This window comes from Gallinula chloropus, assembly GCF_964237585.1.
Source record: "Gallinula chloropus genome assembly, chromosome: 9".
Taxonomy (NCBI): Eukaryota; Metazoa; Chordata; class Aves; order Gruiformes; family Rallidae; genus Gallinula; species Gallinula chloropus.
In genome coordinates this window covers 8888967-8961055 of record NC_140094.1, presented here as the reverse complement: position 1 = coordinate 8961055, position 72089 = coordinate 8888967, and the positions used below count along the sequence as shown (strand labels likewise).

The 72089-nt window shown below is 36.1% G+C and overlaps 2 protein-coding genes across 2 annotated transcripts; both read right to left on the bottom strand.

Moving 5' to 3' along the window:
- Positions 1-14526: 14526 nt before the first annotated feature.
- Positions 14527-22659, bottom strand: DTWD1 (DTW domain containing 1; the record flags this gene model as incomplete). Its single annotated transcript, XM_084268031.1, has 4 exons — positions 14527-14756; positions 19308-19581; positions 21213-21356; positions 22387-22659. 4 exons carry the CDS (start codon positions 22657-22659, stop codon positions 14527-14529), a joined length of 921 nt encoding a protein of 306 aa, XP_084124157.1.
- A 22479-nt stretch (positions 22660-45138) lies between these two features.
- FGF7 (fibroblast growth factor 7) lies at positions 45139-71849 on the bottom strand (the record flags this gene model as incomplete). Its single annotated transcript, XM_084268337.1, has 3 exons — positions 45139-45333; positions 45719-45822; positions 71564-71849. The coding sequence occupies 3 exons, from the start codon at positions 71847-71849 to the stop codon at positions 45139-45141; spliced, it is 585 nt and encodes a 194-aa protein (XP_084124463.1).
- Between the last annotated feature and the right edge of the window lie 240 nt (positions 71850-72089).

Here is a 72089-nt window from a genome sequence, read left to right as displayed (position 1 = left end):
TTTCTTAAATTGTCATCCCAAAATGTTCTAGCAATCTCTTTTTGGAAAAGACTTACATTAGGTTAAAATTTCCTATATTTCTGTTTCATTGTATGAAAAGGAAAACAACATTAAAAAGTAAACAGTCTTCTCTTGCTCAATAGTCTGTTTATGCTTTGACTATGAAACACAATGTAATATTTTATTTTGGATCTAAATAATTTAATTTTGCATGTCTTACCATTCATTGCAAAAGGAATTTAAATCTCTGACCTTCCTCAGCTTGTAGCTGCGTTTCACAATCTGGTTGGTTTGACAACAGCAGCTCTTAAAATGTCTTGCCAAGGACATGATTGAATATATCCACACCTTGATGTCTGCCCTGCTGCCCAGGTTCTCAAAATCAGGGTGTAATTGGGTGCTATACTGGGATGTGCTTCATAAGTGGCTTATGGAAAACTGCTATGTGGTACTTTTTAGTCTGTTGTATGACATTTAGGATGAAGTTAACTAGAAGACCTTTTTTGTTTTCCTCAAAATATGGTTGAATTCTAGGAAGAGGTGGGGGCTAATTCCCTTAGCTCCTTTGCAAGGGGAGGGAGGTAGCCTTATACAAATTAGCTTGACAAATTCAGTAGGACTGGAACACAAGGAAGAGAGGAAGATTTGCTACAGACTGTTTAACTAAGAGTCTGACTTGGGAGTGGTGCTCTGTGGAGCCTAAGATTGTGATGTGAACAACTAGTGGTGAGAGGAATTGTAGTAAGAGATCTTTTGGGTCCCTATGTGTCAATTCTTGCTGTGATGATATAAAGGTATTGAAGCTTTGTGTTCTGAATGATTACTGATTCCTATTTGCTACAACAAAGGCATCATATCTCAAACTGCTTTTGTTTTCTCAGCATCAACAAGGTTAAAATAAAAGGACTCATGGAATATCACAGGAGCTGGAGCACCTTCATTTCTGAGAATTCCTTCCAAAAAAGTTCTTAAGCTTTTGTTTGTTGCCTGCAATAGGTGAATCTTTCTTCCTGTTAAACTAACTTCCAAGGAGACCAGTGTCTTTGGTATTTTATTCTGTATTTGTAGCCTGCCTTAATTTCTAGTGCTCTAGCATTACAAAGCTTTTAGAGTCAATACAGTGTTAGAGTAGTCTCCTTGCTTGTGCAGATGCTCAACAGCACAATTTCTATGTGGGCACAACTAAGTTGCAAGCTTGCTTGCTGTCAGCATCTATGGCTCGTATGATAATTTTTGGATCTGATGATCCAAGCTACCCCCTGGATTAGTGTGCAGTCCTGGTTGTTACAGGATACTTAGATTATTTGAATAGCCTCAAGACAGCAATTCTTAAAATACTTCATTGCAAATAAATGTAAGGCTTTTACACACACATCCAGCACTTGCTGAATGCTAGCCACAGTGCAGTCTTGCATGTTAGCTAAAAAGTTTGGTATAAATTATGAGGAATCAACAAAACACTCCGCAGAATGTTTATCTTCCCTTATAGAAATTCTATAATAAGTCTGCAAGACCCTGCAGAATCCCCCAAACCACACAGCAGAGATCCAAAACTTTTTAGCCAGCAGCAGTGCTGTGGAATAAGCTGTGGATGTTTATCTAGTCAGATGTATATGTAATCCTAGCCATTGTAACTGTAGACAAGTTTTGGAAAGAAGTAAGAGAGTAAGGGTCTGATCCTGCAAAATAACAAATCATTTCAGATCCTGACATATCCATGTGATATTTCAGCAAAAAAATGTAAAGGCTTATCTGCTTACATGGCCAAACCCAATAGTCATCATAGTTAACAGTCTTCTGCTCGCTGGGTACTTGACTGAACTTGCTTTTATTTCACTTATGTAATATTTTAGGAATTACATAATTTTTTCAAATATGAACTTAATTTTTCTTTCCCTTATGTGGTGGTTACTAAATTGCAGGGACTGATGCTGGTAGCTGTAGGTGGAGCAGTTGTGCCTGTTACTAAAAATACCAGTTACTCTGGCTAAGCCTTGTGTGCAGAAGGATTTCTTCTCAACAACAGTCTTGACAGTCGTGGGTTTCTTGATTGGTTCCTCTGGATAGCACTATCCTGTCAAGCACTGTGTGTGTGGTAAGGAAAATACCACTAGCTTGTCCCCTTTTTTGTGTGAAATAAGACTAGGGCATCTACTTTGGAAACTTTTAGAAATAATACGTTGCAGGAGATGGGATGACTGGACTGGATCCCTGACAGGATTTTGTTCATAATGGTAGTAAATAATGAAAAGTTATGACAACTGGATGGATGTCTGGTGCTTTTTCTAGAATTGGGATTTGGCAATTGAATGTCTTAAATACCAAGGACAGCAAAGTAATCTGGCTGTCTGGGCTGCCTGATGTGCAGCTGTATAGAGATGTCCAGCCAACTCAAGGATTGCAAGCTGTACATTTATGCTGTGAGAGCCCTTTCTCACTTCTACCTTGCTTTTTACTAGCTCCTTTACCTGTAGCTCAAGCACTTCTACGTGGCACTTCACCAAACACTGTAAACATGTTAATAATTTGGTTCCAGCTGGTCCCTGGCATGGTGGACTGGACACTGGCACTCACATTTTGGCATGGAGATTAAACCACTGGCCATGAGAGACTGGATTCAGTCAGATCAGGCTGAATGACCTTCACTGAAGAATCTCACCCAGCAACAGACTTTGAGGAAATGGGGAAATGTGCTGTTTCATAACAAGCAAGATGGGAGATGTTATTTAAACAAACATCTTTGTTTTCCCAGGAAAAAAAGTTAAGGTAGTTTAGGGAGGAGAAGAAAAATTGTTTAAAAATGGCTGAAAAACAAGATTTTCTCAAAGGCATAGCTGAAAATCTGTTTGAAATGTGGGTTTTTTTATGCCAAGTGGGATGCTGAAGCTTAAAAAAAACCCCAAGCAATGCAATACTGAACTGTTGAACCATTGCTGTATCAGCTTCACAGCTTGTTAAAGTAAACTTTAATGAGCTGAAGAATAATGCAGTCTGCCTTCCCAAACAAACTGCATGGGAATTTACAGCAAATGAACTATTTATTTTGGGATTCTTTTAATGGACTTGGAACTGTTGTTTTGACCAATGTGCTCATTTAATATGTTCACATTTAGGCCTCGATCAGACCTTTGCCAAACGTCTATTTTGGGTGGATATGGCACAGCATCTACAGTAGGAAGGAAAAACCTATGGAAATTGTTGGAACTTGTACTGAAGCTGGATTAGGTCAAATTATTGAAATGACAAAGGAGTCTAATTCTATCATTACCCCAGGTGAGAATTCAGATATTTGTTGTTCAGTTGTTCAATAATAGACTTTTCAAGCTGCCTCAGGTCTTGAATATCATCCTGCAAATTTCGCTGTTACTTTAATCATGTCAAACTCGTTTCCCCTTCCTTTGAACCTATCCCATTTATGCTTATTAAAATTATTAACTCTTCTCTCCTTATGCCACCTATGTCTCATCTGATGTTAGCAGTCATTCCTCCCTGAGCTTTGCCCAAGAATACAGACCTTCAGAATACAGTCCCCTTCATGCCTAATGATTTCTGTTCCTACCTGTGTTCTATGCTTTCTGGGAACCTGGAGTGTCCCAAGATTCCCAGCAGAGTGCTGCTTTTCATTATCTTGAAATCTGTTCTGAAACCCTAAGCCTGCTGAGTCATTTACTTGCAGACTATCTGAGTGCACATACTAAAGAATTGCTCAGCTTCACCTTGACAAGTCTGTTCTTCTGTCTTTAATGCCAACTTTTATCCTTGACTTTTAAGTGTTTCAGGGCACAGATTTTGCTTTCTTTTCAGTTGCAGACTAGTGCTGGATATTAACTGTGACTTTAATGATGCACAAATGTGCAAGAGACCTGAAAATTTGTTTTATAGACATTAGAAATACAGTGTGAGCTAAGATGGGGGTTATAACAAAAGTTTGGTCCCAAAATAGAGGGCTGTACTTCTTCCCTAAGTTTGCAACGAAACCTTTCTTCAGATGTATTAAAAGAAATGGTTTTGGGGAATCAGTGCCTACTTTTCACCACTAAACCCATTTAATACAGTGACCTGAATGTGAAAGCTGGATCCTTTCTGATGTAGTGAATTGCAACCATAATTAATTAATCTTCTAATGGAAAATGTTGGTTAACTAGAAGTATATCACTTGATAATAAAAATACAGCATATGCCTTCACTACAGTGCTCATCCTTTTGTAATGATAAAGCACAGGGCAAAAGGGTTCACGAAGGCCCTACACCTAAGACCACATTGATCCTAATGTCATTAAATTTATGCTATTTGTCATGTTCTGAAATGTGAAGGTTTACTATTGATGCATATTCCAGTTATGATAGACCAGTCAGACCTGCTCTTTATTAGACCTTAATGAACAATTAAAGGTCTTGCTTTATATATGTGTGAACTCTGCTCAGATTTTTTTTTCTCATCTTAAAAAATAACAATGAGGGCCTCTTCGTGTAGTGCCTGGGCGTAGTGGAAATACAAAGAATTTGGCCACAAACCTTGAATGGATTTTTTTTTTACCATTGCAATGGTACTAGCTTATAACAAAGAAATATGAGATGACTTTACTGAACTAACTTCAGTAGGCTTCCCTCTTCGTGCTAATTCTCATTTAATAACAAATTTCTTGTTTTTCCTAAAAATGGCTAACCCAGCACTGCCAAGACTTATGCAGGGTGATCAGCTCTTCAGTCAGAGATTTCTGTAAGAATGGGAAGCTTTGGCCAACATTCATTGTCAATTTGCAACAATAAGAAAAAAGTTTGTGTCATGAGAAATTAGGGGAGTTTAACTTCTGTAGGATAACTATACATGGAAAACATGAACAGTGACCAGGAAACATTTAGTTTTCACACATCTATCTCATCTACAGCACAGCATAGCCACTGAGTTGAAACGTGCCAGCTAATAATTCTTCTTTCATTATGACAGAAAGTTACAGTATTTTATGAATGCATGTGAAAAGACTATGGCTCCAGGTATGCAGAAAATCCTAAAATGGTGTTTGCGTGCTCTCTTGCCTGAAACTCTTGAGCACTTGCTGTGTAGCTGGTTGATTTGTTTTGCACCTCTCCCGAAACCTGAGGTGAGGCCTGGGTCACCTCTCCCCTAGGTTACGGGTGTCAGAAGCACTGTATATGCCTACAGTCGTAATCAAGCAGACTTCTCCAGCTGACCCAAGAATACAGTTGGCTTCTTTCAGATGCAGCTGCATGCAGCCCTTAGCCAAATGGATGGGTCATCATGATGAGGGGCCTCTGAAAGGAGAGGGATGTGGAAAAAAAGAATGAGAACTGCCAAAGTGCCTCCCCCAGCAAAGCAGGCTGCTGCACAGAGTAACGTTAAGTGCAGTTGTTTTTGTATAGTCACATTAAAATATCCAACAGAAAACACTAAAAGTCCCAGAAATTCGTTGTTAGTCAAGATGTTTATACACTCTTCCCCTGAAGATTAAAGAAATTGTTTTTAAAAGGGTCAAAGGCTTTATTTGCAATAAAATAGTGAATTCCAAATAGAACACTGCAGTGTTAAAAACACAAATCCAAACCCCAAAAATGAAGGTGTTAATGGTTTGTGGGTTTAATTTTTCACTCAATTGTCTCAATTAGATTTTTCTTTTGCTGTGTAAGTCCTAAGTTTGTGAGGATGGCAAATCTTTCCTAATACATTTCACACTGTGTGAGTAAGGAAGATTACAACTGCAGCCATCATTGCTCTGGAGATGCATATCATCTGTAGCATCAGGAGGAAAGGCAAAAGTGACTCCATACTGTCTTCAGGCTTTCCCCTCCTCCTGGGTTTGTCAACCATTAAGTCAGAGACTCTGTAGGCCACTGACAGGTGGGTAATTTCAACAGCATCTTTTCAGATCTTTGCATCACCTTGTGCCAGCTCCATTTCCTTCATGTAAGAATTCTGCACTTTGCATCACTGGGTACCACTTAATAGATGGGAGTCAAGCTATATGAATTTCTTCCAAGCAAATATGTAGGTGACAGCTCATAAACCTTCCCTTAAGAGCCTAACTTTGTACGCTGTGATGTTGAACTTACTGCCTCTGATAAGACTCTGTGTCCGGTCTTTCTCAGCAGACAATTTTAAAACATCTGACTCACTGTCCATCCTATAAACTTAATCTGGAAAGGCAAGATCATGTTCCTACTTTTCCGAAACATCTGAAATAGGTGTAGCTTTGTTGCTGTCAGTGAAGCTGCTCTGCTTGCACTGTTCTATCTGATGTTTTCAGTTTGTTGACATTCGTATGCGTTTTAGGAATTCTGAGCAGTGAAAAGAGTAATTTCTGTTCTGGACTGCTTTTATTCCCCTTTCTGCTCCAAGTAGACCTATGGTTGTCTTATACCTGGAGGCTGTTCTCCACATAACGGTACACTAAATTCCTTTGGCTCATGCATCTCAGTCACTTGGAAGGCTGTTGCAGAAGATATAAAAGTGGTACAGCCAGAACATCCTTGCCTTCTCTGGTTGCCAGGCTCCTGGGAGGCATAGCTAGCCCTGTGATTAAAAAGGTTAAGAGAGATTGAATGTGATGCTGATTTTTAATATGGACTTCAGGGGACTGAACTGATATACAGACCATTAAGTTTGACTTTACTGGGCAAACTGTGAACCAATTGTGGTATTGTTTTTCTAAAAAGAAGCATTGGTGGGCACATGCATAAGTATGTTTGGCAGAGGAGTCACTGCTGCTTTTGCAGACGTTGCATTTCACAAGCACACTGACATTTCCTTGAACGGTTAAACTGGCATGAGGGTAAGGGTTATTTAGTTATAGCTCTAAACTAAACCCTGTTTCTGTATCAGTAGAGTTACACTAGAAATAGACTGTGGCTAGAAGCTTTAGGAATCATGAGCAATTTTTAGAGTTGTGTTCTACCATCTTAACCCAGACTGCTGGAATTTCTTGGACCACTAAAATGTAAATTCCTGGATGTATGACTTATGTGTACATGAGTACTTGAGTACTGCTTCCATGCAGAGTCATGGAACTGATGAACTGAACAGAGCAGAGGTCACAGATTTGGACTGTCAGTGAGTAGTGTTGAAATCAACTACGTAGGATAACATAATGGACGTCATCCTCAGATTCCCCATATGTGGTCTATTTAGCAACCTCACAAGGTAAGAATTGCATAACGCTGCCTCTTAAATCTTAGGCGTATTTGTTTTAATAGATTTCATTAGTATATGTAATTGCCAAGACTTGATTCTAGGTTTGAACACCAACAGATGGACCTAATTTTTTCATTGGGATGAAACAACAAACTGTCATCGTTTATTGTTTGCTTGATTAATGTGCTTTGGTGTTGTCTTGATAAGTTGAAGCAGTGGCTTTTCCTTTCATAATAACCCATTTTGTAATATATTTCTTTTCTCTGGTCACTGGTGCAAATGACACAGTAAACTGAGCAGCACTGTTATCACCGGCATGCCAATTCTGGAACTCTGGAAAGCAAAGGAAGGTACTAAAAACCAGTGACGAGGCACAAGAAAAGTGACAACATAGAGAAACAAGAAATGTCTTTTCAAAATTGATGCCTCACAAGATGAATATACACAGGTATGTGTTTAGCTGAAAATGGCCATTGTCTGAGCAGAGAGCAGAACTTTGCAGGGAAATAAAGAAATCCTGGACATTTCCATAGGAGCATCCATATGTTTGAACTCTAGTACTGAACATTCCCTTGCTTGCTTGAATCTGTGTTATAGTCTTTTCCAACCAAAATGATTCTGTGATTCTATGGACCTCAAAAGATTCGAGAGATCTTTTTTGGTTTTTTTTCTTCACCAAATATATTATTCAATGGATTCTCCTTTTAAGATGAGCAAAATGAGTTAGGCTACGCCTATGTTAGAAATTCTGCGTTTAAGGGTTTGGCAGTGGAGTTTTGTTGGCAAATTCCCTGGCAGCTGTTTCAGGCATTGATGTTTTTAAACCAATTCCCCAGATAAAACAAGCCATACTCGAGGACAAGAGGAAGATTTTGGCAATGTAAAGGTTTCTATGTTATATTCTTTGCCAACACAGTCATGATAGGAAAAAACGCAAGCATTTTTGTACTCTTAACTGACATAGGTGTGCGGATCAAAGTCAATATTCTAAACACACTTAGACATGTGTGAGGTTTAAAGAGGAAGTAGTGTGATTCAACTACTTCAGGTAGACTGAGATGCTTTACATGTATTGCACTGGCCCAGAAGAAGCCTCTGAACATAGAAAGCTAGAGACTTGCATAGACTGAGCGCTGGAAAATGCAGGTTTTAAGTCAGCTTGAATTCATGTTGCATTTGGCAAACAATTTAGTTGTGAAACTGAAGCCTCAAAATAACACTTGAGAGAAATAAAACATGTTATTGAAATACACAATTCTTAGCTAGCATTAGCAGCAACGTTTGAAATTAAGTCTGTAGTTTCAGCTTGAGCATACTTTTTTGCTGGAACCCAAAGTACTGTTCTTTTATAGAAAAGACACTGCAGATACTTTTTTCAGACTTGGAAGGAGCCCGTTTCTGTTGAATTCATTAGCACCGGTCTGCAAAGCGAATAGTTTCAGAAATTGTCAGGGTGTGAGGATGCAATTCAAGTATGGTGTTTTAAAGGAACAAGCCACACTGATTATTTGAGACATTTCAAAATGGACTGCATTCGAGCAATATTTTTCATAATTCTTAACTGAGTAGAAGTAAGGTTTTCCACTGTCCTCACTCATCATGATGAAAGCCGCAAGAGTCCTGAAGTATGTATAAAGCCAGGACTTACAGACATTAACAGTGATAGGCACTAATGTGACTAGAGATTGTAACCAATAACTGCACATAGCATGTCTGCTGAGGATCAGACTGACACATAAAATATAGCAACAAAATGAAGAGTCAGTGTTAATTTACCTCATAGACAACTTTAATAAAACAAGTTACATGTTATTATAGATCATATGCACAAAAATGTATTCTGAGTAGAGGTCTTCCCTCAGTTTGGTAGGGCAGAAGTTACATTCTAAAATTTAGTTACATTAATAGGTTTGCACCCTTTTCTAAAATAAAATTACACTGAAATAAACACTAGCATCAACAAACTATAAACTGATTGCATTGTATTAATAAAACCCAACCCCCTAAGATAATCACTACGTCTGGCTTGGTTAGTTTATTCTCCAGTAAGTAATCAAAAGAGAAAAAAACCCCTATTAATATATATGTGTTTTTCATCAAGGGTCATGTATGTGCATGTTCACTATAGGTCTTTATGTATGCAGTTACTTGAGGCAGATGCGTTTTCTTTAGTTACCAGGGCGGGTGCACTCTTGCTCCTTTCTTCTCTTCTCTGCTAAACAAATGGCAGAGGATGATCCATGGTATTTCCTCTGTGCAGGTGGGTCAGGATTTCTGTGTAGCTCAACACTCCCTAAATTTTTCTTGGCAGTTTTAATCTTTCAATTGTTTTGGAGTAGCCTGGTTATGGCCTCTTCCAGCATGCCCTGTTAAGCCTGGATGGATATACTTAACTGAATTTTTTTAACAAATCCAATACTTCAGGGCTGCTGGGAGATGCAAAGAAAATGTGATACTTTGAGACAAGAGTAGGGAACTACATTAGACTCATTAGCATCGACATTCAGTATGCGGAAAAAGGCATGAAATACTAGTTTTTCCAGTGTATTGTTTGGAGGGATAATACAGTAATTATGCTGGATAGTGCATCAAGACTTCACAAATTACATCCTAGTCAAGCCACTCATATGCATGGCTCAGCTATGTGTCTGTATCTATTTAAAACATACATTTGCTCTGTACCTGTAACAGGTTTTTTTCTTTAAATTTGTACACTCTGCTACTGACTGACTTGTTTTTTATGATCCCTAAGACAGAAAGAGTACAGAGGAAAATCTTTGGTTTGTCCCAATACATTTATCGGTAGGAGGGAGACATATAAATTTTACGGACATACATGTGCTTCCATACTTCTGCCCTGTTGTTGGAAAACTTTACCATCAGAGCCTTTGAAGTAGTAACACTCAGCCTTTAGACTTCATACTGAGTCCAGCATCATGTGTAAAGCCTTGTTACTCAGAGGCAGAAAGAGACGTTACAAGTAAGGGAAGCACACAGGATCTCCACTTGCATATGACTCAGTCTTGGGTAGCATTCTCTTCTTTTTGCTATTCTGTGGTATGTTTCTAAACATCTTATTGCAACACCAGTGGCCTGAAAAGTCAGTAATAAGATCATAGTTGATTTGAATGTAAAATATACCACCAGTATTACTAAAATTATGCAAAATGTCTATTTTCAGTGACGTGAAGGTACAAAGTCTGTTTTGCATCAGAAGTAGTTCCCATCTCTTTCTGTGGGACTCAAGAATTATTTTAATTTCTTTCTGGCAGGTAGTGGTGAAGAAACCACATCACTATGAGTGTTTTGAGAATTTAATGTTGATACACTGCTTTCAAAAATCTGCAGCATCTGATTTCTCTTCAGAATCCATAGAATGGCAACCATGAGTTATCTTACCAACAAGTGAACAGGAAGAATGTTGTCAGTGCTTCATACAAGCACTCACTTTGAATGCTGGTATTAGTAACCACTAGTCAAAACCAACACCCTTACTAATGACAGCACAGGAATTTTACTGAAATGATGTGAAGGGACAGAAGCGCAGGAATTATCCTGAGTTTTTCAGTACCTTGATGGGAGACCTCATTCTCACATTGATAAATCAGTGTCTTACTGTCACATCTTAGTAGGAAAAATGTTTTAACATCGCTGCAGCCACCAAATCCAGTTTGCATTCAGGTAACACGCAGCTTTCTGGAATACTTTGAGATGTGGTACCTGAGATTATATTAATGACATTATAGTAAACGATGGGAAATTAATAATAAGTTTCCATCCCTCCTTATTTTGTTTTTTCAAATATAGGTAAATATGTGTGGAACAATTGTTTCATGTTATTTATAAAAGTTGGATATCATATTTATGAACATAGGCTGACTTTTAAAGTACTCAGGTGAAATAATGAAATTCAGTGCAAGAGAAAAGCAAGAACAGATTGCTACATAACTCTGCAACCAGGCCTGAAGAAGCCTGTGTGGAAAACCAGATGGACTCAAACTGGAAAAATAACATTGCAAGTAGCAGTAGCAAAGGATTTCAATCAGTTGAAATTACAACTGCTTTGGAATCCACAGCAGAACCAAGTTGCCATCTCTTTTCAATCTCAGCATATCTTTACCCCATGCACTGACATGACCCTTTATTCAACCTATGCTTGGATGACATTTGTGCTACCTTCCAGGAAAGGAATTGTTTTTTGCAGCTCCTCTCTTACTCATTTTGAGCAAAGGATTAAATACTGCCTCTGACCAAGCATACAGGCATGCTAAAGTGAAGCCACTTCACGCTCCTGGCCAAACAAAGAACAAAAATACCCACAATAAGCAAAAGCAGATGGCTTCAGTGGCAGGAAATGAATGAGCCAGACTGCAGGTAAAATGGTTCTCTGAACACATCTCGGAGGTTTGTAATGACAGGTTCTTTGTTATCTGGGGCCTCCCCACAGGAGGCCAGATGTCTTCTGTTGTGAAAGGAGATAGATAGAGATGCTCTTCCTTTTCCTCCCCCTTTAACTTATGACTGTTTAAGTTACTGCTAATGGAAGTGGAAGCCTGTTTTCCCCCTTGCTCTCTGATGTTTTTGGAAACAGAAAAGATAGTTAGTGAAGGGGCATTCTGATATGAAAGAAAAGGCCCAGAACTGGCCTTTACCTCCCCATGACCCTCATTTAAAAGAACTGGGAGGTCAGTGCTGCTAACTGCACTTGAAAGGATTAACCACTTGATCGCTTTCATTTGGTGGAACAAAACTATTCTTTAGTCTCAAAGCTGGAAAAACCTATCAGTGATATTGAGACATTTTCAGTGTGAAGTTGATGACTTGGTTTGGCTGCTTATACAGAACTGAAATTAAATGGAGGATTTAAATACTTTTGCAGAGGGGAGAGCAGGAGATGGGAGAGAAGGGGGAACTACATCTGCTGCTTAGACAGAACACATTTGCAGCAGAAGTGACAATAACCTCCTTCCTGCCCTCATAAAAGGTTATCATCACAGGAATATCAACAGACCATAATTAATTACAGATATTAGACGTGCCTCTGTCACTTGGGGTAAGAATGAATCTTGCATTACACTGAGGTTGCGCTGGAAGAGAAAGAATCTGAACCTAATTCCTTAACACTGTTCCAGATTTAAAATCTTTTCTGTACATTGATTTCACCTGAGAATTAAAGTGAATTTACTTTTGGAATAGATTCTTAATTCCCATTGTTCAAATAAAGTGAGGTACACAAAACTTAAATTTGGAAACCATTTTTAACCTTATGAAACTATTTTCCAAAAGTAACAAAGAACAGCTTATATAAGCTTTTATCTGACCTCTGCTTCTTAAATAAAAAAACATGTTTTCAGGGAAATGCGTCTTGGAAGTAACTCCCCCTCCCCCCGCCCCAATTTTTCTCTCTGGTTCTTGTAAAACATTAGGTCAGTGGGTTCATTTTATTTTTGTTTGTTTAAAGTGGGTGAAAGTTTCATTCTCAAGCTATTATACTTGTGTGATTTTTAAATAAATTACAACAATCTTTGCTTAAGAAACACAAGAACAGATGGAAATGTCAAAAGACTATCAAAATTCATACCAAAGGAAAGAGCATTAATCATTGTAAAAAGCCAAAATAACTTCTCAATAGCAATAAGAACCAAATGAATAAGAATAGCGTTTCAATCGCGCTGAGACATGACTGCTGATTTGTCTCATTGCCTGGCATGTGAACTCAGTATGTATGTATACTTAAAACTCTCTCATTTGGACTTCAAGCCCGTGTTTCTTGTGGTGCTGTAACAGTTCTTGCACACTTCATGCATACTCATGTATCTTAACATGCATTCCTTTTTGCAAGTGGAGATGTCTTGGTTGTCCACTGAAATGCATTTTATAAATGCATTCAGTTGTGCAGGTAAGTTCACTTACAAAGAGAATGTACTTGTAACTTGTGTTTTATGCAATATTAACTCTGATTTCAATATCTTGGTGCATTAAAAGATAGTACAAATCATTTGTCTGGATAGCTGTGTGAGCAGAAAGAGACTGTCTTGAAGTATTTTTCAAGGCACTGTTTCTGTCTTCATCAGGGCATGTGCACCTTCCTGGAGAGTATGCCAAAAGTGGTAATTTAGGTAGATGTTTTTGAGGAAAATATACAACAAACTTCATCATTTTTATTTAAAAAATAATCTATTATTTTTCAGTCTGTGTCACATTTTTTTTTCTGGCAGAATATCCTAGTATGAGAAGAATATATTCATAGGGCTCTGCTTGTGAATGTATAGCTTAGGTGTCTTACCTCTGCCGGCATTAGCTGTGTTGGTACAGCTCGGTGAAGTCACACTTGCATTAACTACAGTCACATGTGGTGACTCTGCCAGCACTGCTACATATGCCAGCAAAAATTTCACCAGCACTTACAGTGTCACTTATGCTGTCTGAATTTGCACTTCTACTGCAAAAGAAAAAACACAGCAGATTCATAGTCTGCCTCATTTAAGGAAGTCTCAAAAACGCTGTGGTTGGAACCACCATCTTCTTTATTTTCTGTCTCTGCAAATTACTTGCTATCAGTTCTGTGAAAAGATCTACATCTCCAGACAGCTCCTACAGTGAGCCCTTTCTGCTGCTTACAATACAAGTATATGGCATCTACAAAGTTTTACTGTCTACGATATGCCATAGTGACATTTGTTAAGTTAGTGTTCCCCAAAATAGCAATGCAAATAATAATAAATGCTAATTAATTTTGAGTCTAAAATTTTCCAAGAAGTTGAGAATAATCTTAATATGAATGTAGCATGTGAATGGTACTGCAGAAATTGTGCAAGGTATAATGATGCTTAATAGAAAAGAGTGACCTCTTTACTAGGACAATTTTCCAGAATGAATCTTGAAAGTACATAATTCATAGTCTATTCTCTTAGTGTGGCATTTCATTTTTGCATTGGTTCCCCCCCCCCCCCCCCCAGTTAATACCATCTTAATAATTTCAGTAAGCTTTTGATGTCATGAAAGTGAAATCAGTACTGCTGGGTAACACGAAACACTTGAGCAATAGCATCCTAACTCCTTTTTATGGTTAGAGACATCACTCCTTACGGGAAGAGGGGCCAAGTCCTTCATCCCCACCTCTGGAAGTACTCTCAATGTGATGAGCATATCAGGTCAGTCTGAAACAGGCAATATTTAGCAAAGCATAACTGTTTTCAAATAAATAATTTTAATCAGACTGTTCGTATGAGTAGTGACCTCAGGTCTGCAGCTTACTTTTGGAGAAATGCTGTAGCCATTATTAAGAGTAGAATCTATTTCCAGATTTCAATCATGCTTGTGCAGTTTATTGTTATAGAAGTAACAAAATCTAGTTTACTTACCTCTAGGCAGGCATCTTACTCTTTCCCTGCACAACACTTGGCGTTTTTAATCAATGTGTACATAAATGAAAAGAAAAAAAGCAGATTGTCATACTGTCCTTCATAGTTCTCTTTCAAAACCTCCTGCTGATAGTCCACAAGGAAATAATAAATTGCTTCTATTGTGGAAAGGTATGTATCTGGCTTTCCCTTCTGATGACGCCAAAAGCAAGTCTTCCTTGTCTTCAACTCAATTTGCAGCAAGCCTGTCAAGAAAAAAGATGACAGAGGTTAGACAGTGTGGATTGGTGGACAGGAGGCCAAACAAATCTTTCATTTTGTTTTCTGACTTTGCTGCTAGATGTCTGCATGCAAATAACTTCCTTTCTGTACCTCCATTTTTCATCTGGAAAATGGAGAAAATAATTTTATCCTCCTTTGTGGGCCTCTCTGAATTTTGATGAAAGTGCTGTAAATTCTAGGCAACAATACTCATATTTGTCATTAAAACTTACAGGTTGTCCTTCATTCCTATAGCTTGTTTCCCTCAGTAAAATCCAGGGGCTCCTCAGATGGGAAGAATGAAACCAAGATGCTTAACAAACTTCACCTTTTGCAAAACTAATACCTTTCAAGTGTAAAACAGAATCCCTCAGACAGTTCTGCTGAACTGCAGAATATTTGCGAAGAGCCAGACATTTTTCATTTGTGCTTGTTAAGTAGCTGAAATCTCACTGGGGTTACTCAGGAGTGTGACAGGATCTGGCCATTAACTTCATTCAAAACTAAAAGCATTCCCACTTGAGATGAAAGAAATTTGCTCTCTGTATGAAAATCTTATCTACTACAGTGCCTAACTGTTCTATTACTCAGATGAATTTTAAACATGTATCTTAGGTTTTATGGTTGTTAAGATGCAAAAACTACTCAAAATTAAAACTACCTTATTGTAATCACATTGCAAACAGGATAGAAAGCTGGATTACAAAGAATAGTATATGTACCTCTTGATACCACCAGGATCAGGTTGTAAAATTTTACTTTTTCTGAATGTTATAGTCAGACACCAAGTGTGCATCATGGGATGGTACAGGTAAGTGGTACACTATGTGCATAGTATGAATAACATACAAGTCAAAGTATGAGTACCAGTATTGTTTTAAGAATTGCTTGGAAGTGCAAGAGCGGAGAAGCTTGGCCAGAGAAGCTTCAGTAAGGTTCAAATTCATGAGCACAAACTGGCCTACAGCCCAGCACTTGTAATTCTATACTTCTTACTCTTATACTACACTTAATTCTTTCTAGTGTAATTGCAAGATGGATTGTTTGCTTTGCAATTAGTAATATATGTCTTCCATAGTAAAAGCAATCTCTCCTATACTGTTTTTTAAAAAGGAACAACAGGAGATTCCAACACTGAATTTATATGTTGTTATTGGCATTTTGGCACTAAAAATCAAATTATTGTAGCCTAATTGTTACTGCTAACAGTTCTCTACATGCGTATTCAAAATACGAATAGGAAACTGCATCAAACTTTTTTCCTTTGAGAGGTTTCAATACTAATTTTCAGGCCAAACAAAGATGAAAACTACCATCAAATTCTATTTACTCAGAATGTTTCTATCTGTACTGTACTGTATTTTTATCTATATAGTCAATTCACCACAAATACTTATTGTTCCTGTGAAAGCATACAGTCTTAAGGAAATCAACATGTTGGTTTTGCTTTTTTATTATCCACACACGTTGAGCTCATTAGCAATCAACATTTCAATGAATCAAACAAAATGTGAATACAGCTATCCAAATAGTTGTTAGTAAGATAACCAGTTATTCACCTGTATGTGTGTCTTCTGGAACAAAACACCTTTCAGAGACCTTTCCTTAAGCATCCATTTTATCATGGCGTGCTAAACCCTGTGATCACAGCATGGTCCCTGTGCTCCCTCTAGAATAATCAAATGCTCAAACCTATAGGATCCTATATTAACCATGTTTGGTCACTGATGTTACATCTAAGACATTGCAATTTATCACCAAGATGCAGTTAAGTTTTGAAGTTTACACACATGCTGAAGGCTGTTGTTTACTCTGAGCCTTCCATCACCTATTCATCTCTACAGTTTGTCTAGTGAAGTGGCAGATCTACTAGTGGAAGAAATACCGGTGTTGAGAATTAAGTAATGAGTTGTTATGGTTTGTAACTATGCTAGCTAGTAAAAGTCTGAGCTCTTACTAGTGTGCCTGTTGGTAGTTTAATTACATTGTTAATTTTAGAGGAATTTAATTTCAGGAAGGAATTCTGCTCCTTTCCAAATCTTTTAGATTCCCAAGGTCTGAGTACCTTAAGGATTTAGGCTGAGGAAAAAGGGGTTTACATACTTGGGATCCATCTTGTGTCTGCTACATGCCCCTGGATCAACACGTTATAAGGTATGTGAGAGTTCATGACAGAACTCCCACTTTTTCTTTACATCGCACCACTGAGTATAATTTTGAGAAGAGAAAGATGAAAATATGAGGACAAGAACTGTCAGAAAGAGGATGAAGGGAGTTTGCCTCAGAACACCAACGTACTGTCCTCATATCCTAGCTGTGCATAGGCAAGGACTACAATTTTCTTGCAGGAATGAAAGCAAGCACAGAAACTGAAACTTGAACAGCAAAAGCAGATGTATGAATCAGCCCTGTACAAGAGAATGTATAAGCTAATAAAATTAGACATTTGGCTAATACAAAGTGGATAAAACTTAAAGAAATAAATACCAAAGCAGTCTGTTTCTTCAACAACAATGTTGATGTTGCCAATAAGCTTCATCACTCAGATGAGAGAGTAATCATTAACTTTAGATGCAACTGTTTCCTTTCTGATCTAGTAATCGCTTTTAATGAAGTAATCAATCCTAGACATTACCACCTTTCAAGTATTTCCTGTCTTTAACACAATTGATTTAGTTTTGCTTTCTAAAGATACATTATACCACTTTTCCAAGAAAATATAAAAGTATTTTTTGGTCCAAGATTTCTAGGCTGTTTGTTTTTAAGATTTATGTACTCATTTGCTTTCTCTTGCAGTACAGTTAGCTAATTTACTCTACACAAATGCAGGCTTACAAAAAAGGGCTTTTCTTTATACTTTTTTGCTTTGTTAATATTTCCATCTAGTATATGTTCTAACTTCATCTTTCTGAATAATTATGGAACTTACTCCTTATTTGGTTTTATGATCACTCCTTTTAGAACTTTAGCATATGAGGAATATTTTCTTAGATGATGACTTCATTTGTAATTGAATTGAAAAATTTCAATAGCTGTCTGTTTTCATGTATGTACAACATAATTTCATCAGTTTATGCCTACGGAAACTCTGTCCCATTCATCTTGGAAGGCAAACCTGTGATTTCTAAAAGGAGCATTAATGTGTCTTGGGCCCTTTACGAGGGGCACCAAGGAATGCACGGGTTGTGCCCACCATTAAATGTGCTGCATGGAATTCAAAATTCTACCCTGGGTGTGGACAGGAGACTGACTTTCCTGACACCAGTCATGCCTTACAGCAATCCTGAAAGGTCCTCAGGGAGGCAGAGGACTGGAATACAGCTGGAACAGAAATGGAGTTCTAGAAAGGAGGCAAGAGTCTACCAGACCAGCATTCACATGGGGTAACTGGAAACTGTTGTTTAAGAACTCCAAAGTAACAACTATCACTTTTTTCCATTGATACACTGTATAAGTTTCCACAGAAATCTTAGTTCCCCCGGCTGTTACCTTTCCTAAATTCATCCTTTTAAAATAAGTTCCAAATGCTTTACAGTAATTTGCAACCTGCAATTACTCTAATCTTTACAGTAATTCTTCAGTTTATGTGATAGAGTATGTTTTTTGTTAAACTAAATACTTAGTAACAGGGTTTTAATTAGCCAATACATTATATTAACATATGGGATTCTTTAACAAATTGACTAGACAGAGAGGCAACACTCATCTTGCCTGTAAGAAGCCTGTGAAATTCCTTGCAGGGTCCAGTGCAAAGCAAGTGCTGGAAAGCCGTTATATAAATATCACTTATAAACCTGATAGTGGCCTCCCAGCTAAGTGCACCTTTTCTCTAAGGAAAGTATTTTTGAACTTGCATTGATTTCAAAGGAAACAATGCTATTGCTAAATTGTTTTCTCCTTTGTGATTTAGAGTACTTAAATGCAAACTTCTTGTAATGAACTGAAGACAGAAAAGCCGTTGAAGAGTTACAACTTTTTGCTTTGTGTGTGGAGGCCAAGCAGGCATTCCCCTTTTGTCTGGGAAGTTGCAAGACCATTGAAATGACCTTGAAACAAAGAACTTGACTAGAAAAAGAAACCAAGCCATGATATATTTGTGCTGTATTTCCTAGGTCTATTGTTCACCTTCTAGGGACCTGTCCTCTACTAGTGTGTAGGAAAATGCTCCCCTGCATCTCCTGAAAAATACGACAGCCACCTGCAACGGAATCTTTCTGGCTTCTGTCAGAGGTCATAGAAATACTGTTCGGTTGTCTGACATGGCAGCTTCCATTCTGTGCAACTGAGAAAATTTGTCCCAGTAGAGAAATGGGAGAAATGTAAGTACTTTCTTAATAGTAGTCTGTTTTGCAAAAGAAATTGACATAAAAACAATGGAGTCTATGGCTCAGAAGTTGCCTACAGCACTGAAGTAGTTGAATCTTTCAGGCACGGTCAGATATAGGTATGCTCACTTAGATCATGCTCAGGTCTGTTAAATAGACATGTATTTGCCTTAATCATTTCTGTAGCAGTAACATCTATGTTTTTTTTACCTTGAAGTCTTTCATCAGTTATTATTTTGTTAGTTTGATTCCAGGTACTGTCAATAAATATTATTCTCTTCAGTTTATTGCCTTCACTTCTGTTGCTTGTGCTGCATCCATTTAGATTCTTTTCTTCTTGCAGTTCTATTTTTGCTCGCTTAAGAAACGGTTCTCTGGAACAGTCGTCATCATTATCACAAACACCTTTTTTAGTGTATTTTTGGAGATGGAAAGCAATATCTTTTACTGAAACTGAATTGGGGCCAGGAAATATAAGTGCTATCTAAATGAAGAAAAGAAAAAACAATGTCAATGAAATCTCATAAAACACCAGGAATTACTTTATTAAAGCGATTTTCTATCCCTGCCCACATACAAGTCAGAACAACAGAAGAGTGTCTCCTAGAATATTCATTGTCTAAAAGGAAAGAAGACTGTGTTAGAACAATGAATAAAGATACCTCGTAGAAATCTTTGTCACCTCCATGCCTCTACGTCTAACTCATACTGCTGTAAAAATAATCCTTTTTTCAGCCAAGATAATGGCATCAGCCCCAGGAAGTTCAAATTTTACTTGTCATTGCGGTACATGGGGCAGGGAGGCCAGAAAGAATAGTTTCTAATTGAATGGACAGATTTTAGATCACAAAAATTATCTATTGTGTCTATCGCAGGTCCCCCAACTACCTTGCATGAAGATGAGCAGTGATCACCATACTCAGCATTCTCCCAGTAGCTATTAACAGCATTCAGGATCTGTGACTGGGAAAGCCTGGACAATACAAAGTTCCTGTACTCTCTCCCCACTTTTGCCTGCCTTTCTTGTTGCTTTTTTCCAACTTCCTGCCTCTACTACCCGTGGTTTCCTTAAGGGCTCATTCCTTGAAGAAAATAACTTCTCTATGAGGTATCTATCTTATCCTTTTCATGTAATCAAACAATAATGAAAGTGTTATGACATCAAATATGTAAATAATGGATTTCAGATTATTCATACTAACTAAATGAGCCTATAAATCCAAGTGCATAGCTCACTCTCTTCAGGCTCTCTACATTAGAGAAGGTTTGGTCTATAACAGTTGTTAAAAGAAAATAAGGGAATTGAAATATACTGTAGTTGCTGAACAGAATGAATCACAGAATCTTAAGGTTGGAAATGACCACTAAGATCATCAAGTCCAACCGTCTGTCCAATACCACTCTGCCAGCTAAACCATGTCCTGGAGTGCTACTTCTACATGTTTTTTGAACCCCTCCAGGGATGCTGACTCCTCCATCTCTCTGGGCAGCCTGTTCCAATGCCTGACTCCTCTTTCAGTGAAGAAATGTTTCTTCATATCCAGTCTAAACACCTCCCTTGATTCAACTTGAGTCTAATTTGTCTCATCTTAGTGCAAGTTACTTGGGAGAAGAGACCAACCCCTGCCTCACTACAGCCTCCTTTCAGATAGTTCTAGAGAGCGATAAGGTCTTCACTCAGCCTCCTCTTCTCCAGTGTAAACAACCCCAGTTCCTTCAGCTGCTCCCCATAAGACTTGTGCTCCAAACCAGCACACCACCCAACTACTGTTTAACTTGCTGTAAGACAAATGCTTTCATACATTTCGTACATGTATTTTGATACATAAGGAATCAAACTTGCCATTATGTATGCTGACAAAGACAGGAAATTCAAGGTGATTAGACAGTGCTAGTGTTTTTCCAAGCTTTGGAGAACAGTCCATAACCACTGTACACTTGTAGGCATAAATTTTCAGAGAGCTCAAGGTGGATTTGGTTAGATTAACAGAATCATGCTTTTTTTCCCCACTTTCTCCTAGCAGAGTGCAGAACCAACCACTGCAGGAGGAAGTGCAGGAGATATCCCTGCATCTCCCCAGCACAAAGCCCAGCTATTGATATAGAGCTTCTTACTTCATGTCTTTTTTCTTTATATTCTGGAATGCAAGGGTATTTATAAATTGTAACATCATCAGGTGCCAGGAGCTTAGCATGCACAGCAGTGCTTTTGCCATCCGTTTCATTTGGGTGTTTAATAATGTCAATCTTCAAAGGTAACTGTGGTAAGAAAAAGAAATAAGCCATCTTTATGATCATGTACATACAGATATAAAAACTTAGGCAAAATGCAGAAGAAATCCCTATGGGCATGTAACTAAGACAGGCTTTGCAATTTTTTTACAGTGTTTTTGCTTCAATAGGTTTAGATCTAAACTAGAAGCAAGTGACAATAAACACCTGTTACATTCTCTTAGTTCATGTAAATTCCTAAGTATGCACTGAATGCAATTTGGAATGCTGCAGTAGTTGTGTGATAAAACCTCCAGAAATAGTAAGGTAAAGGAGATACAGTTTTAATTTCAGCAATATAATGGGCCTAAACATGAATACTTCTCTGCATTATGTGTTCATCCTATTGTGAAAATGTCCATTTCAATGAAAATGCACCTAAATCCACTAGGTCAAACTTCCAAAGTACTTCCCAAGTATTTTCACAATGTTTACAGAGTGTCTTCAAAATGCATTTTAGTTCCTAAGTGCCTCTCTCCTCATTTTGCCAAATATTTTAGCTGAAGGGAACTATACTTTTTATTCTTCGTTTATATTTTAAGAGTGGTTACCTTAATTACACAACTGTGACATTTATGAGCACCTTTTAGCTCACATTTTATGTGAAATTCACTCTTGGTTATGGAAAAATCGTGGGGTTTTTGTTCACAATACACTGTTCTGGACAGAGTTCTTAGAAACTGAAGGATGAAGGTAAGAGCATGGTAAAAGGGTACAGAAACATTTCAGAACTAAGTGAAAACATAATCACTTGCATGAGAAGTTGAATGACTTCAGCTTATATTCTCATCTAGTAGATAAATGTTTATGTGAGGACTGGAACACTGTTAGTGTTTGCCTATAATTCCTCAAATAGAAAAATAATTTTCTCTAACAGTAATTTAAATTTAATTAGCTGTGCTAAAGATAAATGTCCATAAGGAATGAATCAGAAAAGAAATGGTTACCGACTGTTCTCTGTTCCCAGTAACTAAAAGGGACAAGACCATTAGAAAAAAAATCCATAAGAAATATTAACCTTCACATTCGGAATTTCTTCGGTAGGGACAGTTTCAACAGGAACAAAGCACGTGTAACAATAGAACATCCTCGAACTCCTGCATCGGGGGCATCTTGATCTCCCACTCTTTTTGGCCTTTTCAAGTACTTCCTGTGATGCTAACTGTAATTGCTGGAGTGGGTTATCTTGAAATGATGATGGAGTCTGCAATTCTAGACTTTCCAAACATTCAGTACTTCTTTTTGGCCCTTGGGAGTTTTCATTTAAAAGTGTAGATGAATTTAAAGACATGGTTAGCTGAAACAGACAATATGTAGTAGTGTTAAATAAAAATAAATATATTATGAACTAATTAATTTGAAATTATTCTGTCCTATTTAGCAAAAAATACTCATCAAAGGTATATCCTATGACAGAAAGACTGATTCGGTTGTTATAGCACCAACAACTCCAAATAGACAAGAGAATGAGAAAAACAGCGAGGAAGAACTTGAGATCTGTATCCTTAGTGTGCATACATACACATTCAGAATTTTACCAAGTTAAGTTATCCCACTTCATTTGTGCAGAATCGTATTATTTTCTTCTATTAATAGGATCAATGTCTAAAAGCCTGGGGAAACACTGGTGGATGCTATTTACCTGGGTGAGCAGTCCAATGAGCCTTCAGCATGACTACTGATCATGAATTAAATAGCTACCTGGCAGAAATCCTTAAGAGAAAAGTTAATTGTAGAAATTTACCTCTCTATCCTGAAATCCATTGTTTGGGGGCAAACCAAAATACCTGAATGGTTTCCCTGTTGACAGAACTTTGTGAGACAGAAGAAATCTTCCAGGGCTTTGTTGGTCTGTACACCACACAGTAAGTGCTGACCCAGTCTAGACTCATTCTACAAGCTTCTGTTTATTAAATAACACTGGTGGATTTTTTTTTTTCCCAGGGTTGCTTCAGGACAGATGTGGTCTCACCCTCTGCAGCTGGCATGAGATTTTCACTGTGTTTTCTGAGTAACGTATCAGAACCATGACTGGATGTCCATATCTGATCCAGACAGAATTATTATTGCTGTGTACGGAGGTTGTTTGTCACAGCTTTAGTGAAACCTCCTGACTAGATCTTCTCTGGTCTTCAAAGCAGCTCACCGTCTGCAGTAGTTATAAACTGCCTTTTGCACTCTGTTGCATCACTTAAAATGAAAACACTCATTCTCAGTATTTGCTTTTAGCTAATTTAGGTATGCTTTTTCATGTCAGGGATCACACTTGTGAAATGATGCAACAAAAGTCGTGTTTAACAAAAACAAACAAACAGTTCCTGAGATGGGATCCAAAATTAAGTGTTTAAATAAAACCAAGTGTAATTTAATTGAAAAATAACAAAACCAAAACACTTGGCTAACTTTCCAATAAAAAAATTTAAATTAATCCCAGAAAAATTAGTTGTTATTTTCTGGTAAAATTAAATACTTATGCATGCTCTGAAACCTTCCCCTCCCCCTGGACAAACTCTTAACTTTTAAAAGGTCTGGGATGCTCATTCAAACAAACACAAAATCTAATATGCATACAAAACTAGTGCAGTTTGCTTTTAAATGTCTCTGAGATAAACCAAATACATCCTACATCTCAGCCTAACCTCGCCCTCTTTCCTTCTTGAGGAAACTTGAAGCCTGTATATTAGAGGGTGAGAGGCCCCATAATTTGGCATGCATTCCCAGTCTGCAAACTGAGTCTTTTCTGTATGTCTCATGGCACTGTGGTGTTCAACTAAAGCACCCCAGTGCAGTGCATTTCCACTACTGATACTGACAAGAGATGTGCAGCTCTAACAGCACAGAAATGATAGCTGTTCACAAAGTTACAGAAGTATACATACAGCATACTTCTCAAAAAGAGACAGCAACAGAGTGTTCACAGCTTGTAAGACCCAAATGTCGATCCAGACAGTAAACTTTATGAGTGTAACAATTCTATCTACAGCTAATCTCCAAAGCCCAGATAAATCACTGCCGCTGGAGGGTACCCTCTGCATTCCAACCGCAATTCAAGACAATTTATAATCTCCGTCTGGACATAGGGGTTTTGTGTAAAGTTCATGAAGTGCTGACAGGCCGCTCCCATCTCTGCTGGGCGGTGTGGAAGCAGCACCGTGAGCCTGGGCCTGCCTGCAGAGGCGACAGCTGCGGTGGGCCAGCCGATCCCCTCAGCCGAGCGGCGGGCGCGGGCCGGCAGCTGGCAGCACTGGGACTCTGCGGCAGTAAAGTCCGCGGGCAGCATAAGGCGGGCAGTAGGGAACGCAGTTTGTCTCTGCGGGGCGCGGAGGTCTCACGGAAAAGAACAACGCGGCTCGCCTGCTTAGCGGCGGCTTGAGTGGCCCGTCACCGCAGGGACACCCGGGCCTCGAGAGGGCGGAAAGCCGCCTCCTACCGCGGGCCGACCTACACGGCGGCCACGACGGCGGTCTGGGGCCGCCCCCCGCGACGGAAAAAGCTGCTAGCCCGCCCCACGCAAGGCCCCGAGGCTCCGCCATCCCTGCCGCCGCCGCCTGCCTCTCAAGGGCCGAGGGGCTGCCAGAGACGCGCCGCCTCCTCTCTCCTCCACCCCCGTGGCCTCGACGCCCTCGTGGCGGGGTTGGGCGGGGACCTCCACTCCGCACCGCTCCTCACCCGCTCCCTCGGCTCCAGCCCCTCCGCGCCCGGCGCTTCTGCGGCCCTCAAAGGCCCCGGAACGAAAGTGTCGGGCTCGGCCGCCGCGGGGAGGAGGAGGCCGGAAGAGCGTGCTGCGAGAGTGCTTTTCGGCGGGGAGCGGTTGCTAGGAGCCCTTAGCGACGGCACGCGCTGCCTCCAGGCTCGCGCGTGCCGCCCGTGGCGGCTGAAGGGCCGCGTGGCAGCCCCACGCGACTGGCGGGCTGGCTGACTGACTGACCGACCGACTGTCTGGCTGACAGGGGGTCTGAGGGCCCTTCCTCCCCTCTTTACATCTCCGTAGGCACTGGCTTGCCAGTTAGAGTGGCTCTAACGTGGGTTTTGTGTGTATCTGAGGGCCTCCAGCCCCGACCGGCCTTTCCACATTTTCTGTCACAAAATCCTGAACAGAAACTGAATCCTGTTACCTGACAGGGAAAAACCAGCTGGGTTTTTTTCCTTTTTCCTTTTCCTTTTTCCTTTCCCTTTTCCCTTTCCTTCTGGTTTCCGTTACAGGTTTTCCCAGCCTGTGTGGAAAGTCCCAACGCTTTCCACCCTGTGAGGCGTTTTCCCGCCATGGGAGGGGTTGCACCCCCATTAGCTGTCCCTGGGACCCGTGGCTTGTGGGAGGCTGAAGAGCTGGTCTCACTCCCTTGTTAACTCCAGCAAAGCTAGATCACTTAGGTATTTATACTTGTATTTTTTTTTCCACCTAGAAGTGTGCTTACTCCATAATTGGGGTTGATGCCAAGGGCTGGAAGAATTTTGCTGCCATATTCCTTTCTTGTCAGTTTGTGTCTCAAGTGGGACACAGGATCTTTTCTGTGGCATTCCTTGGCCTGGTTGAGCATGCTGCTCTACAGTAGCATTTACCCAATATTAGTGTTCAGTAACTGCATATTTAGGTTGAAGTGACTATGCTAAACCAGTAATTTTGGTATAGAGAGTATTTCTCTTGACACAATGAAAAATAGCCTGTGATCTATTAGTTGTAATAGCCTTAGGGGAAAAAGTTGACATTTTATGCCAAACCTAGGTCTCAGTTACACCCCAAAAACCTCTCTGGCTTCAGTGGTGTTACATTCAGTGGCAGAGGAGTTCTACCAGCATTCTGTTATTATTAGTTTTGACTTGATCCATTTTTCATGCCAGCAGTATGTAATGCATTGCAGTAGTAAGAAAATAGGGCTACGCTTTCCATCCGTGTTTTTTTTTTATCTCCTTATGCTGTGACAGTACATCTCGATGTGCTGGTTAATTATGTGGAAATACCAAAATGTTTATTGGACACGAAGAAGACTTTTAGAATAGTTTCTAACATTCTTTCTTCCCAAACTTAATTATGGTAGGTTTTACAAAGTGTACCATCTCTTACTCGGTTTGAATGATTTCATTGGGTGCTTAAACTGTAACTTCTTGTTTGGGAACAAACGGAGCCTGCTCACCATTTAAAAGCAGGCTCTGAAATCTGAATTACTCTTTTGTTTACTTTTGTTCTATAATGTTACTTGCACAAAAGCTGTGAATTTAACAAAACCATTTTTGGGAATGGTTGCCATATAATTTTTGTTTAGGGTTCTTAATTTCACAATTTCTATACTAAAAAGATAATTTTTCCAAACCACTGTTTTTCAGACTTGGTTTCTGCTCGGATGCAATACTGTAAAGTTTGAGTCTCTAATTCTACTGAACTCAGAAGAAACCAGATGATTGTTTTCAGTAAGACCTTTGTTAATTGGCAACCTTCACATTTCTTGCAACTTCTAACCAAAAACCGAATCTGTAAGAACAGAGCAGATTTACCAGGTCATTTGACATTCACTTTTTCTTCAGTATGTATTTTAGAAGTACATAAATAATTATAGTACAAATATTTCATGTGGAAGTACTGAGAAGAAAATGGAAGTTCTGTCTTTATAATTGTGTCCTTACATATATTTTCTAAATGTTACATATATTTCATATATTTCTAGCATGTTTCCTGACTTCTAAGTATGTGCAGTAGTCTTCTTTTTATTGGAAGAAATTACAGTATGTTATAGAGATAGCTCTGACTGTCATTTTAGTAACCTAAAGTTTAAATATTTGCTAATATATGTTATCTTAGGATTTTTTAAGACATTCTGGTGAGAACAATTCTTACCATATGTCAGCAGAAAATGCAAGAACCTTATTTTACTTTTGAAGAATTCTTACGGGCTCAAGATTTGGTGAGTCCGACTGCTTATTATTTTAACTACCCACGTGTATGGTGATGTGAACATGCAGGAGTCGGGGTCCTGAGCAAAGCCATGTGAATGTAAGTACTGAGAATTGAGTTTGAACACAGATTGTATTTCCAAGACCCTCAGGCACTGGAAACTAAGAGGTTCGTAGAAATGGCAGGCCTTTCAGAGAGCAGCCTATCTGTTGTTAACTTCCCCCTTTCTCAAAGTTAAACCATGGAGGAAAATTTTTGTCTGCTGTACAGCAATTTTCTATTGTTGGAAGCATGCTTGAGTGATGACACTGAATCAAGCTTTGTTTAAAATATTTGATCAGTCCACAGCATTACTGACATATAATGAAGTCCTACACCCTGAGGCAAAAACTTCTGATGAGTATGAAAAGGGGAATAGCTACTTTTGCGTTTTAATGAGCTTGCTTTCTTTTCTTTTCCTGATAAGGTTGCATAAGACTGAAATCTTTGAATATGCCTTTGTATTTTGTTAAAGAATTTAATATAATGTGGTTGCCAGTGATTCGTCAAAATTACATTCTTTTTGGAGGAAACGGAACATTCCGTTTGACCTGCCTACATTATTTGCAAGTATTGATTTACCCAAAGCCTTTAACTACAGAGCTATGAGAAAAATTGCTCTTTTGCTTTGAACCAGACCTTCTTCTCTCACAGGAACAAAAATGGTTTTAAGTATTTTGATGGATGAAACAGTTAATTATAAAGTTTACCTTTTTTTAAAGGTATACTATTAAGAGGAGCAATCTTACATAAAAAGGAAAACATTTTATTTTCGGATAATGTAAAGACAAAAGATTAACATATTTTCATTTTCTTATGGGTTTTACTTACCTTATCCCCTTTTCCCCTAAAGCAAACATATTTGTATTAATAGCTAGCATTTAATTTGATTTTTAAAAGAAATATATTATTTCTCTTGCTGTCCTGCTATGAAGATAGAGTCATTGTCATTCAGTTATTCTAGAGGGTTTAAAAATGCGTTGCTTACTCTATAATAACACTTACTACGTTATTTCAGCAAAGTGACCAATTTGATGATTAACTTCAAATGACTACTGTTGGTTTCAACAATTTGATCAAATATTTAAGCTGCTAGTTTAAATTCTTTGCTAGATCAAGGAACAGAGTTTCCTCCTATGCTTCCAAGGCTGTTCTCAACAGATGGAAGGCATTACTGTCCTTTCCGAGAACCTAAATTGCACATGATTTTATTTGTCTCTTTAGAAACATAATAACCCTTTTTTTCTTGAGTTATCTCCTTCTCTAACTAAAAAGTTATAGGCTTTTTAATTACTTTGTGTATGCTATAATGGGCCTCCCTGGCCTATTTCTGTTTTTCTGTCTTTCTGAGATGATGTAATCATCTCTGAATGCAGCGTATGGGAGACGGGGAAATCGCACTCTGCATTAACACTGTTGCCAAAATTACAGACTCTTAGAAGGTTTATGTAAGATCTGTTTATACTGGTATTACAATTCTTTATGCAAAATGAAGTTCACAGAGGACCTAATGTAATCTTTGCATTTGTATAATTTTCAGAAATAACTATTTTTACTATGTACTGATTGCAGAAGGAATGGCCAAGTTATTTCTCTCTCAGTGAGCAGTCTTCTTTGGTGGATAACGTACAGAAAGATTATTCCTTCAGTGCTGTATGTAAATATCTGTATGAAGATACAGAACATACTGAAGAAATATTTTTGTTACAGTGTGGACTAGTGTATGTAGAGTAATATCTTACTGCCTTTGAACAGTGTAACTGGCAGACATGGGCCCAGACAAGTGGTTACAGCTTTTCTTCAGCTTGCAATTGTGAAGCGTAAAGTTTATAATTAAAAAAATTGTAATAAGCAAACGTTTTGGGCCTAAACAAAGTGCAGGCAAAAGTCTATGAAAATATGTTTTTCTTCACAGATCTGAGTGATAGGAAGGAGAGATGAGACGTACATAAAGACCAAAATGATGGTTTTAAAACCTTCCAGTCATTTCAGTGATACAGTAGGACTATACAGTGTGTAAAGTTTTGCATACACATTTAGTATTTGCCCATCATCAACTGAGGCTCTATTTCTAGATAAATATGGCTAATATATTTAATATGTTTGCTACTGAGAAATGTAGAGGTGGGCTTTTTTATGCTGTGTGTAAAGAAGTGCGCAGCATTCTGAATATGCTTTGAAAGTCAGAGTAATGCCTCTGATACCAAACCAAGGGAAAGCAAAGGTTTAAGATTCATTCATTAAGAGTCAGTCAATTTTTCAAGACTATGTGACCTTAGATATATTTGATAATGGAGATTCCAATACAGTGCAAATATGATGATTATTCATATGGCACATCATAGGCAAATCTTTAGAGCTTAGTGCCTGGGACTTTCCAATGTTCTGGACAAGTGACTCGAGTGAGAACAAATGTGTCTGGTGGTTTGGAATGGCTTGATCCTGGCATTTCTTGGATGTTGGTTAGACTTCAGGCATAACCAGACATGAACAGTTTCTTTGCTTGAAATTTTAAAGTGAATACTGACGGAATTGGGCCCTAAATTATTAATAACCCATTGAGTTAGTATAATAAGTGATACTGTTTTTTTTTTACATGAGGCCATATCATATTTGTAATTTGGCTTATTTAAAAGTTTCGATTGAAGAAAATACTGTGATATGTAGAAATAAGAATTCCTATGTTAGATTCTTCTGAGATATCTCAGAAATTTGGCATGGGTTTAGTAATTTCGTGATGGGCATTTTTGAGAATGAAAAAAAAACTCACAAGAAACAAACCTCATAAAAGAAGTGAGCATTTCATATACTTTGACAAACTCTTGAGGGTAATAAAGGAAAGCAAATGGTAAAGAAAGTATTTTTATCAAATGGGAGTCACCAGAAAGTGAGCACCTCTGTTCTAGAATATTTTTTTAAAATTTTACTTTAGAAAAAATACTTATCTGTTTGTAATAGTGTTTTCTTTTTGGAGCAGCTATTCAACACAAAAGGAACATAATAATTAGTTTTAGTTACTAAATGTTTTATTATCTTTTTAGAACTGTAACTGTCACTGTCATGGTTTCATGATTGAAGAAATTCCTGAATGACCAAGACATTTGGAAAGTCGAAAGCTTTGGAACTTATAAATGCTCAGCAATTCCAAGTACATACTCTTTCATCCAATATTCTAAGTAGAAGCTGCTGATACAGAGTATTGCAAATATTTTGACACATTTATCTTTATTTTCCACTTTGATACTCCTTTTATTATCAGTATTAGCATTTCTTGAAGCTATAAAACTGAGAAATCCAGTAGACACTTATTAGAAAACATTTTTTTTAAAGGATTCTTCTTGTGCCCTGTCCCAGAGTTGACCAAAAATTTAAAAACTAAAATAAAGTTAAAATACTAGTAAACTTGAAAATAAGTTCAGCAGTCACGTAACCCCAAAATTTAGAATGTAGATTATACCTTTTTATTGCAGACCCCTTTTGCATATATGTTACACATCATCTTAAATTACATGGGTTTTTTTAATGTGTCATTGAGTACACAAATCTGATTGTGCTCAGGAAGTGATTTAAGATTATTTAAGACCTTTAGGACTGATAAGGTATGAGCTATCAGCAAGTAAGTAAAACACGTGAATGCTATTATGCAAATGAGTTTCAAATTAATTTCTCCTGCGGTGATCATTCACCTTTACTCCAGGGCTTGTGGGCATGAACCTCGAGGTTGTGAAGCTGATCTTGTAGCACCAGTGGCAGCAGCTGTATGTACATACTCAAGTACATACTCATGCTTCCCACCTGAGGGCATAAGAGTAAAGACATTCCTTATTGCTTTCATGTGACCAACGGCAGTGAAGTGAAGCCCTTACAGCGTCCAGCTGCTTCTGTGTGCGCTGTTAATTAATGCTCATTAGCAGCTTTTTTGGCAAGATTTTTTAGATGATATGCAAATTCCCCCAGTATACATGCACCCATCTTTTAAGTGACTAATGTGGAGTACTAATTATATGTAAAGATAAAACTTTTGTACCTGCCCCTTCGCTGAATTAGCCACAAAAATTGTAAATTAAAGTTTAGTGTAATTAGTATTGCAACCTTAACCTTTCTGGTTTGACGTTTTACTCACTTCAGTGGGAATTAGCTATAGCTAGAAATACTTTAGCTACTGCACTAGCAGACAAATGAGAAGTCATAGTCTTTCCTTGTGAATCCAGTGTTTAAGCAACAGTTGAAAAAACAGGAATGATTTAGAGCTGTGTCACCTTTGTGGTCTGCTCTAGGGAGTGATCCCTGTTCCTGTGGCCACTTGGTTGGCTGGTGGGTCAGTTTGAGGTTGTGTCAGAATTCCTGGCACTGTGAAAGGCCAAGATATGGGCTGTTAGATTTCTTTATCACTTCCCTTTGAAATGTAAATGTGTAAACTTTCATTAATATTTATCTTTAACATGTAAATCCTTTAAATAACAAACTACAAATTAGATAACTGTACATAATTAGGGTATAAATTAGACCGGAAAGAAAAAAACAATTTATTTTACAACCAAATTTGAAGTCTCACTATAGAAACATTTAAAAATTTGTTAGGTGGCTATCCAAAATTGCTTCCTTTATTCTGTAGGATCAGTAGGATTGCATCGCTACAGAAATATATATCAACAAGAGGAACAGATTCCTAATAGTCTTGTGATCATAATTGATGACAAAATAAACCAGTCAGTGATTTGTTACTGGTATCAGATACTCAGAAATCCTTACTTTTCATCCATTTTCTGTATTAAGTTGTTATTATTAATCAAAATAAAAAATATATTAACGATTTTTTTTCAAATTAACCTATAATTAAATAGGATGACAGACTGAATTTCACAAACTATGTTAGAATAGTTACTAACTAATAAGACTAAAGAATATTGTAAATATTATGTCACTTACCTACTGCATTTTGCTGAATTAATTTTGACTGCTTCAGACTTATAAATGAAGGAGACTTAATTCCTGTCATTTGTATAAGTCCAAATACTGTCAAGCTGATAAAAACAAGTTCTGCAGAGTAGAGGATAGATTTAAAATTCGGATTGTTGAACAGCCTTGATACACTCTATGTCTAAATAGTGACCTGTTGATAGTACCTGCTCAAGTGTGCAGAAATGTCATTATGAAACACATAAGCTGCACATTCTGCAAGTACAAAACCGCAAGTTTTTTACTGATTAAACTCAACTGCATCATGTGTAGGTCCAAGACTAACTTTTTATATAACTTTAGAGAGCAGTAGTTGAACATATGAAGCAGTAATTTAGTTTTCAAATTTATGCCATGAAGCTTAAAATAAACCTTTAGATCAAATTGACTGTTTATTTTGGTTTGCTTACTTTGTGTAATGGTGCTAGGATTTATAAAAGGTATGAGTTTGGAATATTTAGGTTAAGAACATAAATCAAAAGTGTCTGGATTCTGTTACCTCAGGTGATCACTATGTTCTTTATTAAGAAGAGAAGGAAAATATTCATGTGGCAGGAGACTGTGATTATGTACACTGGCTTTGATTCAGTACAGCATTTAGATTCCATCTTAATTGTTGGCTGATAGACTTAACATATGCTTCAAATAATGCATGTTCTTAAGTGCTAGTCTGAATCAAGAACTACTGCAATATACTAAAAAAATCTGTTAATACATTTAGAAGAACAACATGCTGGAGTGGAAGTGGAACTAATGCAAGAATAAGTTTCAGTGGTATTCCTTTGTGTTGTCAATGCCTCACATCATAGGATAGATAAACATGAGCTTGAATAATGTCATGCATTGGTATATTAGCACAGAATTATATCTGAATTTATTCCTGATTTTTTCCCTGACTATTTTTCCCCTTTCAAACCTAACCAAGAAGACCATTTATTTGACAGAATTGCATATTTTGTGACATTTTCCCTTCTTGTTCCCAAGTATGCTAAAGACACTTTTTCAGTAACAGTACGATTATTTAACTTTTTCAGCAATATATGGATAGATGTTGTATTGCAGCTCATAAGTGTTAACATATCACATAAACCAATTTACATGTATCCAGATTGGCAGCACCTGGCTCCAAAAGAGAGATGGAGAAGTATGCCTGTAAGTACCGGAGACTGAACAATCAGAAGTGGGGAGGAAAAGCTAGCAATTATCATTGGCAATCTAAAGTGACTTTTTTGGCTCATACAATGTGTGAATAGTAAAATTTAATGACAATATGAAAAGATGTTATTTATTTTAAACCATCTTTTTTCATTAAATATAATTATTAATTTAATATTAACAAGTACTTTATTATCCATCAAAATTTGAACCCTAAGTGAGTTGTTAAAAGTACATAATTTGTTGAAATCAGGATCCTCCAGCTCAGGCTTGTAGGATCTTCAACTTGTACACTGATGAACCAAATTTTTAAAAGTGAATTCCTTTAGTGTTGATACAGTTCCCCATTATTTCACACAAATAATAAAAGGCTGCACTATTTTTCTTTTTAGCAGCATGGCTTTGCAATAATTATGGTTCAGCTGAATAGTTTTACATTAGCAAAAAAAATGTAATATGAAATCTATTTTGTAGCCTTTTTTAGATAGAGTGTTATTCTACTTTGTCAAGTATATCCTAATTGCTTGTCACAACTCATTTATCTTGCTTTCTATGAAGCATTTCCTGAATCCATTAAATGTTTTGATGATGGTTTTAAGGATGAATTGATAGACTTAATTTTTCAGGTGCTGGTAGGCTTTCTTTCTTCTTCCTGAGGCATATTTTGTCGAGACCACCAGGTGTCCATTTCAGTGAAAATCTATTGCTTTTCCCCTAGTAAGTATATATATACATCTAGATACATAGGATATTCAGTACTAGGAATACTATTGTCAAAGCTGGCTTTCTCTGCCCAGGTGTGGGGGTGATATCTTTAATTCTTATGCTGGGTGTATATATATATATATCTTTGAATAAATAGTTTAAAACACTAGCCTGTAAAGGAGGCAATGAATCTGAACTATCCATGGCATTATTTCTCTTAAAAGAAGAATAAAACTGGATCAGACATTTCAAAATGTTTTTGGCAAAAGTATGTCAAGCAAACTATGTAACTTGCTTTAATTGTTAAATTGTGTTGTAAAAATCTGTCCTGACAAACCTGTTTAGTGGCCCACAGTTGACACAATTGACACTGTGGAGGCATACTGCATTCTAATTATTTATTTGTGTAGCAAGATTAGCTGTACTGAACTTCCTGGTGTTCAGTAATGATAAAGTATTACTGAAATTATGAGACTTTTCTGACAACCTGCTTGCAGTTCTGTCTTTCCATCATGGTACATGTTAGATCCAGTCTTGGAAATGTTCCTGCTTAAGATGACAGAGGATGAAGTTAGATTGGCATTTTTCAGTTGAATTTAATTAAGTATTTCCCCCCATTAAATTAAGCTCTGATGTCATTCTGTTTAAAAGCTTTATGAACCTCAGTGTTTCAGTGGATGGGAACTGATAATCTCTTTAGAGTTGGTGTCAGGATGACACCAAAAGTATTGTTTTTTTAAGGCTCTAATGCAATCCAATCGTGGCATTATTGTAGAGTCTCTGTTCGGTAATAGCTCTTTTAGCTGTAAAAATACTTAATTATTGCAGAATTAGCCAGCAATGATATAATCATACTCAGAGACATTACTTAAAATGGAACTGATAAATGCAGAATTCTTTTCACTGCTTGCTTTGTGACACTGTGTAGGAGAAATACTCTGGAAGAATCTATGGTAAGCACATAAATGCATTCAGGAAGGCAGCCTTAAAATTCAAGCCCTAAGCAAAATAGTACTAATTCCCAGAAAAGCTGCTGAACATAGTGAGGATTTAATTTTTGAAAGTTATTTTTAATTAAAATCTTCCCCAGTGACCTTGGAGGTATCTCTCTATTCAAAATCGTCAGTTTGTACAAATATTTTTACAGGATTCAGACTGTAACCTGTCCTAGTAGTTTCTATTGGAAATAGTATTATATTACCATTAAATATCTGCATGTTTTAACAGTAACAGTTTATGATTTTTAGATTGCAATATGTCATTCAATATCCATTCCAAACCTTAGATTTAGAGCAGATTTCTATCTTTAGTGTTCATTTATTTAGATTTCATGACAATGTGGATTTCATTATCTTGTATGTTGAAGCCGATTAACAAATGCAATAGAAATATGTTTTTGAAGTAGATATAAAGTACAGAAATACTTTCTCAGAACCTTTCTCCGTGTCAATCACTGTTTGTTGGGCAGAATTTTCTTTTTAGTTACAGGCAGAGAAAATTGTGTGTAGAAAAAGATCACCCTGAAAAATTTAATTTAGGGAAGGTTTACATACTTCAAAGTTATATATGCACCACACTCCAAATGGGACTTTAACTTGGAAGAGCTGGGTAAACTCACAGTATAGTCTGTAATGTGTAACCACTATAAATAGATAATGGTTAGAATTAACTGAAATTTAGTTAGACCAGAAAAAAATCCCAAGAAACTAGAAGACCACTGCTATGCAATAGATTCTGTATCGGCATGAAGCTTACGGTGTGGGAGCTGTGCAAAATTCTACTGAAATGAATATTGAAAACCACTGAATAAAGTAAGTTATGTATTGCTGCCAGAATAATTCACAACCTCAACTAAACACATTCAAATGTATTAAATTACCAGAATGGGAACAACCACAAAGTAAGGATATTGACCCATGTGCAAAACCAAGCAGAAGGGATATAGCAGTAAGTGTCCTGCTTGTCTCTAACGGTATGAATGTAATTATTTCATTGGATCCCTAGCCTGGGGTAGACCATTGACATAAAAATTTGCACATTTGAGACAGGAAATATAGCAGTTTTAATTTAATTTAAGAATTTTTGTAGGTGATTTTTCAAAGTTAACATAAGCATTTTTCTAATTTTTTATTTTTATTTTCAGGTCTAAAGAAAATGTGTAAGGAAGAAATGGAATCTCTAATGTTCTAAGGCTGACACAGTAAATCATACTAGTAAAGATGCTACTGCTAACATACCAGCTAGTGCTTCTGCCAGTTCTACAGCAGCCAGTAAGTTCTGTAAATATTTTTAAACACACAATGCACATTATGCATTTTGGAATGAAAATTACAGTAAATTGCAAAATCTAATCATCATTAATTCTTAGTAATATTTGCAATTGGTTTTGCACAAAAGCAAAATGTTATAGCAATTAAAAATGAACTGTGGATTTTCATCAACTAAGCATATATCTTTCCAGTATACTGATACTTCCATTTGATTAATATGTAAATGATCTTACAAGATATTTAAAGAAGCTGCCAATACACCATCTACTAAAATCTGATGGTTTTGATTTGTCATTTCCTCTAACACTAATGACAGCTACTCCTTACTCTTTCTCTGGCACCTGGCTCCCATCTCCAGTGTCTTGTATTATAGCTTCCAACTTGTACCTCTTTGTCTTCCCTGTCCTGACGATCAGATCTTGACTTTTATTTTCTCATACTAACCTGCTGTTCTTTCTCATTGCCACTATTTTAACATCTTTTTTCAAGCTTTTTGGGCTGTTGCTTCTAGCTTGCTCCCTTTCTGAGTGTTATCCAACATTTTATTTCTTCAAACTAGCCAGCTTTTCTATTTTTTGCCTGCCTGAAATGACTTTTCCTTTAGACAACTACAGCCATTGTTTTATGCTACCAAACTTCTCTGACTCCTTTTTTATCTTCCTTCTGTTCCAACCATAACTAAACAACTTTTTCTATCCTTGCCTTTTTTTTCTCCATTCTTTATTCCATGGGCTCATATGCTTTTTCTGGATTTAGATCATTCCCAAGCCATCAAGGTAGGAAACCCATATTTTTGTAGCAAAATAATTCAGAGGAAAATAGCTGATGGAAAACTTGTAGCTTTGAGTCATAAGCAGTGAAATGTGTGATTCTTTGATTTTCCACTTTCTAGTGTATAATTTGTTATATAAATTAGGGGTATTCATTGCCATTCTTAAAGATAAGAATGATTGTAGAAATTTTTTAGAGATGAAGTCTACCTGAAGGGAAAATTATATTTCTGTGCAAATTTTCTGCTACCAGTTCTGCTCTGTCGATAATAGTCTTCCCACTCCCCAGCCCATGCCATGTTCAATGATGTCACTCTGACATGTTTTTTCTACAGTTATGTTAAATTCTTAGGAGAAGGTAGAGGGTTGCCTCTTGTATATGTTAATGTTAAGGAGAGAAGGTTTGGAACATGATGTACTCAGGAAATCCTGAATTAGTGAAGTACTGCTGACATGTCGGAGGAAGGGAAATGTTCTGGCTTGTGCCATGACTCCCACAAAGCTTTCCCTTGTAGTGTAGATGTAAAAGAACTGCGTGGGTTTTCCCCAGTGGAACCAGCTATCTAAGCAAAGAGGAGAACTGCTCTTGAAGCCTAGCTGAAGGATTTAGTCTACAAATGAATACATCTTTGTAGAATCTTTGTGTGGATTGGCTATGCACATATGGGGCTTAACAAAGTGAGCTATCTGACTGTCATTATGTATTGCCTGTTAGCTTTCCTGAATAATTTTCCTTTTTTCACTTTAGTATTTCTTTTCAAGCACAATTAAAAAAATGAAATGTGGTTTCTTTAAAGTTGAAAGTCAGTGTTACTCTCATCAAGTTACAGTCTTGAAAGGAAATTCTTGTTTACAAAATCCATTTTTTGTGTTGCTCAGTTTGCAGCACAGTTTTTAGAAACAAATGTATCTATGTTTTTGAACAGTGGAACATTTGGGTTTAAAAAATAATATGCTTTTACAAAACCTAAAACCAGTGGAAACATTTGCATGATTTTTATAAATTCCAATGGGTTTGTTCTGGTATAATCGTATTTCCTTTTGGATCTTGATCACTGTAGTACTTTACTAGTATATGAAAACAAGAGTATGAAATCAAGTCAAAAGGCATTATTTGTGAAGTAGATTCAGTAAATCACCTCAGCTGTTGATTATAATAACACTTCTAACCTGAGTCTGTTTTAATGACAGTAATTTCTGAAGCCACTGAAACTATTGTTATTTTGATTGTTCTCTCCAAGATACAATGACTTGTTTTTTCCTATAATAATAAAAGAAGAGGGAGAAGCGTTACTATTTTAGCTTTTCCTGTTGATAGACTTTTCCACAATCTACCTTATTGCTTTACGCTTGTGGGATGCTCACAGTTTTATCCAATAATCACTTGTTCTTTTTGATGAGCACTGAGAAGTTAGTTACTTTTCTAGATCCACTTTGGTGCCTAGGTTTTGGTAGAGAATAGAAATAGGGTGTATAGGCAAGTTAGCTGTCATATTGATGTCATGTGTCCAAGGTTTCCAAATGTTCCTTTTCCTCCAAAGGTCTCATCTAGTGTTCCTGCACTGTGCAATATGAGCTGCACAGCAACTCATGCAGACGTAAACAAGCTAACCTTGTTAGCTAGCTTGGACAGACATAATAATCTAAGACAGTATAGTGTCCCGTGTGGCAGTCAGAGTGCATAGAAACAGCTATCTCCTCTGCTGACCTGTGCCCTGTTGTGATTAGTCTGGTAATGCAAAGCTAGTGTGGGTGTATGCATAGTAGCATGTACTGGACTCAAACTTCTTATTTATTGAATAGGACATTGAAAGTGGTTTGCTTAAAGAAATCTGTAGGAGAACTAGGTTTCAAAGGCAGTAGATGAACCATGAAAACTCAGCAGTCACTAGCTGATGACTTCATTCTTGTCCATCATAACTGGTGCTGTCCAAGGTAATAGTAAATTCTGTTTATGCTTAGATAGTCAGTTGTAATTGTAAAGGGAGTTGGTCCTGAATTCTGGTTAAAACTACACCACATATCATTATTGTTATAAAAAGCATTTATGGTGGTATTAAAGATATTACTGATTTAGTTGTAAACATAGTGGGGGTGATTATCACCCTCTACTCAGCACCAGTGACACCACATCTGAAGTTCTGTGTTCAGTTCTGGGCTTCTTAGTACAAGAGAGACATAGACATGCTGGAGACAGTCCAATGAAGGCAGGAGGCAGTGCGCACAAACTGACATACAGGAGGTTCCACCTGAACATCAGGATACACTTTACTGTGAGAGTGACCGAGCAGTGGCACAGGTTGCACAGAGAGTTGTTGTGAAGTCTCTGTCCTTGGAGATATTAAAAAAACCCACTGGGACATGGTCTGGGGAAGTGGTTCCAGATGGTCCTGCTTGAGCAGGGAGTTGCGCCAGATGACCTCCAGAGATCCCTTCCAACCTCAACCATTCTGTGATTCTTTCAATAAAATGAGACTGAAATTCTTTTAAATAAAAGTGGGACAAGAAAATATCTTCAGTTAGAGTTCTTCCCTTTGGGAAGAGAGATATAGAAGTAATGCCTCTGCTGCTGTGTAAAAAACAGAAATATGTGAATAAGGCATTATATAAGGATTTGTTTGAGTTACTTGGTTAACATCACACCATAGACGTATCAGTCCATCTTGGCACATGGTCAGAAAAGAGAGGTGCAAAGCAGCAATGAAGTCAGATCTGTAGAATGAACTGTTTTCCATGTTTACCTTGCAAAGCTAGGAAAATATTTTTTTGTGGTTTAGTCTTACAAAATTCTGAACATCCAATTTCAGGCTTAATTAGCTCCAGGAAGAGCTTACTCTGTAGAGGACTAAGCCCTTAAAATTGACTGGCCTAACTCTTCAAAGATGGAGAAGCTGTTGACAAACGTAACATGAAATTGTAATGAGCTTCACAAAGCTGTCTGGGTCCTAGTAAGACAGAGACACACTTTCTTAATGTGTCTGAGTGCACTTGATATCTACTTCCTATTGAAATCCGTTGAACTTTGGCAGTTTACCTAACCTGATACCTTCAAGTTCTCACTAGGTACTGATACCCACCCTTTAGGTAAAGGATAAACGTATCTGTACTTCATTGAAGATGCCCAGTGCACAGATCGTTAACTGTCCTTGACAAAACACTACTTTAAAAGTAAGGACTCTTATTTGATGTTGGACTTCAGTCTGAAAACACTGTAACCTTTATGTGACAAGCTTATGCATCTTCATTGGAATTTCTTTTGTGCTTCTGGTTAGCACTGAAGGAAAACAGTTTCTTCTCATGAGGAAGTAATTTCCTCTGAATTGAGTTCTTTTTATCCCCTCTGTGTTAAGAGTCAATCTTTTCAAGTGCCAGGCCTCTAAAGCTTTCTTGATGAAACAACCAATCTTGATAAGCCAGGATCTGCCTTCCAAACAGAAATGAAAAAAATCTCCCTTTTTAGGTCTGGAATGTAAGCAGTTATAGAATTTCAGTGTCTGGCATGCATGAGATTTACTAGCTAGCTTTCCTCAACCAGGTATTGTGAAGTTATTTACAGAACTCAAGTTTTAACACTTGGTAGTTTTAATGCTATAGGATTACTAATTTTTTTTGGTAAGTTTTTATAATTAAATTCTGAAGTTTTATGTAAAATTATGAATTTAAATGTACAATGTTAAAAAACCTTTTTAGAAATTTTGACATGTGGATATTCTCAAAGTGAATATAAATGTCATGTTAAAAATCTCATGCAACTCCTTGAATATTTTGCTATCTGAGTTTCTGCTTTAAAGACACCCCTAATCTTCAAAAATGTTCTAAGAGCACAGAGAAGTTAGCTTTTTTTTTTTTGCTAGTAAATTCACCTGCTTCCCTGTTTTAAGGAAATGTGTGATTTAAGTAACTGTTACATTTTAAAACTTATCCAGTGGTGTAAATGGTTGAATTGAAAAATTATGAGTATGGATCTCAACCCTGATGATGACTCATTCCCTAATTTACAGAAAATCATCTAAGCTGTCACTTTCATTTCTACATATGTTAAATATTATGATTTTCTTTTTTAGGTTAGTATTGATGAGTTAGATTGCATAGACTTGAGAAGTATTTAGACTACTCAGATATTTGTTGTTGACTGCAGTGAAATACTGTTTTTCTCCTATTTATTGACTTAACTTACACTTTGCTTTACCTCATTCAAACAGAACTTTTCTGCAAAAAATAATTTAAAACACAGACAAGTGTGCTTTAAGAATGACTCAACTGATTAGTCATTTAGTAATCTGATTATTGCAGGTGGTGTTTTAAAGTATTTACAACAGAACTAAAAGTGAGACCGTATTTTACCATGTCAGGTCTTTTAAAGGTCACGGAAATTGTTCAGTTTTTATTTCTTTATTGTGCTTTGGAAAGTATTTACACCATTTTGCATAGCTTTAATGGCATACAAATTATTATAGATAAGCTATGAGGCAAATGTGTTCCCCTTAACACTGAAAATCTGATTTGTATAGATTGTATAGATGTTCAAAGAGCTTGAATTGCACTCTTCAAAGATGTTTTAAGAAAAACAACACTTTTTTGGAGTTGTAGCCTCATTGGGGCAGGAAGGGTGCTGCAGGTCTCTTGACTAATCTGCTGCTCAAAGTAGGGCCCACATTGAATTTAGAATAATTTGTCCAGCGAAGTTTTGAAAACCTTCGAGAGTGGAGATTCTGCAATCATCTGTACGATTCCCCAGATGTGATTAGCTCATTTCTGTGTGACAGAGTATTTAGCAGCACTGTGAGCAGCAGATAAGTGAGTAGAACTGTGTTAGTTAAAGAGCCTGCGTAACAGAGCAGTTTCGGAACTGTGAATGGTATCGAAGGTCACTACTAGAATGGCTATTTAAACCACAGGAGCTTGTGTTGTACACCAGAGTCTATTTATGCTTTGTAGCATCTGTAGTAAACAAAGAAGCTATATGAAAGTCAATGCATCTGAAGGAAAACCAAAGAAATTACAATTGGGAGTGGCTTTTATAGCTCACTCTGTTTGGATTCTCTTGAAACTTTAGTATTATAAGGGTTAGTAATGAGCAATATCCAGACAGGTATATCTGTTCCTGTTTACATGAACCTGTTTTCCTTCCACATGGTATACTGCATGATTGATGTTAAGATTGGATTGTGATGTAATTGATATAAAAAGCTTTTGTGAGAATTTCTGGCACCTATTGGAATAATGCCTGTTAAAATCTAACAGATTCTGAGTTTTTATCCTTGTCTTTTAATACTTTGCTGATGTAGAACATCATTATAATTTTTCTGGTTGTTATTCTATGTTTTTAGCACTAAACTGACTTTGGAGAGAGCTGAAAAGGAAATATATTTTATCTCAGGAGAGATTTTCCAGGTTAAAGAAACATTGAAAGTCTCTCAATTGGGTTGATCTTCTATTGCTTTTCTATTCACCTTTTCCATTTTGTACTAGAATAGAATAACCTAGGATATGTTCTAGCCTTTGAGTCTGTCTGCCTATTAAAATTCCAGAAGTGAAAGCGAGAGCATAAAAGAAAGGCAAAATGCTTATTTTTCTTGAATAGAGTCCCTCCCATGCTAAGTGAGCCACATGTAAGGTCATATGGCTATGCTACTGAATGATTGTATTATTTGCGCTCACATGTGTTTTGGGGGACCATTCACTCATAGGATACGTTTCAGATATGACAGCTATAACACATAGAGCAGCCTTGGCTTACCTGGTAATGATGGTAATATAGTGATCCATTAAGTAATGCATATAGCAGTAAAGGCTAATTACCATTTGGATGAGTAATTGTTTGACTGTATTCCTATATTCTTGATTTACATAATCAAAAGATCTTTAGAAAAGCTTGTGTATATCTGGATTTAATTTTAAGGTTTTTTGGTATGTATATTGATATGGTAATGTGCATGTTCAAATTTCAATTCAAATTTCAGTAAAGGTTTTAGGCACAAAAATGAGATTTTGTTCTTTTAATTTTTATTTTAAAGCATCAACTAACATAAATTGGATCTAGAAACTTTTGCTAGTATGTTAGTATTGATCGTGAGTGTGAACTTTGTTTCAGTGTTGATATATTCACAGAAAGTAGTGCAGACAGTAATCAGCAAAAAAGTTTCTTTGATAGAACAGCTTATTGTATTCAGTGAACAAGTTAATAGCTAAACTAGCAAAAGCACAGTGAAGGTTTACTGGTATAACATTATTGACATATTTTTCTGCATAAACCCATTTATTTCTACACTCTGATACTTGATATTAGCAAATCAAAAATATATATTATTTCCAGATTATAGTATTTGTGTTTTTTTGAGAGATATTTGTTAAAGAGAATTGTTGCTGTTTTCTGTGAGTGATGTTATAAAGAATGTGTCTCATGTAGGAAAAAATGGTGGACTCTAGACATGTGTAATGAAAAGTAGAGCATTTAATTAAGTAGTTTGAATAATGGATTCCATCCCAGTTGTCTAGCATCTCTTTTAGCTAATTTTTTGGTGCTCTTTATCTAAATGCAGTTATCACAATACTTGTAGCAAACTGAATAGAATGAAATGATATAATGCATTAGTGATGTAGTGCTTAGTTGAACGCTTTAATAGCTAAAACCTTAAGGTGTCTTTTCTTCATCAGGTCACGTTGATTTTGGCTGAAATTTCAGATTAGTCATATAGGCTCTTACATATTCTTATATCTGTGGTGTATGTTCTGCCATCTGAGGACTAGTTCCAGTACCTGCTGGAACTGTAACCCTCTTTTACCTGGTGTAACTTTTAGCATGCTAGTAAATCAAATTAGCAAGAGTACGTGGCAAAGATATTTTACATTTTTGCATTGTTTCTTTTCAGATGTCCATTGTGTGATTTGCTGCAGGCTGTCATTTTTGTCTGCCATCCAATGTATGTTGGCAGGAGGGTTGTGTACTAGTCTTTGTGTCTGGTCACAGAAAAAAATTCATGCATTTCAGCCAGACCATTTTGTTATTCCTTTAGAATTAAAAGCATATGAAACAGATGCAGCTTCATAAGTATTTTTTTTTATAAATAACATTTAAATAACTTAGAACAATAAAGTTCAAATACAACTTAAAATAAAGTTTAATGCTGTTAACAACAGAAAAAGCATGTATAAGGATGGAAAAACAATACTGAAAGCTGTATGCCCTAACAGGAATTATACAAAAGATAGGATATGTTACATAAAAAACCTTAATATGTCTGAATTTTTGCTTCATCGTTATATAAAATGTTAATTTGTGAAGAGTGAGATGAAGTACATAATGTATTCCTATTCTTATTTTACATACACTATTTGAAACATCTTTTAGAGCAGCATTAGGTATTTGTTTAATAGATAGGAACATTTTGTAGTAGAGTAAAAATTTTTCCAAACTAACTCTTTTATCTGAATACAACAATAAACATTTACAAGATTATATATTTTTTTTCTGATCATATAGTTTATGTATAGGATATCGGTTTCTTGGGGGAAGTATTTAAAATACTGCTCAGTCTCCACATTTACTATTGACTTGATAATCTGACAACTCATTCCAGCAGCCTTAAAGTCTGACATATTTTACACAACATTATCATCTGCTTATTATTATTATAGCAGCCATATTTAAGAAGCAGATAGGGTTTTTTTAAATAAAATATTATCAGATAATCAAGTCATGACTTATTCTTCAGGGTAAATTAATTTAAGAAACTACTCAGTTACAATGACTAAGATAATGATTGTACAACTCTTTAGAACTTTTTACAACTTTTAGTTAGTAAATCTGGTTTTGTGTATATTTTCAAATCTTTTTCATGTAGTCTCTTAAAAATAAACATAAAAGCGCAAGTCCAGCTTGTTCAGTTTCTCAGTAGTATTCCAGCCTCTCTTGATACCTTGTCAAATAGTCTTCTTAAAAATAATCTTCCTGCTGGAACTAGTTCTTTATAGATCATTTGTGATTAGGATATTGCCAGAGGAAGAAAGTGGGATGCTCTGTGTTCTTTCTTTGTCTTTTTACCTTTCATGGGGACCCCTTTGTGATTTAATGTAACAAACATCTCCTTTCCCTTGTGTGTCCATTTTGCAGAAGCATATGTGTTGTAATGGTTTTCTTCAATGAGTTCTATGAAGTTGCAGTCCTCGTTGCATACTTTCTGTTGAGAGTAAATAATAAAATAGAGTAAAATAAGTACAAGAGGCTTTTTAAAAATACTTAGGTTAGGGCAAATGGGAGAAGAATGTGCATTATAAACCCCGCATATTTTTAGTATCCTTAAAAAATAAATTTGACTTCTGAAATCTGACTATTGAATATTTTAGCTTTGGCTATTCCCCCTTAGTAATACACATTTTAAAAAAGCACATAAGCTTTACTCACTGAATTAAATAATGGACATAAAAGTCTAGTATGGCACATACATGAGTTGTAGAGGATACACGTTAATTTCTTAGGAATCTATTTTATAGAAACTATACAGAAGCTACATTTAAAATACATTTCTTTAAGATTGTACAGCCAAGAGAAGTTTGTATCCATACCTTTCCATATAGCCTTCCTGACTTGTTCATTGCCAGAAAGTATTCACTTTCCACTCCTTTGATTGCCACTATTCCAACTGCCACTGTCCGGATTTCTAGAATACCTGGAAAGGCACACAGTAAGGGCTGTAAAAAGGTTGTTTGCTCTGCAGTCAACTTGTAAGTTTTATTTAAAATAATATTCTGTAACACTTCAGTGTTACTGAAAATCTGCAGCAATTGTTCATAGAAAACAGAAAAACTATGTATTTATTCACGTGAAGGAAGGGCTAGACTTTAAAAATCAGGTATGTGAACGTGTCTGTACATAGCCACCTAAAAATTGGGTGATAATAATTTTTGAAGTTGTGCTGTTAGTCTAAGTAATTATTTTCAGAGAATCTGCATAGCTTAGAATTTATCAGGCACAGGGTTTCATTTGGAAGAATTACATGCATAGCCATCAAGGTTCACAGCATTTGTGTAAAGCCTTTATTTTGAAGATTTGTAAAGCAGTATCATCTCCTTGAAAGAGTGTAAACCTTAGAACTTGCGACTGACAGAAAACAGACCACAGTGTCTTCAATAAGATAAAGTATTTGCTTGACCTTTGTATGCTTTTATGACTGATCAGAGCTCTAAAGATATGTGTATTTGAAAATCATTAAAAGCTGCTCTAAGAACTTTCTTATTCGGAACCAGAAAACATTTAGAATTCTTGTCTATAAATTATTTTATTTTCATCCCGCTGATGTGTATCTTCGGTTGCTTTCTGTAGTCACTATGATATATTTAACTTACCTGCAGCATGAAAAATATTCTTATGTTAATAAAAAACCACCACAACTGAGCAAATGCAGGAGTCATTAAGGAACACCACGTTGTTCTTCAGCTTAAGTATCATTGTTGTTGTTTTAAGTACTAGATTAGAGTTATACTTCTAAGTCTGAGCTGTTTTCTTCCATATTGTGTCACATACAAGACTATGTGCAGTAGCATCTGTACTGTGACACGTTCTGCAAAACAGGCCCTTTCAAAGCCAGCCAACACTAGGCAAATTGCAATAGCTAAGCATGGGGGAGAAAAGAGAGGGAGGAAGAGCGAGCCTTGTGTTAGATTGCCACCTGAAAGATGGCAATCTAATCTTTCTTTTGAACAAAACAATTCCTTTTATGCTCTTTCCAGTTTGTATTGATTCTTTACTGCCACCATACTTGATAATATTTTCTTTTTCCCAGAAAGGTATGAAGTATCTATGATATTTCTCATCCCCTGTATTGTTTCTTATATCCCAATGATCTTTGCTTTCTCCTTGGTATTTCTGATGTGTCAGCCCTAGTCTGGCATTGCTTACTTTTTCCTTCCTATTTTCCCTACCAGTGAATCACTTACCTCTTCTGATGTTGTCTGCCCTGATGGGCATTCATCTCTGAACATATATTTCTGTACCTCTCTATAATGCTAAGCCAACTTCAAGTACAGCTTTCAGGATTGTTTGTCAAAGTTCCGCTTTGCTGCAGGCCTAGCAACAATTCTTACAAAGGGTAATTTCTAACTGAAACTTAAAAAAATTATATTAACTTTCATTTAAATTTCACTTTAGAAAAACCACAGCGAGGCTGAAAAACAGATGAACATCTGCATCTAACCAAACAAGAACATAACAGTGGAAGGGATCTCTGGGTCATCAAGTCCAGTGCTCTGCTAGCCTGGGAATTGCATCAGATAATTCTCTTTCATAAACTTTGCCAATACTAAATTGGAGTTGTTATTTCTTTGCCCCCAGTGTTTCCGCCAAAGGCTGTTCCAGAGTTTGATTTATTTTAATGGCTAGAGACTCTGAGTAATTTGCAATCTGCATTTTTTCAGCGACAGCTTATATCCATTTGTTCTTTTGCCTGTGCTGGCCATTAACTTGAGGAGAGTTTTGGTTTTTTTTAAATAATCTATGTATGAGTTTTCTATTTATATAGAATTAAAAAAAAAATCATTCGAAGTGACTTTTCAAACCAAGTCATGCTAAGAGGAATTGAGATTTCCTTGAGTAAGCTGATATTGGCTGAAGTTACAGTAGTAAGAAATACTACCACTTCTAAAATGGAAATGCCAAAGGCTTTTGTCCAAGGCAATATTATTATTAGAATTTTACATTATTTTTAGATTGGTTTTGTTTTTTCTGAAGGAGATGGTGACATTCAAACTAACTTGTAGGAATTATTTTAGTTTGGGTACTTGTTTTTCTACTTTATCCTCAGTTGAGACATAAATGTCTTTTATGTGGAAACTTTGCACTTTTCATATAGAAATTGGTGTAAGATAGAAATTGGAGATGTAAAAATATTTTATAATCCTCTTAGAAAATCTGAATGGAAAGATTAAATATTATCTGTCAATCAAGGCTATATTCTGCTTATAATTTACAAGGGCACTGTGTGTGATAAATTTATTGTATTTAAATCTTTACGTGGCTTTTCATCTTGTTTGTTAAAACCTCTTTGTGCATAAAAAGAAATGCAAATAAATTGAGATTATGCACATAATAGAATTAGGGGCTAACTCTCACATAAATAACATTTGACACCCTGGCTCAGAGGTGGTATCTAATCCAAACAATGTTTTAAGTCCTCAAATGGCACTTCTCTAAACATACTCCCATCTGTGCATCTCTTCATGAAGTTTAGTGCAGGAACACCACATAAACTCTCCAGTAACGATGTCACATTAAAAATGTAATATTAGCAGTGCTAAAGGGAGAGAAACAAAAGACCATGGAACGTTCAGTGGAAATTGAGCTTGTGTATTCTTGATTCTTTGGTTCTTTGCTCAGAATATGTCTACCTTGGAATTAAATGTGCCATAAACTGCATGTGCTCTTCTGTTCACAGTTCTAGATCATGTTCCATCTGTTCTGATGTGTCTTAATGAATCCCTGAAGTAGAAACAAAGTCTGATTTTTTTTTCCCCTTCTCAGCAAAGTATTTATGTGATTTAGATCACTTTTGCATTTGATGTGCAAGTGAATTGACACATCACTGAGTTCATCTCTATTAAGTCGTTCTTTAAGCAATAAGACTGCATACTGTATGCTCCCTTTTCATCTGGAGGCTGTGCCTCGGTGATTGTTCTGTTAATTTCAAAAATCTAGTAGTGCTGCAATACATTGTTTTTGGGTTTTTTAAATTATATAGGAAATGCAAACATATTTTTTAGCAAACTGTGAAAATTAAAATATTACCACGTTTCTGAACATACAGCAGGTGACCAGCTTTTTCCTACACACCTATTGTACCCTGCATAACTCTCCTAGCAAAAGTTATTAAATGAACTACTTAATGGAATCTTTAACAATTATAAACAAAATAATCTCACTGTAAAAAACACCTGAATGACTTTTCTATTTTTTTCAATACTCAGCTTGATATATAAACGCTCACCACAAACTTGTAGGTTAAATAAATGTGGATAATGGAAATCATTGTCTTTGACTTACAATTTTATAAGATACCTAAATATAAAAGTGAGCTTTTCTATTAAATCATAATTATAGCATCAAAGCAGAAAATCCAAAAGGATATACCAAAGGGAAAAATAATAAATCAATAGAATAACGTAAATTGTATTTTTCCCTTTAAATTTAATTTCATTTTAGTATCTCTATTAAGTCAAGATGTCATGTGTATTACACTATATGACATTATAGTTATATTGGTCTCTATTTGATATGTGTTCCTGGTACTCAGCCACTCTAAGAGAAATTACAGAATGGTAAATAGTCAGTAGGATGTGTTATTGCAGGTATGAACTTTATCAGTAGGTGTTAAGAGGTAATAAAACTGTTCAAGCAGAGTTTTGGCCAACTGCAGATATTTCATGTTTCTTCTATACTTTCTGTAATCATCTACTACTGGTGATTGTTGCCAGCAGGATCTTGGGCTAAATTAAATTTGGATCTAAGTGGATATGGTTGTCCTTATACTTGTAGTGTATATAGATTGTGACATGGTTGTGACTGTTAAATTCAACCGATGTTGTGAAGGTGATCTTTTTAGTTAGCTGCTTGTTGGATTTTTTTTTTTTGTTTCTAAAACAACAACAACAACAAAAACCAACCAAACCAACCAAACCTTATTTTTTCTCTTCTCTTTTCTTTTTAAATTCTGCAGCAAAAAAAAAAGTTAACAAACTAGGAAGGGAAAGAGAAAATTCTTATATGTAGATCATTTCATTTAAATACTCTTTTCATACTGTAATAATTAAAAATTATTTTAAAGACATGCTTAGATGGATAAGATGCTGCTGCTAAGTTCAAACAGCTAAACTCGATCAGGGTCTTAAATCCTCATTTAAAAATGAAAACATAAACTATATTTTTCAGCTACTTTATCTAAAGCATCCACATAAAAGTTCAGAAGATGTTGAAGAGAAGACTTGAATATACCACAAAGTAACTGGGAAATAAATCAGATTAAAGCCAGAAAGAGAAAAAACAAAAGAAAACAAAACTGAAAATGGGCATACAAAATTGAAAACAATCAGCGTGAAATTCCAAACAATTTTATATGGTTGCATGGTCAGTGTATCAAATGTAGCTTAAAATTTCTGTAGTGAATGAAGATTCCTACAGAGCTGAAATTCTGTCTGGTGTACATGAAAGACACTCAGCTGAGATGGTCTTTAGTTTCTCGTTAGAAGAAGATAACTTGTGGATGCTGGCAGCATCACTTAAATGTCTGGACTTATTTTATTTCTGAGGGCTGGAAGACAAGACAATACCTCAGGCTGGAAATTAATGCAGAAAAATTGGCATCTAGCTACAGCATTCTCAAGTTTGTATCAATTTTGGTTTTAATCATCTAATATTTGATACTTTTGGTTTTAATCAGCTGATATTAAGTACCTTTGTTTTATTTTTTCTATTTAATATGTTCACATTAACATTTTCTTTTTTTTTATTTGGGTTTTTTTTTCCTTTTACAACACTATAATTCTGTGATACTTGTTTTAACAAATCTTTGCTTTTATTGATACACATTCTTCTTATGGATTGTGTTAAACTAATTTCTAACTGTATAGAATAGCTGAATAGAACAAGTTTCTTTGTGTCTGCCCATCATAACCTCAAATGACCATATCCTCTATATTCCAAAGTATTGAGAGCCTCGTGATTTAGCACAGTCTGGGAATTTTTTCTTTAATCATTTGGGCTACCTGGTCTAGTGAGGGTGTCCCTGCCCATAGCAGGGTATTGGAACTAGATGGTCCTCAAGGTCCCTTACAACTCAAAGCATTTGATGATTCTACAGCTAAGAGGCAGAAAGAGCAAATGCAATTCTTGCTTCTGAGAGCTGCAAGGAAACCAATGTGCAACACATTGCTGAAGACCCAGCAGGTTGTAAGAACCCGTCCATGGGTCCTTGACAGAGAAGACGGAGCAGAAACACTGAGTTCTAGATATCTTTTCACATGCTAGGGCACTGCCCCAGTTTAGCAGATCATAAGATTGTTCAGGAAAATTTTGTTTTTAGCATACACAATGTGTTCAGTCCTTCATCAGCTGGCTCTTTTCCCAAACATCTCCTGATAATATTTCAGTAACTATCTTATAATGTCACTGCTCCTCAATTTTTTAGTATCAGAGTTTCTGTAGACATTGATTCAAAGAGAAATTTTGTCATCCATGATATTTTTCAGTAAGGCCAACAGCAATTCATCACAGTACTTTTCTGTTCTGTCAGGTACATGTTATGAGAAAATGTTTAAGGGTAAGGTGGAAACTGCGAAGAAGACATCAGTAGTCTTCTAAATGCTGGAAGGAAGGGAAGAAGAAGAAAAGGACAGGTATGGGTTTTAAGGAAAGAAGCAAATTTTGTGTGATATTTACAGCACTTTATTTCTTGTGGTCTCTGCGTGCTGAAGTTGAAAGAACAGCCTGTTGCTGACTTTTGGGAGTAGGGAGGCTGGTACTGACAGTGAAGCACTTCTGACGAATGCGTTTGTGAAACATCTTTTCCTAGGCAGAATTGTCTTAAGATAAAGCATGTGGAATCTCAAATAGGGAAAGAGAGAAGACTTGGATGGGGAATAAGTCAAAACAAAATGAAAAGTCTAAATTTCACTAACTTATGTTTCTAATTAATTAAATTTGGACCACATATTTATGAATTCAGGCAACCTTTGCAGATGATTGAAGGCCAAGAAAAATATTCTCATTGCTTACATGACAGTGTTTAATGCTATTTAATGCATTTTTTCTTTTATTCTGGCATTTAGTAAGTTTAATATGGTTTTGCCTATTGAAGTGAGAAAGTACATATCGTAATGGCTAGTATTTTGGAAGACGTTTGCAGTATTATTAGTGCATGTGTGCATTTGGTGTGCTAGCAGAGTGAATACATTAATTAGGTGGCTTATTACACTTCAAACTTTTTTCCAGAGGTGTCTATTAGTATTTGCTTTCTGAAGATAAATGCAAAATTTCAGTGGATAGTTTTACAAGTCGTTGTTTTCAGGAAACATTACTCCTTTCCCTCTCCTTTTAAAAAATAGTGTGCATATTGTGAAGTATTTATTTCTGCTTAAATTATTTGGATTCTTAATAATATTTTAAAATGGATGCATCTTAAAGTTAATTTTTAGGAAGAGCAATTTGTGTGCTCATTCTTTCTCAAATATAAAATCCAATAGTAAAAAAAAATTGCAAATAAATATATTAATTTAAGATAATTTAAGATAGATTGTAATAGGATTGAATTCTTTTTTTTTACCCTTCCCCATTATTAAGTTACAATTGATAGAATATAGAATATGCACTCTCCTTAGCAAAAGAGTGAATAAGTTTCCCAGATGGCACTTCACAGAACTTATATTCATAAGCTTTATAAGTATACAAGTATGTCATATAATCATAGAAACATTTTGGTTGGAAAAGACATTGAGATCATGGAGTCCAACCATTATAGTAGTTTTCAGAGCAGAGATGAGATTGTCTCCACCTCAAGAATTTTCTGCCTATGGAAATTATTTTAATAAACAATTAGTTATAGTAACAGAAAAGAAGCTGGTACAGACATTCACTGTTACTTTCTTTTTTTAACTGTCATGTATTTACTTCCTGTGATACTCAGAACTTGGGATTATGACATAAACATATATAAAACATTATTTACGGCACAGAACAATATGGAAGGCTAAAAGATCTTTTATTTTGAGGCTTTGTGCTGTATCCATGCATGCATTTGCTGTGCATATGTAGAATATCTGAAACACTCTGGAGATGAATATGACTGTAAAAATGATCTGCACATAAACAATGGATCTGTCAAGGATTTACAGTAGAACAGTTGAAGCTACTGCTTCAGTGAGGTGCCAGACATCTGGATATCATGGACAAATATTCAAAGCACTGAAAATTCCTGGTTTTGTCCTGTGTGTAATTTCCAAGCAGGAAAAATCGTAGTTGTCTTGAGGAAACATGATTAACGATAGAGAGATTTTCCTTGAGGACTTGATGTAGCATATTGTTCAAGCTTCCTCAAGTAGCAGAATTTGCTTAAAATATTTAGTCCACATAGAGAACATGTTTATTTAAGCATAAATAGCTGATGTTTAATAAACTTCTTGTGCAGAAGAATACTAGGCATACTGTATTTTAAAAAGTCAACTAACTGCTACACAAAAGTCCATCAGAGTATTTTTGTACTTTGATGGATGTTGATTTATTGATGATTTCAAACATTCCTTACTTGACGTTACATTATCTGTACATTTCTCCATTGTTTGCCAGTCCTACAAGCATATTAATACATGCATTGCTATATAGAACAACTTGATAATGAACTATTGTCCTGGTGGTATTCAACAGTTGACAGCTTAGTTAAGGAATTTGAGCCAAGTCAAGATTTCTTAATGAAACTACTAACTTGAAAACTCGGTGAGGATACTATAAAAAATGCAAGATGATAACCAAACATGAGAAAAGATACAATAGGGAACTAAAATGACTGTTTAGAAATGCTGTTATTTTACTTACAAGATCTGTTCTTTGCATGTGTACTTGGACTTGTGGGTGTTTACCTTGATGACAGAAAAGGAAGGAGTAAGCTAAGTTCCATTTGAAGTCTGTATTGTTCAAAGTATTTACACAGTTTCATATGCATCATCAAAGGTATAATCTGGCCATCTGAGTGTGTATTACTGGTATGCAGCATGGAAAGAAAAATCTGGCTTGACCTTCCAGATTGATGTTTAGGAAATACAGCCTTTTTACTTAGAAGCTTAACACATTTGATCTTCAGTGGGGAAGTATTAAAAGCCATAATAGTTTTTATAGTTACTTTCCAAAGTGAATAAATGTAAAACAGCACTCATCAGTTTCCAACACTCGGTTAAGCTTACCTCCACTAATTACTGTAATGAGGATATCAGTGACCATATTGCAATCAATTATTTCTGAAGAGAAATAGCTTAGAATTTCTGTGTTTTTCCTTATCATACAACCTGTTTGGCCTCAGTTTTTTATTAACTCACTGCTAATGTTGGTGAGTTAGGTTTATAATTCAAATGTTTAATTCTTCATTGTAAATGGTAGTGCAATAAGGATCAGTCTAGGATATTCTGACTCAAAATTGCCTTATCTCCTTTTGTGTATGCCTCTGAAACATTCGTGCTTTTGACCACTGTCTTTCCGTTCTTTCTCTTGATTTGATCTTCAAAACCGAATGGCTGAGACGTTTTTCACTGAAGTAGATCGTAAAACTATGGAACTTTTCAATTTAGAGGTCTGACTTGTGAATAGCATTTTATGGTATCAACTTAATAACGTGCTGCCCCAAGCAGCACTTGTGAATTCACGTGTGAATTTCTCATTAAACTTATTAGAAATCTTCACTTAGATGATCTTCACTGTGTATTTCATATAAATATTTTCTTGGTCGGCCTCTTGCACAGCGCATAGTCATTTCTCATTTTTACAGGAAACTTCATTTCCCTCCAATAAAAACTGCCTTGGAGCTAAACATATGGTTGCAATGAAAAATAATACTATTTTTTAGAATTAATAGTGTCATGTAAAATCCAAGTCTTAATCCTCAGTCTGAAAAAGTACGCTTTTATTACAGCATTAATAATTTACTGATATTAAAAATGAGGGAAAAAAGGGTGGAATGACGCTTGACAAAATATGACCATTTCCAAACAGTAACAAAGTGAATGAATTGCTAAACCTGTACAACACTTTCCCTACAGCTCAGATGAGGATATTTCTAGTACTTAAATCTTTTGTGCCAAATCTTTTCAAGCTTTGCAGACTTTTAGAATCTAGCTTCAAAATAGCAAAAGTAATATAAAATGCTGCTAATTAACCTTTTCACAGCAAAATTAGATACATTCATTCAGTGGTGTAAAACTTCCCTCATTTAGAGTTCCAGTGCCTGCAGCTATTTTGATTATCTGAAATTTGGAAAATTCCACGTAGGACCAGAGCCTCCTGTCTCTCCAAATTCTTCTGTAACACAAAAATCTTTTAATATGTTAATTTGTTCTTTGATATTTTTGTGTTTTCATCTAGTAAAGAGTTGGCATCTTGCCCCAGCATCATGACTAATTAAATTTCCCTCCCCCTTTCCTGGGTAGAATTAGTAATCATAGTTGCCATAAAATTACTCATGTCATTTTTGTGGAAGACTTTCTCTTGTTTTTCTAAGGAAAGCAGGAGTGCATATTCACATACTTTTTTTGTGTGCAAGAAATTGAATGATTTGTTATCTGAACTGTGTTCTGAAGAACTTCAATTCCAGGTGCATTTCCCATGCTCTTATGGTTTATCACCTGTATAAGCTGTCTGCAGGCAGTTGCAAAGATGGCATAAATATAACAGGGCACTGTGTGCAGGACTTCGTTAAAGGGGCAAAAATAGAGCGAAGAGGGAATGTCTTCTCTTTTGTATGAGGTATTCCCTCACCCTCAAGGTCTAGCTGTTTGGTTCTGCATATTGTACTGTTCCCGGCTGTTCCTGTGGCAGCTTTTCTGGTCTCTGAAACAGCCTTGACAGAAGGAATACCAGAGCTGTCTGTATTCTGGGGACAAACTGAATCTAAGGACTGCCCTCCTGTTCTCTCAGGATAATTTAGAGTTACATATTGCTGACAAATATTATTAAGAGCTATTATGAAATGCTCACAGAATGATCTAAATGACATTCTCAATGCTGAAAACTGTATTATCAGTGTAAATATAAAGTAAAATGCATTTTTAAACTGAAAATGTTCCCAGAGGTAGCTAATAACAGACTTATTTTAAATAAGTAAAATTCAGATAGTGGATGTGTAAGAAAGAAGGTAGCTGCAGTATTCCAGAGCTTGAACACTTAAAAGTCTCTGGCAAGGGAGCAAAGAGTTTTAAATGGTTTGAAATTTTGGATGGTAAAATTCTGTTTCACACAGTTAAGAGTGCATTTAATTCATGAACACTGTAATCCCTATTGCAAGAGAGAGACATCTCTTCCCACTCCACGTAGTTTTGTAAAACGTAGGGCAAGCACTACCCAACTGAATACATTTCCGTGTGATTTCCAAATCTGATCTGCTGCTTGGTGCAGGAGCAGCTGAAGCCAGACATCTAAATATATCAATTACAGCGTCTACAAGAACACAAGCAGGCAGGACATAATTCCTTTCAAGGTACAAAATGCAAGAAGCCGCTAAGAAAATCATACTAACCCCATGCTACACCACAGAGTTGGAATTGATAGAAACCATCTGGCTCACTCTTTCTGCTTTCAGAACACTGCTGGACATATATTTATATGATATGGTCTCAAATTGTTCTGATTTGCTGACGACAAATAATTTAGATTTAGTTGAACTTTCAAAATCTGTATTAGACCAAACACTGAAATATAAACCAATAGAAGGAGAAAGGTAAACCTCTCTCAAAATCAGAAACAATCTAATACTGTAATCCAAATCTGATAAATAATTTGTTTCACCTGTCTTGCTAAGTGTATGGATCAAATGTGTGTCAATTATACAATAACCTTCTTTCCTTTTTTTTTTTTTAAATTGCTTAACAATTTCTTGTCTTACTTTTGCCTAATGTTTAACTTCTAGTTGTATACTTTTTCCAATTCAAAAAAATTTGTCAAAGATGAAAGCCTAACTTTGGGGAAATCAATAGAACATTTGCTATTACAGACAGGCAGCACTGTTAAACCTCTCTCTTTCTTTACATGATCATATATTTATAAATATGCCACTGTCATCCAGTTAGTCTTTATTTTTCTTCTAGCTTTATGCTTCCATATCCAAACTAAGAAAAACGACAGCAGCGGTGGAGAAAACCATTCCTCTGACTCAGAACCAATTGTAGAGAAAATGTACTATGGGAGCAGTAGCCCAATTTATCTTTTATTTTCTATTTATTTGTGTGATTTTTTTAATCTGCATCTTAAATTTTAACTGTATTATCCAGTTTGAAAATTGGTGTATATTTTTGTGGGTGAGTTTTGACTTCAAATGCTAGGATGAGGAGGAAATTGTGTGTTAACGATTTTGAGTTTGATGATACAAATATTTGCACACAGTTTTGCCCATGTGCATAGTAGTCGGTAAGAAACATTACAACCAGTGTCATGTAAAAGCTTTCTAGAGTCCACGGCCTTTCTGTGCTTTGCTTTTCTCAAGTGCTACATAGAAATGAAGTCCTAGCTTTTTAGTGAAAGTTACCCTAAAAGTTGACAGGACTGTAGAACTAAGGGCTGTACACGTTCCAGGGTGTTGTGATAGAAGTTAGCAGGCTTAGTCTCTTCTGAAGAGAAGTTAGCAGGCTTAGCAAAAATGTAAAAAGTCAGGGAATAAAGATAACAGGACTGAGCAGTTAACAGAGCATAGGCTTAGCCAAATTAAACAAAAAGTTTTTATCAGGTGTTTTTGGATTGTTCACAACCAAGTTTCCCAGTGCTTTTGTTCTAATTTTTATATGCCCATGTGTGAATCAGGGCAGTTATCTTTATTTCAATTATCATTGTTTATATCAGCTAAAGATATCTAGAGAGGATATATAAAACTATGAAGTTAGAAGGCTGCCTTGGGTTGCTATGCACTGTTCCTTTCCATTATCCCCAGTACACACCCCCTTCCCTGCCCCTCCAGGGACAAGGAGGATTTTCATATGTATCTAATGCAGCTTAACTCCACCTTTAGTGGAGTTAACTCCACATTCTTAAAAACCCAGCCCTTAGTGAATTTGAAGATAAAGTCTCTTAAAAAGTTTCTTTAACCCTTTTGACAGAAATTGCCCTAAAACAATTACATTAAATTTAAAATATTTAGTAAAATCAGTATGTCATAGCAGTCATCTCTCAATTAACCAGAGGGTATTATATAAAAAGTGATAGAAACTATTTCACTCCTTTCACTAAGGAAAGTTTCCTGTGGCCCTAAACTGCAGAAGGAAGGACATGAACTCTCCTGTGCCGGTAAACTGCACTAGTTGGTTTTCTTGGCTCTCAGTACACGCAGGTACTACTATACTATACACTGTATTGTGCCTGTTTATAATACAGTTATCTGTGACCAGTCTGTTAAAAGTATTCAATACCTTAAATTGAGAGCCATCCTGGCAGCCATATTATTATATTGGCAGAACTCCAGATTTCCATCTCTGACAATTGAACAACCTGTTTGATAGACTACAGTGCAGTGCGCTGGCATAAGCATAAAGACATACTTTTCTCTTGATCTTGGAACAAATGGAAGATTTCATACTACTCGAGCATTTGATAATAGCTTCAGACAGGGGCCTTTGGGAATGCTTCACTTTTCAGTTTCTCTGCTACAATTCAGATAATTCTTTTTTTGCTTTTATATGTATCACAACGTTTTGATGAGCTCCATAGAGGGAGGACGCATAAGCAATCTGTAGCAGAATACATGGACCCCTTTAAAATCTGGGAAACAGCTGGTCTGTGATTTGTAGATGTTTGAAAACCTGCGTTTCTGCTAATGGGCTTGATCAAGGACCTTGGGCAAGCAGGAAAGGGCAAAATGTTCTTTATAAGAAAGCAGAGTAATATGGTAGAGGATTCTTCCGTAGGTTCGTGGGACTAGAGAACTCAGATAAAGGTTAGCGCTAGTATTAGCCTGTGAGCTGGGTAGCAGAAGGTATATGCAGAAGTTAAGGGTTTGCAGCACTTACATTTTGATTTTGTGGAGGATTTGCACTAAGCTTGTATAATTTTGTGATTGGCAGGCTCAGTTCGCTGGACTTTTTTGATTCTGCATTGTATTTATGACAGCTTCTACACTTTCCAGTACTGTCCTAGTGTTTGTAACATAAAAGTAAAAGTTAGTGTGTGACAGTGAACTCAGAAGGAAATTTTAGAACTGCCTTAAGACCAGCACAGAGCTTGGTTGTACCCACAGTGGTATGTTCTAAAATATATAAAAGCCTGTTGTTCTTGGTAAAGAATTTGCTATGCTTTTTGCTCTGACTGAAACAATTATGGCTTTTCCAAGCACTTAAAGTGGTGTAAAATATTTGTGACTTCCTCCGTATTGTAATAAGGAGCTGTAGAAAAAGTACCAAATTTAACTGAGGCGACGCTTAGTTTCTACCACACAAAATGAAATGAAGTGCTTCTGCTGTTCTTAACTTGGTCCTTTTGTGTCCTTCAGGACAAACAATGTATTCTTGATTTATTTGTAAATGCAGATGTTATATGGTAGAAGGAATTCTACAGCAATGTATTATATTTCCACTATTAAATATGTAGGTTAAATAATGCAATCAGTTTCTGCTCGGTATAGATATGTGGATCTGTGGTTTAAATGTAGCTCCAAAAATAATTACAATAAGCTTCCATTTCTGTCCTTCATGCAAATATATTGTATTTGCACTGATTTTTGCAGAATTTGCACGTATATTTGAGAACTAATAACTATTTTGCAATTTGAATATCTTAAATTGTGTATATTCTAGAGTATTTTTCTCTTAAGCCCCTATCTTGAGTAGAATAAATAGATAGCACTGTTGATCTTAGATATTAGTAAAATATAGGTAAGTCATTCTGACTTGAAGAGGTTTATGGTAGAACAGGATTTTAATTTTTTTTATGCCCAATATCTGTTGTCAATGTTATGAAAGCGTATCCTAAAGTAAAAGCATTTTTTGCAGAAGCAATAATTATTTGGAACAGTTTTAGATTAACTCCTCAAGCTATTGTTGGTCATCAGTAACAAAACTTACTGATTTCAGTAGAATCAGGCTTTTAGAAATGGCATATATTTGTCTCTTTCCTAATATGGGTCTTTCAACTCTTGAGCAAACTTTTCCTAATGAATCATACAGTTGATAGCTTTTCCACTAGTCAGTAACTTAACTCTTCCACAGCTGTGCAATATTTTTTTACTTTCAACAGCAACTATTTAGACTATTAATGACAGTTCTCTATAGCTGATCAGTAACTCAGTATGAATAGAACAACCCTATTTTGACTGTATGTTAAAAAGAAAGGTAATGCTGTACTTTCCAATGTTACTTTCTCATGTTTATCTCTTCTCTGTGTTGTTAAGAATGTATTTCAATCAAATACCATGCATGCAGAGAAAGAAATATTTATTTTTTTTAATGTAGACATCTATGCTAATGAAATAAATATGACACAGTCTGACAGGACTGAAATTGGGCTCTTTGGTACGATACCACCTGTGAGGTAAATTGCAATGCATGCGGTTACAATAGATGATGTGCTTACAATTTTTTTAGGGATAAACTAGCAGAGGTTAGTTTGGGATGTTAGAGGTTAGTTTTGGGAAGACAGACACCACCCCACTGTGATGGGTCTGCAGCCTGGAAAGAGTAAATTAATGAAACAGGCACTATAACAGCAATTCTACTGTGCTAAGCTGAATTCATCTGAAAGCACCTGTAACTGTGTTGAACACAGAAGTATGAACAAGAAGACAATATAAGAAGTTGTGATCCAAAATATTTACAGTGCTGTATGCAGGCAGAAATATCCTGCATTTCCCTGCATTTCCCTGCATCACCTGCAGGTGATGTTCTACTTTTGGAATTCATGTAGTTAATTGTTTGGACAAATAAGCGTGATTACTCTTATGTGCAATTTGTACAAAACTAATGTTTGTTAAATTTAGTCATGCATAAGGATACTGCAAACAACATAGCATCACAGACAGAAAAAGTGATCAGCTAATGTGAAGAGTGACAAAGGGAAAAAAGATTTTTGCAATATAAGTCGTACATTTTAATTTAGCCCTAGCAGGAAAAAAAAAGGTGTACCTTATGCATACAAGATGATTATTTGCAAGTGATTAGGAGAAAGTCAGGAAATATGGATTCTATTATTTATTTTGTCTCACAGAGTTGCGTAACAGTGGCTACCTGCACACTTCTGCAGTGCTTTAGAAAGTACTTAAGTCTTGCTTTGTGAACTGGAAGTGACACGCTTTTAGAAAATGGTCTCTTGGATGTCTACAGCTCCTATCTGAAAAGGACACTATACAGAATACCTACTTCTGTTTCAGAAAAAAATTGCTATATAAAAAGAAAAACTGGGATTAGTGTTTAGTCTTATTTTGGTGAACATATATATTTATTACATTCCAAATGTTAAAAAGTTTTGAAAAATTTCTCCAATAATTTTCCACAGTAATTATGATAAGTATACCTGGTATCACTAGATTATTTTCTGTGTAAATGATATAGCTACTGGAATTCATCACATTCTTTTAAATAATCTGGTTGGATGAAAGCTAGGCTGCTCAGTATCTTACTAAATTACGAGGGTGATGCCTCATGTTATGAATCATCTGAAATATGCTGCTTTTTGTCTAATTTGATCTAGTGCTAGTTTTATGATTTTGGTAAGATCATTTTTGCTTCTAGTGTTCCTCCAGGATGCAAATACCATTTCAGATATTATTAAATAACTTAGAACATATCCTAGAATACTATGATTAAAATAGATTAATTCAAATTCAAAATCCTGTATTACTTAGCTAAAAATTTAGCAGAGCATGATTTCCTTGAAACATGTGGTAATAGTTTCCTAGAAAGATGTGGTAATATTATTTTTTTCCTTTAATTTTGTTGCATGACAGTAATGTTCAGTAATATAGACTGAATTTCCCAAGCAGTACAAAGATGTAGTCAAAAAGGAGGGCATTTTAAGTAATTCAGTCTGGTATTTGTAATCAAGTAGCCTGAGCACCAGTTGAACAAGTTGAACATTCTGATTGAAATTAGTGTATAATCATTTAAAAGAGTGGCTTTATTAATAGCTGTATTATTTTCATTGCTCAAATTAAGAGGCATTTAAATGGACAAGTATAACTGGCTCAAGACTTGTCATTTATTTCGTAATATGAGCAGACTCCTCTAAGGCTACTATCAAAATTTATATAACATTTGGTTTTCTTTGAACTAATAAATACTAACTACAAGCTCCAACACGGATTCACCCAAATATATAGCTGTTACACAGTTAGTAAGGTAGGAAAACGTGCTAGACTGCTTGTCTTTTATGGTCTTGAAAAGAGAACTTCCTTCCTGACTGGTGAAACATGCTCAAGCAGAATGCTCAGCATTCTCAAATGGTACCATTTCTGCAGGTGGGGCAGGATGTAATAGAGAGCAAGAGACTCAAAACACCTGTGTAGTTGATTACCTTAGTAAGTGGGAGGAAAGAGGGTACAGCCAGCAAAAAGGAGTATTTCCTATGGACAACAGGTTTTCCATGGGTTTCCTATTGTGTCTTTTCCATGTTTCTTATGTTGTCTCTTACCTTATGAGGTAAGTGGTAGTGTTTGTTGTTTGTGGATGGATGGTGGTTTTGGAATCATAATTTGGACAGTTTCCTTCTTTTTTCTGTCTTGTGTACAGTGTTTTAGAGTGCTCTAAAGGAACTTGTTTGCCCTTGAAATGATGTACTTTTTTATTTGGTTTTGGTTTTCAGTCTGTTGGAAATTTTTTTTTTTACTGAGCATGGAGATCCTAGTAAAAGGTCTGGTAAGATGAATGGAGCTCACTTTACTTGGAAGAATGGCTTTTTGTCACCAGTTAGTTTGAAAATAGCCTCTTGAAGTTGTACCAATTAATTTTTTTTATTAGTAATGACATTTGTGGGCAGAGCACTGTTTTGAATATTTGTCATGCTTGTAGTTCTTCTGTTGTCAGAGACGTGGTCAGTATGTGTCAGAGATTTCGTCTTGTACTGAGTTACAGCACAGTACAATTGGTAAGATGGTGCTAAGCTAGTACAAGCAAACAGTGCTGGGTGGGGAGTTCAGTTGAGATGAATCTCACTCTGGGTGCAGGTATTTGTCCCTGTCCTCATGTAAAAGTAATGTTACAATTTTTGCTGGGGTATTGGCAAGTGATATGGCTGTGATGACTTTAAGGCTTCTCAGGTGCTTTTGTCCCACATGGGCAAGTGTAAAGGAGTGCTGCTGAGGAAGATCTTATATTGGCCTTTCCAAAATCGTAAATCTGTCTCTTGTTGCAAGGTGACCCTAAAAAGCAAGTCTTGTTATTATAATCATTATCTGCTGAATTTACATAGCTAGTTCCCTAAATTCCTGTGGAAGTCTCATCGATAGACATGCAAGAACTGGTTGGAATATTTTGTATCATGTAGTGCCTTACGTGTAGTCCCTTAGCTGCATAGGCTATTCCAAAGGAAATAACATGATGGAATTGAATTTGCTTCTCTGGCCAAAGTTGTACTTTCCAGTTGTACTAGTACAGGCTGCGCTTTCTAGGTTTCAGTTATCCTTCCTATTTTATTTCAGAGTCAGAGAGTACAACTCTTGGTTCTGCAGTAAAGACCTCATGAAAACTCTGTAAGTGTTGAATGGAATCAATCTATTCAGCACTCAGTGCTGCCCCCTTCCCTTGAAGCAGCTTGATCCACAGTTTCTCCCAAATCCACCTGTTCAATGGTTAGCTAGAGAGCCTGAACATCGTCACCCTTAGAGTTCATGTAGAACACTAAAAGGACAAATCTATCGTAATAATGCAATGTTGTGCATGTGTTATGCAAGAAGGTAGAACACTCTTCTAGTGAGCATTTCTGCACACCTGGCGAGCATCTAAATTTTTGCATTTGGCACTACTCTGTGTGCAGCTGTGTCCCCAGAACCACGGCAGCAGCTCACCTGAGCACTGCTGGGACTTCAGCAGAGATTCACATAGAACCTATTCAAAAATTGGTAGTGATTGTAATTCTGACCCTCCAGCTCTAGACAGTATTTATGTTCATCTGTAATAATCTGTCATTAACAAAGATATCTATTTACTTTTTTTTTCTGTAAACGCTTCTGATTGAAAAATCAAATGCTTGACATTTAGAGGTCATAATAAAAATCTTGAGAATAATAATAAAATTACTGCAGTTTATTAATGAAAACTTGCTTCTAGTTAGCAGGTGGGGTTTTTCTGGTTTGAAGTACATTACTTTCTAGTTAGAAGTACTCCAAGGTATCAAAATGGCTGGAACAAGTCTCATCAGCTGCTTCTTATAGTCTATAGCACCTCCCAGTGTCTATTAACACGTTTAAAACAAAGCAAGCCAGTTTACCAGAGTGGAAGTAAGCTTGGGGCATGTATGCTATTAAAGGTTGGGGTACTAATGCCAAGAAAACTCCATAAGTAATGGGGGTATTCAAAAAACGTTTTGATTGGAGTGATGGAGATGAGTGATGTTTGTTACTCCCTGTTTCACAAGTAATGTGCTCAGAAATAAGCAAGTCTTCTGTGTTTTGTTTATAGCATTGTGTTGACCTATCAATGTTCTGCCTGTGCTTTAATTTTGAAAGACTTCATGCTAAAGGAAAATGTCAGTGCTTTTAATAGAATATCTAGACTTTTTAATCATTTCAGCCTGTTAGTTTTGAATTGTCAGATTCCCACTATAACTTTAAAAGAGCAAATTCTCAGTTGTAATAAATTGGCATAACTTTGCTGATATTAACTGGGATTTACCTGTCTAATTATCTGATTCAGCCTTTTTAGAATAGTCTTCTGTTGATAAACTGTGCAGGTACTAGAGGAGTGTGTGAGTACTGTAAAAAAAATCCCATTAAAATGTTAATAGTAATTTTATTCTTTGTTTCAAAAGCTAAATAATAGTAAAGAGACCATATTGATTGCATTGGTATTTTTATTGCTTTTTTTATGTGTTTTTATGAACTTGTGGGCCACATCTGTGACTATCCACTTCCAACTTTTCAGCACCAATTGTTACCAACAATTTTTTCCAGTTGTATAAATGATGTCATGTGTTATGAAAGTTTTAAAGTGTGACAATTCAGTGCTATGGTTGTTAACCTCTATTATGTTATTGCCGTAGGAATTTACACTGTTAACTTTTTCTTAATGATATTTCTAAATTGCATACACCAGAAAGCTAACTTGACCTTTCCGTCAGCTCATATCCAGAATTAAAAATTAAAAATAAAGTCAAAGGTCAACGAAGACAATTGAAAAACAGTTGCCAAATATAGTCATAGACAGTCAATTATGCAATGAAAGCAGTGTGCCACCCAAGGAGACTAACAGCCTTCATTTGCCTCAACTTGTTCGGTTTTGGTGAGGAAAGTGTTCCAAAATATACTACTAATTGGTATGTCTTGTAGTGTGGAAGAATGTAGTTTTATGCTTTCAGTTGTCTCTGTCTTCCTGAGTTTTAAGGAAGATGGAGGGAAAAACAGCTTTGTTCTGTGCTCCGAGATCCTAGAAATCTAAAAAATCACTTTCAGATACACAAACAATACAGAAAGCTGGAAGCTGTGAAGGGAGGTATCTGGATTTGGTTTTTTTTTTTTTTTTTGCAAGACTCTTTATAAGGAATTCAATTTTATACCAATTACTATTTGTCTATATGGAAAATTGTGTCCTTAAGATTAATTTGAGGTCTCTGTTTTTCTGCCTAGCTACTGACTTTGTTTATTTTATTTACTAGTCTGTTAGTATATAGACTATAATAAAAATACTTAATATCTATAAAATTAACAAACAGGTTTTTGTAGGTTTGGAAGGTTTTTCACCAATAGGTTTTAAAGCTTTTTACACAGAGGTGAACGATTATTTGTCATAGAGGCACAGAGAATGAATTTTCCCGAAGTCTGTAAGTAAATTGCTTGAAAGTTTGGATTTTTGAGTCTCAGGTTAGGATTACTTCAGCATGATTTCTTCAGGATGGAGCAATGACATGCATAATAATACAATACTGTTGTGTTTTTTGTGGGGTGGGGTTTTTATACATTCAGAAATTTTAAACAATGGAGGGGGAAAGAGCTGTGGGAGAGAAAGGGCTGCAATTTGTCTGTTTAAATGTGTACTGTAACAACTACTACAGTCAGCTGCTAGACTTGATTGATGGTTCTGTAAAAATGTAACAGTTCTGATTTCTGATAAATCAGAAATTCAAAGATTCAGAATACCTGCCAAGTCACAGCTGAATAAAAGGTGTATCAAGGTCATAGGAATCAGTTTAAGCAGAATGTGTACAGATTCAGCTTAGATGTTTCTCACTGTTCATATTGATTTTAGCTCACGTCTCACCGTAAAGCGCCCGCAGGCAGGCACGGCCCTGTTGGTGTATGTTAGCTTTTGATTCTGCCGCTTGTGCCTGAGCCAGGGGTTTGATTCTCCCCTCACAGAGTTTGTGCAGTCACTGTGTTCAGAGTGAGAAGGAAGAGAATATAAACTGCAGCCATTCAGACTTTCCACCTCTTTTTCAGCTGGTAAATACCATGGAACAGACAAGGTGATAAAGATTCAGAAGGTAAATTCAGAAGTGATGAATGGTTTTAATTGTGTTTTGTGGCACTCCTGTTACACTGTGTCAGTTGAGCACTGATCTGGACATTGATAGGCAAGATCTAAACAATCTTGCTGCATTGGTTCATGTCTTTCTCCTTTCTTCTTATTTCCCTCAAAGCATAATCTTACAGAAAAAGTCAGTAAAAGCTGTAAAACAGACATAACTCAGCTGCTCCTGTTATCTGCATCTTTGCTAAACCCCATCTTCATCAGTAGTTGATGGTGGAAAGCTGGGATTTGTGATAAGGTAAAGGCTAAGGTATAGACATAGTCTTTTCTGCTGTTTGAAGCTTGAGGGGTGGTATCTACTACCAGTGCTAGACAAAGAGCTAGAGAGGGAGCAGGGAAATCTTTTATATTTAGATTTGATTAATCACTGTAAGAGGAGACGTCATCCCTGGCACTGCAGGCTAAGCTTTGTGAGGATACACATATAATGCCATCTGAATTAATTCACTTTCTGTTGTAACTGAAAGGATTAGCAGAGTACTAATGTGAAGCAAAAGCACTTCAGCGTTAGTGAAAGTTTTTCTTCTGCCTCCAATGTGTTGGTTGAAACAACTAACTCATGAAAAATAAAGAATGAAGTTATAAAGGCAGGCTCTTCTGTTTGGTTGGAATCCTCATAACCCTTAACTGAATCTGGTACATCAATCCCTGCATTGAAATATCTGATTTTCAGGTGCTGAATCTTCTTGCTCCCCTATGTAATACATAGTTAAGCAACAGAAATAAGATTTATATAGTGGCACAGCATACATAGTCCAACATTTGTTTTACCTTAAGAATCATGTATAAAATGCTGTCAGAAGTAATTTTGATTTCTAAGCAACTTTGAGTATTTAACCGCTAAGATGAACGTATTTTTGTCATCAGTTGAAGTTTAGGTTTGAACAAAACTGAGCTAGAGTTCATTTAATATTGCTGAAAACTATGACTTGTTAGAGTTTGATCAAAATAAAAGTAGTTTTCCAAGATAAAAATTTTAATCAAGACTTCAGCCATTTTGTGCTAAGATCTCACTGGATTTTTATAATTTTTTTTTACTTGTTTTTTGTTGTTGTTGTTTGCTTTATCCACTGAAAAGAGGAGGAAGTAGGCACTTTCTGGGTTTAGAGCACACATGGAAAATGATAGGATCAGACATCTTAGGATTCAGGTTCCGGGAAGGCTTTTCTAGTAACTAGCAGACCCTTTGAAGTCTTTAAATTGAGATTCCAAAGGCAACAGAGCGTGGAAAGTCCTAAAGCATCATCCAGTCATAGTTGTAAATCCTCTTGGATAGAGTAAAAAAAACCCTGATTTTTGCTGCTTTTTTTTCTGAACAAAATCAAATCACATCTGGCAAAATTCTCAAACACACACTGAAATGAAAGGAGTAAGCAACAATGAGGAGAGATTTATTTTCTGTAAAAAATGAAAATTAACAAATTGCCATATTATCTCGAAGATTTGTTCAGTTGCTCATTTTTTACAATCGTGAATTCAAAAAGTCTGGTTTGTGTGACCATGTAGATTATTTTACCTGAACAAAGTAAAAGGTTTTGGTTTTTTTTTAATAAAGAGCAAATAGTTTAGGCTTGGACAAGGTATAATAAGTGATTTTCAAAGAGATTTTTATGAATAATGACACATTTTTCTGGGTGACCTAATCTCTTGGCTGTTTCCTAATTCTTGCTCTGCCTTTTAGTGTTCAGAATGAAAGCAGAGCTGTCAGGTGCAAAGCAATTTCCTCTGCTTAGTGGAGACCACTGTCCTCTGATTTGCTTAGTTTAGACTTGAGTTATCAACTTTGTGTCCAGTAGAAGGCTCTACTGCTCTCTGAAATGCACACAGAATAATATTCTTCAGAGACCCAACAAGCTCATCAACAGGATTCAAGAAACAATTTACTTTCACTGAAACACTGCACCAATAGTTTTGGACTAAGCAGTTAACTGCTAATGTCTTCTGAAACAAGTGAATTATAAATACAGGCTATTACAATTGGTGACTAAGGATTTGGTTCAGTACTTAATTTTGCCATGGATTTGCAATCCACATATGTTTAATACAGTGGTCTTGAACTAAAATCTTTGGAAATTATAACACTTTCATTACTTTAGCTATTAGTTTTATAGGATTTGTTAGTATATATACTATAACTTACTAGAGAAGTTTGAAATACACAGACCTTAATTCCTCACTGGCTTGGTATTCTTACATTTATAGTCTTAAGTGATGAGAGAGGTGTGATAAATTTTGGCACTTGCAAAAGTTGCTATGATGTTACCATTCTACAGACATGTGTCAATGTGAATATTGCTATTAGCAATTCATGAGCTGAAAAACAAGTAATAGATTCTGCAAAAGTGTCAATGCAGTTTCCTTAAGCAAAGTTATAGGTAAAAATGTGGGGTTTTGTTTGTTTTTGTAATTTTAGTAGCACCATGTTAGTGATTCAAAAGAGTTTCTTTTTCTTTATTATGTAAGTGGCAAATTAGGATAAAATAGGACGATACTTCTCAGAGCAGTGCTTCCATACCCGTTGATTAATTTGGCTGCAACTCTTCTGTGACTCCATCCTGAGAAACAGGTCTGATTTATGACTTTCTAACTTTCAGAACTGGAAATCATGCAAAAAGAATATTTGAGCGCCCAGATTAATACACTTTGTGATGGGTATGATTCTAAAATGAAATCATGCTTTTTGGACACCCTGGATAATTATAGCCAGTTGAGTCTTTTAATGTTAAACATTTTGCTTAGGGTAAGTGTATTGATCCAGGTAGCACTTGCTTTGATTTTTTCCCCTCATATTTTGTTTTTCTTTAGGGGTATTTTAGTACAGATCCATAAATACATCTCAGAAAGGCTTCTTACATATTCTGTTGAATAGAGGGTAAGACAAAACCAAGCTTTCCATAATACTATTTTTTTTGAGGTTTTCAGAAAAGCTGTTATCAGTGGTCATGTTTTTCCAGTCCTCTTTGTCTATATTTCCCTATTGTCCAACAAAAGCATTTGGATTTTATTTCTTCGTGTATAACAGATAAATTAAAGCAAGAGACTTAAGATGGTGGAGACTTCCCACATACTTCAGTTCAGTGGAGACATTCATCATAGTGGACATTAGTTACCACATAAACCATTCAAGTATCAATTGAGGTTTTTTTCCTGATAATTGTTGCATTTACCAGGAAAAGGAATTCAATACTTTTTTTTTTCACTGCAGTACACTGTAAGGGTTTAACAACTCAAGGTTCCCCTTCTGCAATTTGTAGTGTTTACCATCACTAAATCTTCACAAAGCGTTCAGAAAACTACAAGAAAATGGGTTGCCTCTAGTATAGATGGTCTGACATCCTCTAATGGCTTCACTACAGAATGTCATTAGTTTGCTTCAGCAGTGTGGGATCCTGCAAAGAACTGAGAATCTTTACTTGAATTTTAAATAATGCTCAATTTCTAATACAGTTTTTACTTCAGCATCATGAAACTAAAAATAAGCAAATTTTTATAATTATGTTCCCTCAGTATGCAGTCATAATATCTTTAAAGTGTTTGCAAATAATAACAGAAAAAAGTGAATATCCACAGTTCCCATTATTTGCAAAAAACTTAAGAGGAACTGTTTCAACAGTCAGTAATGCTTTTTTTCTAGTGATTTTTATGGGACCAACACTGAATTTCAAAATTAGCCCTATGGATCTCTATTGTACCAATGTCCTCCTGAAACTCAATGGGAGTCATCTTGAATATGGACCAAATAATTTATTTGGCTGTTGGCCATGTGTTGTCTTTCAGAGGAATATGGTTATTCACTATATAATAGTGTAGGAAGAAAGGCGACATATGGAAACAAATCTTAAAAGACAGTAACATTAGTCAATGAAATTTTAGCCACGCAAGTTGCCAAGCACTTAATGTAGTCATGAAGTAAAGAAATAAATTATGAAGCCCACTAGCCAGGCGCTTAGCCTGCAAAAGTGCTGTTCTTATAGAAAATAAGCAATCAACTTCAGCTGAAAGCTGAATCACACTAACAGTTCTTGAAGTTTGATTTATTGGTTTCTTTTGCTGCTGCTTTTGTAAAAAGCACTATAATACATACAACTTGCATTAAAACTATACTTAATGGCATCCTTGGAAATATATTTCTGTTGACTATAAACAGTAGACCAGCATCTCTGGTCCCTTTTCCTTACAAACTTGTTTTGAAACATGTGATATAATCCTATGTATTTTCCTTTTGTATTTTAATAAACTAATGTCTTTTCAATGTCATGCTTCTCTAAATAAACAACATATTTGTAATAACATGAAAGTCAAAGTATCAAAGACAGTGACTGTAAAATGGATGCCTTCAAGTGTAAGATCTAGAGGTATTTGTATGAAAAATACAGATTAGTAAAACAGTTCTTTTGCTTGATCAAAAATAGTACTTGGTACAGCTTTGCAAAATATTATATGTCCATTCTCTCTAGATGAGTCATGTTTTTGGAAGAAAGGGGAGAGAATATTTTTTCAGCATCATGATCATTGCAATAATGAACTGCAGAAACTATAATAGATTTTGTTCCTGGCTTGGCAAACTATCTAAAAGATTTTGCAAGAGAGTTTACATAATTCTTTCCATTGAACTTACTAGTATTGCATATGTTCTAATTGTTAACTCAAACACACCAAACTTTTAGGTAGTTTGTGGACTATATAAATACGGTTTAACATTTCGTAAGTATTTTATGAGCAGAGATTGTGGTTATACATTTTCATACTTACAACCTTAATTCACTTGTTAAAATAGGCTCTCTGTTTGTTAATAGTTACCAGCTGTAACTAATGCATTTGCAGATATACAATGTAGTATTTAAAATGACGCATTTCAAAATCAATAACAAATGTCCTGCTGTAGGATTAATTGGAGAACTTGTCTTATACAATGATCAGTACACTATACAAAATTCTTTTGAAATTAGGCTAAATCAAGAAATAGGAAACCGTGTAAACTTTTCAAAGCTTATGAAAAGCAGAAATACTACTTACTGTAGTTGTTGTTTGCTTCTCTTGTCCCTTTTACTTTGCCTCGCTTATCAATCCTCATATACCACTGAGTTCGACAGAAAAGTCTTCTCACTCTTACATCCCCCCCTTCCATATAATCATAGCTTCTGGTATGTCGCTCAGGGCTGGAACAGTTCACATTTGTAGCCATTTGCTCTGGAGTCATGTCATTGCAAGCTAAAGATATAGTGCCCATTAGAAAGATAATGTAAAAGTATGATCTGTAGAGCAAAATTGGCAGGATCCATGTCAGTATCCATTTGTGCATTATAGTGCAGTGTTCTGGGTGTTCATGAACAACATAATGAAAATTAAATCTCAAGTAGGCTGTTGCTCTTAGGTCACCGACCTGCCTTCTGTCTTTACGAGTTACAGATTCATTTAAATGAGATTGTTCCCTCTTCTAGAATTCTGATCGTTATTCCTTAATAGTTAGTGACGAAATAGAAGAGCTTCTTAAATATCTCTTCAGTCAGAATATCCTTTAAAGACACAAGTTATAAAAACC